This window comes from Chaetura pelagica, unplaced genomic scaffold, assembly GCF_000747805.2.
Source record: "Chaetura pelagica isolate M959 unplaced genomic scaffold, ChaPel_1.0 scaffold219, whole genome shotgun sequence".
Classification (NCBI taxonomy): Eukaryota; Metazoa; Chordata; class Aves; order Apodiformes; family Apodidae; genus Chaetura; species Chaetura pelagica.
In genome coordinates, this window is record NW_009954552.1 from 501,214 (window position 1) to 564,444 (window position 63,231).

At 38.8% G+C, this 63,231-nt stretch overlaps 2 protein-coding genes across 2 annotated transcripts; one reads left to right on the forward strand and one right to left on the reverse strand.

Moving 5' to 3' along the window:
• Position 1: 1 nt before the first annotated feature.
• Positions 2–385, forward strand: HES6 (hes family bHLH transcription factor 6; the record flags this gene model as incomplete). The annotated part of the gene is made up of 1 exon (XM_010005098.1): positions 2–385. A coding segment is annotated over one exon (384 nt), but the record flags the coding sequence as incomplete, so codon positions are not given.
• Positions 386–16,262: 15,877 nt separating this feature from the next.
• Positions 16,263–45,742, reverse strand: PER2 (period circadian clock 2). Its single transcript, XM_010005075.1, has 22 exons — positions 45,369–45,742; positions 44,769–44,837; positions 41,530–41,684; positions 40,854–40,975; positions 39,144–39,345; positions 37,639–37,690; positions 36,168–36,310; positions 35,755–35,833; positions 30,906–31,012; positions 30,187–30,340; positions 29,626–29,734; positions 29,110–29,241; positions 27,560–27,653; positions 26,674–26,824; positions 26,464–26,591; positions 23,814–23,987; positions 23,277–23,537; positions 21,373–22,220; positions 19,915–20,101; positions 19,207–19,399; positions 17,479–17,629; positions 16,263–16,412 (listed from the first exon to the last, which is right to left on the reverse strand). Exons 1-22 carry the CDS (start codon positions 45,740–45,742, stop codon positions 16,263–16,265), a joined length of 4,035 nt encoding a protein of 1,344 aa, XP_010003377.1.
• Positions 45,743–63,231: the final 17,489 nt, after the last annotated feature.

Genomic DNA, 63,231 nt, shown 5'->3' on the forward strand with positions numbered 1-63,231 from the left:
GTACATCCAGTGCATGCACGAGGTGCACACCTTCGTCTCCAGCTGCCCCGGCATCGATGCCGCCACGGCCGCGGAGCTGCTCAACCACCTGCTGGAGTCCATGCCCCTCAGCCAGGGCAGCTGCCCGGACTCGGTGACGGACGCTTTGGCAGATGCCGCCCTCGGGCCCTGGCCAGGCAGCGAGGCGGTGACCCCCGAAGCCTCCCTGGGGGCCCTGGCCCTCCCCGCCCTGGCAGCCTCGCCTGCTCCCAGCGAGGAAACCTGCTCCGACTCGGACGAGGCGGAGGCCGAGCCGGGCCAGACCTCCCCCGCTGGACTGGCCGCTGCCCCGGGGCACAGCCTGCCTTCCCCCGGCCTGCCCAAATCCATGTGGAGACCTTGGTAAGGGAGGAGCAGGAGGCAACACAGACCTACCTAGCCTATGGGGCTACCTACCTACCTGCGGGGCGGGCAGCGCGCGGGGCTGCAGCCAGGGCACTGACCCCTGTCACCGCCTGGCAGGCTAATAGCTCAACACCTTAACATTTCATCCGTGTGTGTGTGTGTGCGTGCGCGTGCGTGTGGGTGGCGTTTTGTAACCTGAGGGGTTGTTATGTGAGAGCTTGGGGAGGGGGTAGGGGGAGGAGGGAGGTGGTTGTTAGTAGTGAAGCGCTTTGGTCGATACACAGCCGTTACTTTATAACCCTGTCTCTTTCTCTCGGCCCTTGTAAGTGGCCCGAATATCACTACCTTTTTCTTTTAAGGAAAAGCCCTAGTGCATTTTAAAATCGTGATGGTTAAACTCCATGAGAAGCTCGAGCTGAGTCTGCATGCAGTTGTAAGTGTTCTAGTGATAGCAGAGATCTCTGAAAGGGGTTGGTGTGGTTAGAGTCTGTCCGCGTAGCAGCCCAAGGGTCTCACCTTCAGTGAAGGAAAACTAGAAACCTGGTTGAATCAGACAAACATTTAAAAGATACTGGTGGCAGGGTGCCTTTTAGAAATTAGTGTATTTTATGCACATTTTGCTTTTAGCACACTTAAGTTTATTGTGACTTTATGTATATTAGGGTGTCAAATGTTTTTTATTTTTAATCTTTAATAAAAAAAGATACTGAACTCACAACTGATGGCATGTATTGTGGAGTGTGATACACTTCTAACTGGTTTAAACAACAAAAAATACAGTTCCCTGTTGTTTACTATTAACAAAAGTATGTGTATATTGTGGAAACAATGCTGGTAATTAAGCACTTGATTCTTGTACTAAGCATTGTTAGCTCAAGTATTGGAATTCAAATGTTTCTTTTGTTTAGTGCTAGAAGATACTTAAGTTATTGCAGTGAGCAAGGTCATACTGGTGCAAGGTTGATCTTAGGCCACTGATTTCTGGGCTAGTTGATCTGGATGCCAGTCTCAAACCTCCTCTACTTGGATCTGCCATCTGACAGTGTTTCCCAGACAGCTACAGTCCTGACTTGAAAAGCACTAGGCAAAGCCTGTCCTGGGGCAGAACTTCACAGGGATTTTAGGTTTGGTGGGTTTTTTGTTTTGGTGGTTTGGAGTTGTTTTGGGGCTTTTTTTGTGGTTGGTCTTTTGGGGTGGTTTGTTTTGGTTTTTTTCCTCTTGAATGCAAAGCTGAATAGTGTGCAATGGATTTGGAAACTACGCTTTAAAATTAAAAAAAAAGTGTTTCTAGGGGACTGGGTGGGGGACCCTCAACATTTTTGTACATGAGGTTTGGCGCCTCCCCTGCTCCTACTTCTGGGAGATGCCAGGTTAGTTATGCTGTGATAAGATGCCTGTCTGAGAGCTGTCATTGTAAAGAGAAAAAGGATTGCAAAGTTGCTTAATACATGGAAGTTCCCAAACATTGAACAAGCAAGAAAGGAAGCAACCTAAGCACCAAGGGATTAGACATGTAACTTTCTTTTGTTAACAAGCCTATGGAATAATAAAAATGGAAACTAAGATACTGTTAAGACCTCTCCTTTGTAATTTTCTTTAAGTTATCTGAGGTGAGTGTTATTAATAAAGGATGGCCATCAGATTTGTTTGGTTCTTCTCATCCCCTTTTGTGCTAAATTCCCTTTGAACTGGGAGGAGAAGGGCAAAAACCAGCTCCGCAGAGGGAGGTGAGAGCTTTTGTAGTGACCTTTCTGCTTTAGGGAGCAGTTAGTGTTTTGAAGTGTAAATGAAGGAGCAGCCTGGGACACTTGCACTAAAAGTAACACCCAACACACAAGATGACCTCTCAGAGTGAGCCTGCACCTTTAATTCCTACACAGGGCCAGGTTTACTTCTAAAAAGTTAAGGTATCACAGTGTTTGATACTTCACTCTCCACTTCTGCTTAATTAGCCCAGGTAACAATACCCCTCCAAGGGAAATTTACACATTGCACAATGTTACCCTGCTACACAGCTCTGTGCTTTTAACATCTAGACAACACCCCTTGTGTAAGGCAGCTCAGGAGGGAGGTAAAGCCACTGCCTGTTTTAGTAACCCCACAGCAGCAGCCCCAGCCCCCAGCAGCTCTGGGCTGCAGACACTTACCTGAGCCAACTTTGTGTGGGACGTCCCGGGATGATCCTGGGCTCAACAACCACTCCGGCCCCTCAGCTGCTGCAAAGACAGGAGGTGCCTTGGCTTGGCTTCATTTCCATGAGATGAAAGACCCCCGGGTTAGGGCTCTTCTATAAGGCTCCTGTGAAAGCAAGTGCAAATCCTGACACTTTGGTGACAGAACCAGCCAAGAGTCAACACAAGAGTGCTGGCTTTGGGTCCGCAGTGGATGGGGGGCTGGCAGCAATGCCAGCTCTACTAAGCAGCACTGCAGCCCTAGTCCTTAACTTCAGAGCTGAAGCTGGCCTTAACCCTTTGCCAGCTCCCCTTTCCCACAGATAATGCTTCAGGTGCTGTTGTGCTCCCCATTCCTGGAGCAGCCCTCACAGGCTGGTGGGCCCACACGTCTCACTGCAGGCCTGGGCACAGCCCATCCCCACAGCTGTGGAAGGGAACAGGCAGAGTGGCTGCAACTTTGCTGGCTGTGGCCACCTAGCCAGCTGCTCTCCCAAGGCCAGGGTGTTAGGAAAAGCCAGAGCAGAGGAATAACGGCCCTCTCCCCTCTACACTTCGCAGTTCAGTATCAGCTGAAAAGAAAAAAACAGGTCAAAGCAGTCCTATTAGGACATTGTTTTTTTAAAAAGTGTCCAAAGCATTTTAGAAATGCATCAGCAATATGGCTTTTTTTTTTTTTTTTTTAAATCAACAAATTAGGTTCACAGAAAGTTTACATCCTCTGATTAGGTGTTGCTGGATTTCTCCATTTGCATTTCTGTACCTTACTGCAAAGGTGTCAGATCTGACACTTCCCTGACAAAGGCAGGAAGAGGTAAGCATTTCAGGGGTGGGACTGGGGAAGGGGAACTGGGGCAAAGGAAGGCTTCCAGCAGCTCTGATGAAAAACCAGTGAAGCCTTTTCAAGTTCTTCTGTATAGAAACTGCCTTCATTCTTTTCCATTCCAAAGTAATACAAACAGACTATCTGATCTGCCAGTGCACTGCCTTGTAAAAGGAGAGAGGAGCAGCCCACTAACAGAAGTGCACTCGTTTGATATGCAGGTGAAGAATAATAGAAAAAAGGGCTCATTTTCCCCTCTTTGCATGTCAGTCACTCACACCTGTTGCAGGGGAAACTGCTCCTTGTTAGACCAGGTCAGCTGGGAAAACTTATAGTCCAAACTTCCTCCTCACCCTTTGGCAACACATACCAGGTCTTTTGTCAGAGTCCTCTGGCCAGGAGGCAAGATGGAGCTTTCAGATTGTCCACACCAACTTTTGTCTTCAATTGTCTCCATGATGGAGGTATCACATAGCCCTCAGAGCTCTCCTCTGCAAATATCAGAATAATAAAAAAGGAGACCAGCCCTCAGGAGTAGGGTTAGGGGATGCATAAAGACATCATCAGGGGGATTTCTGCTAAGCAGACAGTTCATCCCTTTCTGTAACACAGAAAACTTGCATTTCTTACCATCCAAGATGCTGTCATTAGCAGAATGTTATTGAACAAGTCACAGAAAATGAGAAGAGTGCTGGGTTGAATGTTCGTTAATCCTGGCATCCAGAGCCTTGCCACGTTATGGTAACCTCCGTACAGTGATGACACCCCCAAGGGGCCATATAGGCCCTGACATCTCCAGTTGTTGTAGCCCAGTTTCAGGATTCTCCAATCTATGTGCCCATCTTCAAGCACAGCTACATGCACATACACACACAGAGGGCAGGTCCACAGCTCTAACTGCTGCTTCACCCTGCAGGGACATGGGTGCAGACACATGGGCTTTACAAGTCTGATGTTCAGCTTTTGAAACACACTGGGACTTCTGCCCAAGCAGCTCTTGCATTTTGTTTTCAACAAATGCAATTCATTGCACTGCATGTTAAGAAGGCGAAACAGATTAAAAAAAAAAAAATAAATCAAAGGTGCTGCAGAAACTTTAGAACATGAAAATACACCTTACAGCAAGATACTTTAAGCCTAATTTAGCTAAACAAGATGATGAAGACTTTTAATCCAATAAAGTAGAGCTGTAAATTCCAAGAAGAACATGTCAGTCCAAGCTGTTTGAAATGAGAAGGAAAAATACTGAAATTAGACACTGGGAGAAGCCATTAATTTCCTTTCTCTTAATGTCATCAGGTCAAATGAGAATCTTTCCAGAAGCAAATACAGTTGCTTTGGTTACAAACAAAAAATACTTAGTAAACCAGAAATAAACAAGCAATTATATTAGCTGATCCCTTCTGACTTTTGATTTGTTAAGTATAAAATTACCTTAATGTGTGGGTTTTTTAGTTTTTACATTGATCTCAGGCTAAAACATAGGTTGAAAGCATGCTGAGTAGTTTTTATTTGCATCTGGGAAAGTGCAGACCTAGAGCATCTTCAGACACACGTTTGCAGATAGCTTTAGGAATTGCCCAGATTCCCTCACCCTCAGCTGAACTCTGCAAAGCTCCTAGACCATTGAAGCACAAAGCAAAGCAGCATAACTTAAAATCAGCACCAAAGAGACACACTTTAAACTACCCTTGAAATGATGTGCCCACTGAAAGGGAAGGGAAATAGCTTGGCATCACCCAGAGCCTGCCCTTCCACTCAGATAAGCCCTTCAAAATGGGTTTCAGCTGCTACTGTCCCCCTGGGGAAGATCTGCTGTGTTTGGGTCTTGGACAGTCCATGTCAGAGGCACACTAGTAAAACTTCAGAATTTCATCCCCCCTACCCTGAGTTCAGCAGAACCTATCTGTGCCAAACAAAGCCACCATAAGACCCCTTCTACTGTCACCATGTAACAGCCTTTGCAATTGCTGCTCCACAGATTGAGAGGGGGGGGGAAGCCCAGAACAGACACATCAACTCCATTACCAGCCTTGTGTACATTCTTTCTGTCCTTCACAGGAGCAGATTAACTGGTCAGAAATCAAGTATCATTGAATCTCTTCATCCAGGCAGAGGGGAGTGGACAGCTTCTTCCCAAAAATCTAGGATTCTAGAGCAAATCTAGAGAGTAGCTGCTACTCTCACAGCAGCTGCAAGCTTCCCACTCACTAACCCTTCAATTCAACCAGCAGATGCTTAAAAAGCCACCACATGTTCTCAGCGAGTCCATGACAGCAACCTACAGGCAAGCAACCTCCTACCTCAGGAGCTTTGGGATGGCTGTACAGTGGCCCTGTTTCCTGGTGTTCCCAGAAAGCTTTATATGCAATGATGCATCATTTGTAAAGCTCTTGAAGGCACCCAAAGGGCACAATTACTCCCACCTCATACCTCACACATGGAGGCACAGAAGCAGCTGCCCAGAGTAGCATGGTCATGCAGCCAACAGGACAACCAAAGCAACCTCTCCTGCTGCAGGGAGCTACCAGCAGCACTTGCCCAGAGCACAGCCAGCCAGGAGGGTCAGTAGCAGCGGGACAGACTGAAGTTCCAGTTGCTGCAGGAAGCAGGAAAAATGATTCACATCCTTTAAGCCAATGCTGAAACCGAGCCTCCCAGGCTTGACAACTCCAGCAACAAAGAGGGTCTTCAAAATACAATAAGAAAACCCAAGATCCTGATGCTTGGTGCTAAGGAGTCTATTCCCACCCCTGTTCCTTCCCAGAAGCACTACTCCTCTGTGAAGGAGGTGGTTACTTCTTGAACTCCTTAAAAAAAAACCAACCCCATAATAAAAAAAACCCAACAAAAAAACACACAAATTCTTACCTCTCAGCTTTTTGCTACAAGGTGCGTTGGCTGCATTTCCAGGGAGGACAAGCAGTAATACCTGTCTGCTTGCTTTAACACCTTAGGATTTTTTTAAAGTTTAAAAGATGCAACAAAAATGCTCTTATGCTGATGTGCCAGTTCTTATAATGACAACAAACATTTAGATCTTGTATAGTTTTAGCAAGGCATCAAAAATAAGGGAGAAGTATCAAAGTTTTTTGAAGGGAGGGGAAAGAGGAGACAAAAAGAGAATTTTAGAATTTCACTACAACTTGCCAATTTACAGGTATTATAATCAATCATTTTATAGCACAGATACAAGGGGAGAAATGCTATGAAGGAGGTGATGAAAAAGCTGTGTTATTTGTCTGTTGAAAAATGTAAAGGGACCACAGTGAAGAACACTTAATTAAACTAAAAGGGAGAATAAATCTGTAAGGCCCAGAGCATCTCCTCATTTCTCAAACCAGTCAAGTCTTCCCTGATATCAAGGCTCTTGTTGCCAGGCACAGGAATGACAGCTGTTGAATTGAGCCAACAGTTTCTTGCACTTTAATTTCTATTATACCTGAAATTCTAGTAAGTACACTCAAAGCAAGCAAAAGCTTCTCTGTTTCCTAGGATGGAGTCTGTGGTCAAATACTCCTCTCTCCATTCTCTATTCATACGGTTTGGATTTAATTCCAGAATAACATGAACGAAGATCTGGCCACACATCTCTCAAGGTAGAGTTTTTATTGCATAACTGGCCAATTCAACTGAAAAAGCCCTCCTCTAAATTTATTTTCTGAACTCTCCTATGACTAAAATATTATGAGACTCAAGTATTGTGTGAAACACTAAGGTTTTGGATAAATAGTAATTGTTGATGTATCTAGGGTGAACAACAGATACATATGACCTAACTTCTTGCTTTATTTGGTCACCCAAACAGGTTCTGTAAGTCTCATCCAGACCTGAACACTTCAGAGACAAGCACTTCTTGGCCAGCTGAGCCAAGACCACTCTGACTCAGCCACAGACATGAATCATAGAATCACAGAATCACAGAATCATAGGGGTTGGAAGGGACCTCAAAGATCATCTAGTCCAACCCCCCTGCCAGAGCAGGATCACCCAGAGTACATCACAGAGGAACGCATCCAGGTGGGTTTTGAATGTCTCCAGTGAAGGAGACTCCACAACCTCCCTGGGCAGCCTGTTCCAGTGCTCTGTCACTCTCACAGTAAACATTTTTTTTTGGATATTCACCTTGAACCTCCTATGCTCCAATTTGCACCCATTACCCCTTGTCCTATCACTGGTCATCACTGAGAAAAGCCTAACTCCATCTCCCTGACACTCACCCCTTACATATTTGTAAACATTGATGAGGTCATCCCTCAGTCTCCTTTTCTCCAAGCTAAAGAGACCCAGCTCCCTCAGCCTTTCCTCATAAGGGAGATGTTCCACTCCCTTCATCATCTTCGTAGCTCTGCGCTGGACTCTTTCAAGCAGTTCCCTGTCCTTCCTGAACTGAAGGGCCCAGAACTGGACACAATACTCCAGATGTGGCCTCACCAATGCAGAATAGAGGGGGAGGAGAACCTCTCTTGACCGACTAACCACGCCCTTTCTAATGCACCCCAGGATGCCATTAGCCTTCTTGGACACAAGGGCACATTGCTGGCTCATGGTCATCCTCCTGTCTACCAGGACCCCCAGGTCTCTTTCACCTACACTACTCTCCAGCAGGTCAGCCCCCAACCTGTACTGGGACATGGTGTTGTTCTTCCCCAAATGCAAAACTCTACACTTGCCCTTGTTGAATGTCATCATGTTTCTCCCCGCCCAACTCTCCAGCCTGTCTAAGTCTCTCTGAATGGCAGCACAGCCTTCTGGTATGTCACATGCATGTAATAACATAGGTCAGATAGGAAACGAAGTATGCAAACAAACAGAATCAGTGTCATATAAAATAAGTACATCAGGAAAGAGGAGACTTGCATGCACTCAAGCATTGTTTGCTTGTGTGGTTTTTTTCTTCCCTTTTTGCTCCCAAATAGCATGTTTCCAAGAATACTGCCTGCCAGTTTTGGGAAAATGGGTACCTGTGGTACTAGCAGTGCCAAGGGAATTCTCAACTATTACCTTGAATACATTCAAAGTCACACCAAGTTCTTTTAAACCCTGTATAAGTAAAGAGGTGGACTCTTGAGCCTAGTGCTCCTCCTGCTAGTTACTTTTACAGCACAACACATACAGTTACTGCACGGTCACTCAACACATGGAGTCACCTGCAGCAAACAGGTCCCTGCCACAAGAAAAGAGCAGTGTTTGGCCAAACTACAAGCAAGAGATGTACCCGGGGATCCCAGTTCACATCACCACTTCTGGGAAAACTGATCAGTTTGAGGCGAGACTCCAGCTAAGAGTGTTGCCTTCATCATTTCTTCTTAGTGAGAAACCACAAAAAACCCCACTGCTCACAGTATATTCTCCTCAGAAACACAGCAAAAATCCACAAAGTAGTGGGGAGGATTCAGCTCTCTGATGCAAATTGCAAGATTCTGACATCTGGTCCTTTCCACTGCTGAAATCCATCAGCATCCAGCCTCACTCCTTTTCCTGTTAGAATCCCACCAGTGAGCAGAGAAATCAGGACTGCTGGAAAATAGCAGAGCAGCCTACCTGGTGCCACTGGTTTATTTTCTGTTGTGCTTGTAACCATGGCATCTGAGCAGCAAGAAATAAAACACACCTTTAAAAGTGGAAGGGCTTCCACTTCCCCCATCCTTCCCCTGAAACAAAATAACACAATTTTTTGCTTGTTTTGTACTTACTGGTTTTGTTTTTAGAGAGCATTTTATATTAAGAAACTGCCTTGACGAAGTTATTTTATACATTGCTCTGAATAAAAACATAGATGGATTAAAATGGCCCAACTACTTATTTGGGTTCTGGTTTTAAAATATACTAAAATCTGAACTACCTGGACACATAATTTGCATTTGACTGTGTTTCTAAACATAAACTGAGATTTTAGATCTGTACTGAGACTGACAATCTGGGAATGAAGCTTAGCAGAGCACCCAGGTGCACAGAGCCCTTTGTGACTGGATTCTGCAGCTGTACCTTCTTTTGCCAAAAGCTCTAAACACCAGTTTTTCCACCTAACTCTAATTTTTTTTCCTTTCTTTATGTCTAGACATGGGGCAATTCCAATCTTCCCTGTTTTGACAACTTTCTTATTTACTATGGTTGCAGCCCACAGAGGCACACAGATTTAACCCTGTGCTTCCTTTTTGTCTCTATCTTAACAGCTCCCTGTCTCCATTCAACTGAACTGTTCCTAAAGCTTCAAATATCCACATGACTCAAGAGACATTTATCTTCATCCCTTTCTCCAATTCTCTCCCTCACAAGGAACTGCTACATCTTGCCCAAAGAAAATTTGTTTTGTTGTTAATAAAACTGTTTTTAAACTGCAGTGTTAAGCCATTTCAAAGTGGAGGCAGTGCCCCTTGGAACTGTGTATTATCCTCTTCCTCCAAATCTTTCATGAAAGTCACAGACCAGAGTGCAACAAACCAAATGTTTCCAGAGCAGCAAGCTGTCACCTTCTATATATAGCCCAGGTGTCACAGTTCAACCCCAGTCTTATCTAGGAGGCTTAGAGTTATGGAACACACAATGCTTGGGAGGCTCTGGATACCTTTCATTACAGCATAGTAAGTTTCATTACACTCACAGTAAGTTTTGGCAATCAGCTTCAAGCCACCTTTCTGTGTGTTGATAAATCCTGCGAAGTTTGGGGCAGGCTGTTAGCATCCATGCACCTGGGAACACTCCTGCAGAACAAACAAGATTCTCTCTCCCACACCCTTCTCCTAATCGAAAAGCAAATTTTATATCTCAAAGTTTTAAAAGCCTTCTTTGGAAATGCTTAAACAAGCAAGTTAGACTTCCTGTGCCTAACTCACTGTTGGCTCATTTAGACACATGGAGGATTTACACTAGGGTGGCCAAGATATCCCGACCTGCCTCTGCATTACTTCAGTTTGCCCCCTCAGGAGGCACTATGGGCAACATCACTGCTCAACAGCTTCCTGAATGTTTGGACCCTTTGATCCTGGCAAACACATCGAAGAAGTCTCTACCTGTAAAGCCCCTGTTGTCAGCATAATGAGTAAAAGTTAACACCATAAACTTCACAGGCCTATGAACACTAAATTAGGTGACAAAGGCAGTCATATATCACTTCATCCAACTGTCAGTAAGTGAAATCTGTAAAACCATTTACAGCATGCAGTCTGGTTCAATTTGTATCGTTCTGCTGTGAAACGGATTCAAGATGATAAGGAGCTTACTCTGATTACAGACACCTTTATTTTGTTCATCTGTTAGCCAACAGACTAGCAGACAAATCTCTTTTTTTTTTTTCTTGAACAAAAACCAAACAGATTTTCATCAAAAATCCAAACCAGAAATCCCTGAAAATTCTATTATTTAACTGTAGGTTTGAGCATCACCTCAGAATGGCAGGATACACAGAAGGAAGAGATTTTAGGTGGACTGATAGGACTAATGATGTTGTAAACAATGTTGTACAAAAGTGCTTTCATAATCTAGTCTTCACAGTTGATCTCATTATATTCATTGCTCATACAACATAAGGTAATTATTATTAAAATAATATTAAATACACTGCCTGACTACATCCAGAGCTGTAGGAGCCTCCACTTGAGGTAGCTGGATAACGATCTTTCTGTGCACACATAGCTAAAGACAATAGAAGAATTTCCTGGTTCTTTACTTGGTGGGAATCCCTCCTTGTTGTCATGCAATTTCAACTGTTACAAATTTCAATATTTTATATATATACACACGATTCTAAAATACATCTATTTATATTTGGATTTGTGTCTGAAAGGAGGGGTGACAAAAGAGAACTTCAAGGCAACCAACAGTGAACAGAAGTCCTGCAGCCTTCAGCTGCTTGCAGGGAGGTGGAGTTTCAGAAGAGGTACCTGTCTTCCTAGAAACCAGATCTGAACAGATCTGCCCTCCTCTCCATTCTCCCCTTTCCCTCCTGACCCTGCACGGAGCAGCTGGGACAAAGTCTTCACTATGCACAAGCAGGCAGCAGCTCTCCAGAAAACAAAAAAGCTAGGGCTTGCAACAACAACTGTATGTAGACACTGGAAATAACTCCCCATCACCACATTTTCCATATTGTCACTTCCTTCTGTTTTGTGCCACATCATATGCTTTCTTAAAAGCACAAATTGCAATACTTAAGATGCTGCTTTTTGACCCAGGCTGGTAACGGAGGCTCTGTAGGAGCCTCTGAAGGCATCAGGTGGAGCTCTGTGTGAGGGCTGGGGCTGTTACTGAGCCTCCTACAGCACTCTGGAGATCAGAACGAAGCCAGCAGAGGTAAGCATAGGACACCCAAGCCACCTTCTGCTTCCTGCAGCTAAGAAAATTAAAGATTAAAGCCAACTGGAGAAATGCATTTGCTAAATGTATTCCCCACTCGTATGATTGGGTTCCTGGCTTCTCAGGTTTCCAGGTTTAGTTTCCTCTTTTTCCCTCTGTGCAAAAAGGCACAGGAAATTTCAAAGGGTGACAAGAGAAGGGAAAGCAAAAGACCTTACCTTAGACAAGCAATGGCCAAATACATTTAAAAACAGCCAATACTTTTCTGGACAAAAGAAGACACTGCAACAGAAACACAAGCAATCTTTCAGAGCATTATAACAATTTAAGAGCATAATAAATTCACTACATTTTGTCTTATTGTATTAACAGACAGTTTACAGAGAGAAACACCTTGACAAATGCTGAAATCAAGAAATTCTAATCCCTCCTCAGATTTGTCTTCTTTTGTCTAGTTACAACAAATTAGGTTTATCTTGTTCAATAGACTGAATATATTTCTCAAGCTAACCTAACCACTTGCAAAGTAAATCCTGGAATTTCCGGAAATCACACCTGCTAATGTTATTCTCCTTTAAGTCATCATTTGTCATTTTGTCAGAAGCATGTAACTTCGTATCACCATGTTCTTACAGTCAGAGGCTTATCAACTCATTAGGTTCTTTCCACCCTTGCTGGAGACAAAAAAACAAACAAGGATCTTAATTCTCAGGAAGGAGTCCGTTCTTTTCCCCTCTAAATTCAGGATAGCAGTTAGGTGGACTAAAATCTGCTGCTTTTCAGTAGTTTGTTTCCCTTTTCCAAGCAGAAAATTTGTATTTTTAGTCACTGTAACTGGGCCAACAGGCCTTCATTCAGTATTTTCTCATCATTTTATTTGAAGTTCAAGTCACAGATCTTTCCCTTTGCATTAAATGATATTTAAGTTATAGCAAACTCAATAGCCCCAAAATACAAGCTGAACCGAGGGAAAACAGGAGTGGCAAAGCTGCCAAATGTAATTACAAGGACACCAGTGACGCCTAGGGGCTATGGAGGTGGGAGGAACTCTGACAGACTGTTCCCAGCAGTTCTGCAGTATGAAGCAAGCCATTATCTCCAGTGCTGACATAAGGCACATCACCAAGGAGGAGCACGTGAACACTTGACTTCACATTTACCTTGTACTTTTACTATATTTGCCAAAAATAACCAGAAGCAAAACTAACTGTGTAGTGTTACTCGGTAGTTTATTGCATCAACTTCATTTATAAAAAAAATTAATCCAAATGCTAGTATAGTACCTGATCTACTGAGCTGCACAAGACATCCTGTACATGTGCATGACACTTGGATCTGTAGTTCTGTAAACTGCTTCATCAATAGATCTCTCCTCTGCATGTTTAACTAAGGAAGGAACCAAGGTGCTATTAGGACAAAAGTGTTTCAGACATCACATACACTGCTCATGTATTTAGGCTCAATTCAGAAGACTTCAAAGGAACCTGGATACTGCCTTGAACAAGCATCCTTTAAAACGCATGTGTCAGCAACAAAATGCAGAGCACTACAATTCTACTCTTGCTGGGAAAGCAATTCACCTGCACGGTGAACTGTCTTGTGGTACAGGAACATCTTGATTTTGCAGCACGCAGATGTATCTGGGTCGCTCATGACCAAACCAGGGTTTGCACCAGCTTGTTGTTTCAAAAAAACACAAACCTCTCAAAGTCGTGGAAAAAAAAGAGACCTGATGAGGGTCTCATAACCAGAGTACCTCCTAAATGTGAGGGCAGTCCAAAGTAGCATCACACATCCATTAAGCTACATCACTGTAAAACAGACATCTTTCAGCCTCCCCATTTCCTTTACTCAAGAGTATAAAAACAAGAGCACTCACAGGGAAGTATGCTAGCTTGACAAGTTTCAGCAACCTTCAGAACACTTGACACCTCACACCACAACAGCAGACTCATCACCATTTGTACAGTGCAAATTCAATAGGTATAACCAGAATTCTCCACCTGTAAGCTGCCACATAAAACCACAGAAAGCTGCAGGAGAAAAGGTTCCACAGCTGACCACCTTCTGGTGGTTCTGAACAACAAACACAGAGAACTCAGCTGTGTTCTTCCATGTATTAAATTTGTAAATATTTTCAGAGCCACTAGTCCATATGAAGATTCAACCTTCCATTTGACCACTAGCCTTACAGGTCAGACAAGCTGGCAACAATTTTATATCAGCACAGTAAGACACCACTAACAATATCTTCCGAGTTCTTCACTTTGAAATAGCAGGTCACATATTACCAGGAATCCATGCATTTTTGCTTCTTACATGGAGTAGAAGGCTCAAGAAACAAAAAGGCAACTAAAAATATATCTGTTTTATTTACCAGTTTTCTAAAAAGCAAAGTCATAAAAATTAGTCACAAGTGGCAAAACCAAAATATATTGCACAGTGTACAGAAAACGTTGACATGTTGACAAATTGTCATCACAAATAAGTCATCTTACAACAGTTTGGAAAAATTACAGCTTCAGAATCTTATCTATAAATGGAGGCATGTAAATTTGAAGTTACAGGAAAATATTTTAATACCACCCTGTAAATGCAAACACTTTAAGGATGCAAGATTAAGTCCATAATTAAGCACATCCACAAAATGCTCTAAATATACTTCTCTCTTCCTTTCACTAAGTTATGGTTACAAGATGGTAATGAAAAAAAAAGAGAAAAAAATGAGAACAAATAAAAAATAAACCAGAAAAAAAATGTGTGCTAAAGCAAAGAAGTTCAAAGTGGTTGAGAAGTCCCTGAAAATAATTTGTGTAATTGTGATTGATGCACTCCTTTACATAAAGCTTTTTTTCCCAAACCCTGGTCCAATTAAAACTGTGTTTACAAGTAAAAATGGAATATATGTACTATGTTGGTATAGCTGCACTGCTCCATTTATGATGAAAACATTTAGTAATACCAGACCTGAACACCAACATTTTAAAATTTCTCATTTTGTTTATATTTACATATATTTAAGTTTGATCTTGCTAAACTAGTAAAGTTAGGAACCAGCTGTTGCAGAGTAGTGCTTTGCACTACATTTTAGTGACTAATTTTTCAAACTGTGATTCTACTTGTTTCACAAGTTCACACACTCTGATATCTGCAGATTCTGTCTCTCAATCAGATCTCCTCCTGACACTGTCAATGAATAAGTTATTTTACACAAGTTATCTTCCACTAAGTACCAGTCACTTTGGCATTTTTGGTGATGTCAGATATAACTTTGCATCCTCTTCGTATGCAAAGAGAAATATTTTTATAGAATGAAAATAACCTTGAATTTCAGCGAATAGAAAAGATATCCTAATAAAAAAGGAAATGCTTCCCATGAAAAGTATTTTAAGACAAAGTTAATTGCATTTCTCCATGTGTTTCACCCCAAGACTTAGAGCTGACATCTAGCAATACTGCAAATGTCTTTTAACTAACCAAGATATAAAAGTTACTCCTTTGTGTTCTCTTCCCACATCCAACATGTATAAACAGCACAAGAACATAAAGTACATATATTCAAGTCAATAGTATCTCAGAGGCATTGAAATTGAATCATTGACAGCAAAGACTCCAGCCACACAAGGTTTTAGGCTATGCAATTCAAACAGAGCGAAACTCAGCACTATTCTCAAAATCACTTCTTTTTTAGAAAAACTACCTTCAAATGCCAAGAGATGTCCAATTCTCTCTTGCCACATACAAGTTTGATATTTCTTTAGCCACACAGGAAAAACTGACAGCCAACCTCCAGACAGAATATATTGGAAATAAAGCTTGAAGTTATACCAAACTTGGTCTAACAGTCACTGGAGCATACACAGTCATCCTCTGTGGTCTTAGATTTAAAAATGATGCTTCAAGGTAACAGTTCATAGTATTTAGCATCCATTTAAATAAAAGGCTACAAAGTTGTTAGCACTTGTCTATACTTTCTTACACATTCATGTAAGTATTTTAACCCAGGACCATCTTACAAAACTGGTTCAACATTTCTCAAGAGACAAAAATGGCTCCAACATTCAAAACTATAGAAAACAAAGAGGATGGAATCAACTGGTACATGAGAAGGGCAAGTGTGAAATTAATTGCCTGAAGGTTATTTCTTCTACTGGTGGACCACTTCAAATATTAAGAACAATGCTGAAAAGCCACTAAGCAAAATTGCCAGAAGAATTTATAATGCTGAATCATTACCAAAAGATTTGAAGAACCGTATGTATGTAAAGGGATTTTCAGTACTCATTAACCTACTCTACAAAAAACAGTAGGCATCAATGAGAGTGTCTTCAGTTCATAAAGAAATATTTGAGGCATATAAGTGCAAAATATGAGTCTCTTTTTCAAGGAAAAGCTATACCATCTTCAACAATGTCCTTACTGGGAAGAGTGCCACCATTTAAAAAGAGATTCATTCACAAATGACTCCCCTAGAGCAAGAAAAACACATTTGTTTTTATGAACCAGATTAATCTTGCTGGATACAAGATTAAAAACTTTATGGATCATCACTAGTTTTGAAGCAGCTTTGAAAACACGAGGCTTAAAGGCTATGTTTGTTCTTCACTGACTTGACTCAGGGAAACCAAGTTGTTTTCCCCACTGTCTTCAATCATTTCATTAAGGTCCATTTCATGGATTTCTTCATCATACGATGTATAAAAATTGCTCTGTATATTGTCTTCACAAAAAATACATTCCTAAAAAGAAAATTATAGAAACACTGATAAGTCAAAGAAAAAAACCACAACCCACAGCCTTTTCCAAACAACAGTCTATTTGCATGTGATCCTTGATTCCAAGGGAACCATTACATCTGTGCTGCAACTACCAGAGATACTCCACTCTCCAACTTCTGTCCACTCATCTTTTTATAATGTGGAGTAAAATCAATGCACGTACTTGAGAACCCTAGTGGAAGGAGTTAAGTAATAGATCATTTATAATAGTGACATTTTACATGCTCTTCCAGTCACCTTTTCCTCCATTTCATTGCTAACCCTGCAGGAATACGTTGGTGTCAGCTGCTGTGCTTCACAGGCTGAAGCAACTGCACATTTACACAAGTGGGATGCTGTAGTATCAATGTTGCAGTAGCATTAGCATCAGGATTAGGATTCCACTGCAATTATCTTGCTTTTTAAATACTCTGTGCAAAAAGAGCCTCTACATTTGGTAACTTCTGTGCAAAAATGCTGCAAATGATAGAAAGCTTAGGGAAAAGACAACATAATCAGGTATTTGTGTGTAAGTGAAATACACAGACAACAAATACAACTACAAGGAATCTTTGTTCAGTTTTCTTTTTTGCTTTCCAAGCCATTAATCCACTTCTAGAATCAAGGCAAGAGAGAATCCTACATGAGGAGTCTGACAGAAATAAGGAACAGTGTACTCCCATTAAGTTTGTACTTTACAGAAATCAACATGCATGAATTTCTGCACACAAAATAGAGATTTTTATGTAGTGATATTTCTGGCTGTGTTACTAGATGATTTTAAACAGATACACTGAAATGTAGAAAGAGGAAAGGAATTTCTTATCTTCTATTCACCACTAATTTGACATTGCCATTAGAAAAACAACCTATGGCAAATTAAATCAGGCCAGAAGCTACTGCATTAAAGTTTTAATTAATTATTTTTTTTTTGTTCTGCATACTTCACCAAGCTTTAATAGCAATGGGAATGGAAACGTTTAACACAGGCAGATAATCATCTAAGTACTGTTATACACGGAAAAGTAACAAGCTAATTTAAACTTACTGAAGTAGCAACAGTTTTTGGCAGTCCACCTTGCTGGATCCATGGATGAACTTCAATAAGCTCTCTCTTTTGTTCTTCTGTAAATTTTGGCTGTAGTTTCTGCATTTGCTTTAATTTCTGCTTATCTTCTTTTAAAACTGTTTCCAAATCACTAAAATAAAATATATTTAGAAATTGAGACTCAACAGTTTCTGGACTTCATGCCTATATAAGGTTACACAGTCAAATATTAATGTTTCTAAACACTGTTTTTGTTATGGAATGTTAAGCTTACAACTCTTATACTAGAAGACAATTATGTGTGGTTATTTCAGCAGCTCTCTGCATTTGCAGACAACTTTAATGCTTCTCTATGGGCTCATAGTCTTTCCAAATCCCATCAATGAAAATAGGTTTCTTAAAGCCATTCAGGCAGCACCACCGATGAAACCACTGAGAGCTCTAGTTTCCCTCTGCTGCTGCTGCAATGAGTTCCAATTTCCCCTTCACTAGAAGGACAACCCAAAACAAACACTAGATGCACATGAGAAGATGACACATATGTTTAAGGTCATCATAAATGGGTTAAACTTCAGGACTGAGGAAGAGATTCTAGTACCCACTTTGATTCAGAAACTTAAAAACACCTGCACCATGCCAAACATTTACAAGCTGTATACCTCTATAAAAGATGACAATAGAAAGCAAGTTCCAAGAACCTCAGTGCTATTTCTGTTCCTTAAAGCATACCTAAGAATAGGCTGGCTTTACCCATCTCAGGTATCGCCCTCTGTCAGTGAGTTTAACTCTCTTTATCACAACATCCTGTTTTGTACTAATATTTTCTCTTTGGCAGGCTTTGCTATTTTTACAGTCTACTGGAATTCCCACCTACAGCTGTTACCCCTTCAGGCTACAAAAACTGAGAAATGCCAAGGTATTTCTAAAGCTAGGGAAAAATTCTGAAGTCATTAGTGTGTGTTTTTTATTTTTTCCCATCATCCCTGCACTTCTGAAAGCTTACTTTCCTTCCCCTTCAAAGACTTGTCTTTACTGAAACTGCCTTTTTCTCTCCAAGTATCATCCACTGCTACAAAAAACAAACAAGAAGATTAAAAAACCTGCAAAAAATCTCACAAGTCTCTCTCCCAACATCTGCTCTTTGCTATAGAAGCAGAGAATTTTTTAAAAAAATTATTTTAATCAAGTTTTTTTCTAATAAAAAACATGCAATTTTTACCTATTTGAATGAGAATTTACAGAGAAGAATGAACAGGTAGAAGTTAACAACCCAAGGGAAAAACCCACATGCAGAGAAAGCAGTATGCCACTGAATATGCCATCTAAAGGACAACAACCAGGGAGTGCAGATTTTCTGTTTACTGACCATCATCAGATCTAAGCACACTCGCTAAGACCTATTACTCAGACTACAAGTATTTCTACGCAAGTAGTTACAAAATCACTAAGTACAAAATAGCTTCCAAAAATATGCACAGTTAATTTAGACTGAGATAATCTACCTGAAACACAGGTAAGCCTAATCAAATATTTTTTAGTTTTTGGGAACTTCTTGTGTAGTATGCAAAAGATACAAAAAGCAGCAAGAATTCTTGTCACAGATTAACACTGAAATCAATTTACATTTATTGAGACAGAGGTTCATATATATTTATATATATTTCCTTCTTTGCACCCTGTCCCCCCCCAACATATACAGTTCATGAAGGACTACAACTGTGGAATTACCGTGAAGGTATCTGGTAAGTCATCATAACAGTGTCATCTGTGTTTGCCATCAAAAGCCATATAGGATCCTGAAGGACATATTTAATGAAGTGCTCACTTTCTTCCATTTCTGCCTTCATTTTAGTTTTATGATGATTTTCTGAGGAATCAATACTTCCAAAGTATTTGCTGGTATGACTAGTTTCACTACTACCTGTAAAAAGAAATGTCAGACTTCATTCTATATTGTTCAATACATAAATTATCTGACTGCTTTCAAAAACAGAGAAGATTAAAGAGACCTGAAACTATAAATACAACCACTATTTAATTTTTTAAGCAGAGGGAACTTGCCCTACAGAACAGTATTTTTAAAACTCAAATTCTGAAGCTAAGTCTCCATTAAATTTCAACAGAATAATTAGCTTACTTAAATGAAACACTCTGAAATGAACCAAGGACTATGCTATTTTCTCTTCAGTATTCTATCATACCTGAGTAATATCTTAATGGCTATTTATATATACATAAGGTTCTATACTGTAAATCATGCACAACAGAAAAACTTTCATGTTATGTCATTAAAAAAGAAATCAAGAATAAACTATGCAGTGAGGATTCAAGAGAAGAAAGATTTTTACATAAAGCACTTGATGTTCAAGTGGTGCTGGCAATACCCCATGCTCCAACTCTTCTGAAATACTGAGAGAGGACTCCCTGCAGTGTTACCTGTTCTGCTCCCTGACATGCCACAGCCATTGGATCCCGAGCCCAGGGACTCGGCGGCAGCGGACACACCGCTCCCAGAGGAGGCTGAGCCTGTGCCCGAACACGCGTCTTCTTGAAGTAAAATGTCCAGCAGGACACTAGACATGGAGAGAGCGTCGCTGTTCTGAGCGTCCATTGGAGATTCAGCCTAGTGATAAGAAGGGGAGGACAAATACTAAAAAGCAAACCCAAACCCCAAGGCTATTTCATCACTCATCATTTACGTTCACTATTGATCAATTTCATTTTTGTATGTTCGTATGTTCACACAGTTATTCAGACAACCACCAATAACGTATGCCAACAGCAAGTGAAGAATCATGAAGGGGACTGATAGGCAGACAAGTGCCTATCAGGTAAGTCCTTTAGTAAGATTGAGATCTCAATTCAGCTTTTCTTTAAAAATATATACATAGTTTAGTGAGGAAGCAAGGAGGCCAACTGCTCTTCAGTTTTGACCAGCTCTACTGTCTGACCACTGAACTAGTCAGAATTTACCCAAGTTACCTAAGGCATAATAGCAGCTGCTCCTACTATAATCCAAAAAGATTTGCATCAACAGTCCCTCACTGTCACTACTCTCCACACATGATGAGAAAAAGGAAGGTATTGCCAGATGCTAACTTCCTGGGCAAGATCTGTACATTTTTGAGGGAAAGAGCACTAATTACAGTGACTTCTAACATAAGCAAAACCTCACTGTGAGTCAGTTTGAAGATTGAGGCTGACAGAACTAAGCAAAATACATAATAATGGGAAGAACTAGCTTTATCCTTAACACATTCCTGAATAAATGGCACATTGTTCTCATTTTCCAGTACATGATGAGGAAGTGACAGAATTTTGCATTTTACATGTTTCTAAAGAACAGAAACTGATAGTTCCTATTCAGTTCAAGGAAACACAAAAGAATTTTCCAGCAAAATTGTTACTCTTAAGTTTTGTTATCAAGCTCCTTTTAATCCAGCAGGGGTGGGATTTGCCCAGTGAGTATGATAATTTTTTTTTACTGTAAACCAAATACATTTTTTCTCAAGATCATGAGATAACAAGCATGTAATAACAGAAAGTGACAAGTTTTGGCATCGCATCAATCAAGCTTGGAAGTTTCTCTCTGGGCTTATCCATTTTCATATTTTTTACAAAAAGTGGAAAAAACTGATTTCGGATGTATTTCCAAGCTTCCTAGTGTAACTAGAAGAACAAAAACAAAGTCCTGGCATTATACTGATTACTGTCCATCATTAAAAAACTGGTCCCACAGTGAAAGGATGGAAAACTACATAGCAGGGACAGGAAAACAGGGAGAAGGGGGGAAAAAATCCCATCTGTTTTAGACATCTCTACATATTAACAATTTCAGTCATGTTCAAGAATGTGAAGACTTGAAAAAAACCCAGAACCCATCAGCATACTTACTGGTAAGGATCCCTTTCCAGTACAGTTACCAGTTGTCATGATTTTGCCTATGGCTCCTTCCTCACTTAAAGCTCCATGTACAGCCGCAGGAGCTCCACTCTCAGCGGTTTTTGTTGTTTCTTCTAACTGCAGAAGATTCAGAGGAGAACTGCACCTCGACTGGAACAGAGGTGGTGAAGCCTGGTCTCGAGGACCCACTGACTGAGGACTGCAGGAACGGGACGGCTCATTTCGTGGCTCTGTGACAGGAATCTTTTCACTCTCTGCTGGTGGATTATAATGGAATGGCTGTGTCGGAAAAAACGCCTGTTGTGGGAAAGGGCTGGGGGTAGCAAAGGGGGGCTGTGTTGGAAATATTGTCTGTGAAGGGAAAGTAGAATGGGCCGGGAAGTTGGGTTGGCTGTGGTAAAGCGTTTGAGGTAAGTTACTGTTCATCTCTGGGTAGACAAAGTTGGGGAGCACAAGAGCTACGACAGGTGTCATGAGGGGTGCAGGGAACTGGGATGGTTGCACAGGGCAAGTATTTCCAGAGTCTGGCAACTGATTAAAACCAGAGAGTGAAGTCTCAGGAGCTGGTGGCACAGTCCCCGCTTCTGGAAAAACAGGAAGTGGATATGCAGGCATAACAGTGGGAAAAGACACGGCTGAATAACTCGCTTGTGAAGTCTCCGAGGGTGACCAAGCAGTAGTGTTTAAACCTTGAAGGGGGACCCGGTGAGGGAATTTAGCTCCAGAAGTTGTACTGTCTGAAGACTCCTGTGGTTTAATGCGCTTTGACTTCCTGTTCTTTCCACTTTTCTTCCAAGGCTGATCCACTCCAGAAGTGCCATTTCTTTGTCCACGACCACCTGAAAAAAAAAATAAAAAAAATCAGGAAGAATCCTCCTTGCGAGCTGATGGATCACTTTCACCTTCTCACCTTTACAAGTTGCTCAGAACAGCAGCTCTGGACCTAGCCTACCCAAAAGGAAGCATTTGGGAAGTTGTGCAGCTCACTTTTACCTCTAGCACAAAAACTGAGCTAACTGGGCAATAATAACCATGCTGACACATCATGGAAGGAAAGAGAGCAACAGATTCAGGATCAAATGTGTGTCACCCAAAAGCACAAAGCTGCAGAACAGTGGCTCCTAGAGGGGCAAACTTCTAATTACTCCAACAATTACAATGAAAACAGTATAGGACATGACTGAAAACATTTCTAGAGAGTTCAAGTCATGCAGGTTTGTAAAGGTGAAGAAAAAAATTTCTGAGAGGAAAAAAGCACACTACCTTTACAAGCTCATTTTAGAAGTATGCACCAAGCAACTATTCTCTAGGCAAAGGATGTCAGTTTGTCTGATTACAAACATAACGAAATTCTTAAAATATCTTCTGGCACTAAAAGCTGCTCAAACTTTTAGTTTGCCTAAAACTTACTTAGATAGGCTGATATTTTGTCACATTATTAGCTTAAAGGCAACCAAACAATGATCAGATTATTTCAACAATTACACAACAGTGGAATAGGAGACTCTGGATAAGAAGAGAGGGGCTGAAAACAAAACAAAGCCACACACGTGGAAAAAGGCAGATGGAAAGACAGAAGGAAAAGAAAAGCAAGGGAATACAAGCATAGATACACTAAAGCATGATTCTGTCCCTTGAAAGTAGATGCATGACAGTATAATGAACAGATAAAAACTGAAACATCACTTATTAAAAATGTCAGTTATATTAAAAGCTATATTCCAATCTCCATCTATAAGCAAGACTTAGAAGAATTTTTTGGTTGTCTTTAAAAATAGCATCTAACTGTCCGTATTGACAGTGGCCCCACAGTAGAGCTAAAGAGGGAAAAGACTTCCCAGCAGGATTTACTTTCTACCAAAATACAAGTTTTAGTGTGAAAACTATTGCCATACCACGTTCACCAGGCCGTCCTTTTGGTTTATCTTGTAAGTAGTAATTGCAGTGAGACTGAAAAATATTAAATCTCTTGATTTCTTTAAACTTATTCAAAAAGCTCTGCTCCTCTTTTTGTGTATGCACTGCAAGGACTTCCTTTGTAAGTCCCAGTTTTTTAAATGGCTCCTTTTCTTGATTTACATGTGAAGAGCTGGATGGAGGGGTGAGAATTTGGCCATCTAAGAGTTCTGCTCCACTTGGACCATCTTCTATCATTTCTACAGAAATTAAGAGCAAAAAATAAATCAAGATTAACTAAATGCATTTTTAAGCTATTACAATTATTTAATAATTTTTCTTTAAGTCTCAGATACAAACTCTGTTACTATTTATTTTATTCCCGTAGGACCTGTTTATTCTATTTAAATAGGACCTGTTTATTCTATTTAAATAGGACCTGTTTATTCTATTTCAATATGACCAGTTTATCTGTAAGAAAACTGAAGTCACAAGCAATTGCCCTTTTTGAGAAAATTCATTCCCCAAAACCATACCTAGTTCAGGTTGTGTTTTTTTGTCTCCAACATGAACAATGGTGCTACTGTAGCTGCACTGACTCGTGAGAGAAACAACACTTTCAGGCTTGCCAGGTAGAGCCAAAGATGTTAAGTGGGCACCAACCACTGGAGGACCATTTGGTTTACCAGATGCCTTCAACACAGCAGTATCTATTAAAAGAAATAAAGTTATAGTTTATCCTCAGTAAGTTTTCTGACAATACCAAGCTGTGTGGAGTAGTTGATACCCTAGAGGGAAGGGATGCCATCAAGAGGGGCCTTGACAACCTCAAAAGGTGCACCAATGCCAGCCTCATGAAGGTTCAACAAGAACAAGTGTAAGGTCCTGCACCTGGCTTGGTGCAATCCCAGGCACAAATAGAGGCTGGGGGAGAGAAAAAAATTGAGAGCAGTCCTGAGGAGAAGGACCTGGGGGTGGTAGTAGATGCATGAGCTACCAGTGTGTGCTCATAGCCCAGAAAGCCAATTGTGTTCTGGGCTGCATCAAAAGAGACAGCAGGTCAAGAGGTGATTCTTCCCCTCTACTCTGCTCTGGTGAGACCCCACCTGGAATATTGTGTACAGCTCTGAAGCCCCCAGCACAGGAAAGACATGGAGATGTTGGAAAGGGTCCAGAGGAGGCCACAAAGGTGACCAAAGGGCTGGAGCAGCTGTGCTATGAAGACAGGCTGAGAGAGTTTGGGTTGTTCAGCGTGGACAAAAGAAGGTTCCAGAGAGACCTTAGAGCACCTTCCAATACCTAAAGGGAGCCTACATGAAAGATGTGGAGAAACTTTTCACTAGAGAGAGTAGTGGTAGGACAAAGGGTAACGGTTTTAAGATGAAACAGGGTACATTTAGATTAGACATCAGGAAGAAATTCTTCACCATAAAAATAGTAAGACACTGGAACAGGTTGCATAAGGAGGTTGTGGATGCCCCGTCTCTGGAGGTGTTCAAGATCAGGTTGCATGAGGCTTTGTGCAACCTGGTCCAGTGGGAGGTGTCCCTGCTCATATCAGGGAGGTTGGAACCTGATGATCTCAAGGACCCTTCCAACCTTAACCATTCTATGATTCTATGAATCACAGAATATGATTCATCATGATGAATCATAGCAAATGCAAGTTTTATGTTGCTAGGGTTGCAAAGCCCTATAGGAGGCTAAACTGTGCTTGACAAGACAGAAAATGAACATTTTACTTTATGCATTCCACCAAGCATGTTTTAGGAACAGAGTAACATCTGAGCAACTACATCTAATCCTTTACTTTCACATACAGGCAAACCAAATGTGTCCAATAAAGGACTTTTTGCTCTTCACTGGTCTTAATTCTTCTTTCACAGCACAATTTTGCAAGAAAGTTTCTAGCCTCTTCCAGCCTAAGATTAAGCCCTGCCCAGCTCACATACTGTACATTAATCTTTGTCATTAGCTGGTTATCCGGCTGTTCTCTGAGCATCTTTAAGTTCTCTCACCTGAAAGCTATACACAATAATCCAGCAGAGGTCATACCAGTGCTTCAGAAAACAGCATTGGGGCTCTCCTCCTCCAGTAGGAATACTTAGCATAACACATTTAAGACCTAAGGTTTGCCTTTTCCCTGACTAGAGCATGCTGGTGGCTTCATCCTTCTGTCACCAGTGCACCAAAGTGCTAGTGAACCCATGTCTTCCCTTGTCAACTCGAACTGCACAGACTGCAAAGGACAGCAGAAACTGTGTTTCTAACTGCATGATACTAATCTCACCATTTCTTCCACTCTAGTTCTCAAGACATTCCCACTCTTCTACAGGACACTGTGTTCCTGTGGATACAGATACCTTCCACCTTGATTCTAAAAGCTGCATTAGAACTTGTTTTTGACATTCATCAAAAGGAAATACAGGCAAGATCACTCCCAAGACCACCTTCTGAGAAACTTTACTAGACCCTTTCACTTTACAACAGCAAGGCCAAATCAGCAATATCTCATTTACATATAGTTCTTTACCAGTCTCACAATTCCTGTACCAGCCAGTTAGGTTCTTCACTTTAGCTGCCTGTCCAGACAGGGACCATATCAGACTCTATACCTAAGTATTAACAAACTAAGTTTGTGAGTTTTGCCTACAGCAGACTTTTTAGGTAACTGTCAGTAATCTTCATCTCTTATTTTCATGGCTGGACATTCCTTTCAGTTGGGTTCCTGTGCCTCACGCAACACTGGGAGCAGTCTGCTGCATTTTACCTTCTTGTTCCCTTTTTAATTTTATGTCCACAAAGAAGAAACAGAAGTGTAATAGGCATATATTTTTTTTGCAATTAATTAACTGACCAGTTCTTCAGCTGGTTGTTGCTACAAGTTTCAACTGTGAAACAAACTGTTTATATTTTACAATGATTCAAGTCCTAAAACTCAAAATCTGGTGTATTGGATACAATATAAATAAGTTTACTACACCTACAACCCAGGTATTCAACCAACTACTCAGTATTTTGATTGTAAGGAATATTTTAGTGATAAAAGCTGGATCACCAAGTATCTAACACTGGAGAAAAAATGATGAGGTCATGCCTAAGCTACACTCATCATTGTACACAGTAGTAACATGTAACTAGCTGCTAGTAAAAACCAATCAAGAAAAAGCTGTGATGTAGATATACCTCCCAAGGGCTGTATAGCATTATCAGCTGTTTTTTGTTCATGAACTCCAGAAGTCAGTGATGCAACACTTGATGAATGTTCACACTTCCTTTTTGCTGTACCAGGCACATTACAACTCTCCAAGTACCTAAAATACAATGATTTAACAATATGAGATAGGCAAGTCTAAAGTCTAGAGGTAAAGAGTAATTTACATAGTGTTTGCTTACCTGATGACACTGTCCAAACAGCTAATCTGTTGATATGAATATACAGTTTGTTCTTTCCAAGCTAACTCTTCTGTAGTCACATTTTTAGGAGCAGCTGTTAGTGCAGTATCCTTTCCAACTGCATCTTTCACCTGACCACCATTTTGTTTTCCTATGAAAAGGAGATAATGCTGTTATGTAATTATGGCCTTAAATCCCCACAAATTCCCCTAAAAGCAAAGGTTTTCATTCATGCACGTCACAAATGAACCACTGTAAAGCAAGTAAGAGGTTTGCACACTAACAGATGAACATTTTGTAAATATTTTCCTGTCCTTATGGATTCTTGGAGGTGTGAAGTTTAGGTACATTGATGCATATGAATCCAAAGGTAACAGATACTATTCCTGCATGAAAATACGTATTATTAGACGTGAACACACTCAGTATGAGGACAACTCTCACGCTCATAAGTTACAGCAAATTATTAGAAGAATAACCTATTAATATATGCAGAAATGTAAACTCATCCACAAGATTTTAATTTATCAAATTAAAAATTCCTGAGGTTACAACACAAACAGGAAAGACAACATCCATAACATTTTCCTCCACCTAACAGAAAACGAGATGTTGGACTTGCATGAACACACGAGCTACAGTTCAGGTACTTCAAAACAACATCTTTATGGCATGCCTTGTCTGTGTGTTACACCATCATAAATTCAGACAAAACTGAACACAACATTTTCCTGAACTCAGTGAAGAGACACTGGGCAATATAATTTTAATTGATAAAAATGCTGTCTTTACATGTTGATTAGAACTCAACTAGAAAACAAATCCTACCGTCATTATTATACATGGCAGACACAATAGACTAGTACTTAACTTGCAAATGTCTTACCTGCAAAAGACTCTCTCTTACATTCCAGTTTTGCTTTATTGTCAGTGAAAATACGCTGTCCTTTATTTTTGACCTTACGGGCATCTTGTCTAACCTCCTGAAAGCAGGTCATTAAAAAGAGTTACTACAAAATTCTGACACAAAGCATCATGCATAGTGATTCCTCGGTAAACTACATCTAACCTTAGTTAATCTCTGTCTTACAATTAGTGTGATCATGGGAGAAATCCTGATGTACGGAATTTTATTGTTCAGCAGAATTTTGCAAATTAGAACGGAGAAACTTGAAGTGTGTTTTTTGTACACAATTACTGTATTTTGTTTTATATAGCTGAATGACTTGTATAGGAATATATAATGATGCGTTACAAAGAAAACTTCAGGGGTATAAACAGTATCACTCGGGAAACAAAATACTGATGCTAAGACTGAGCACTTTGTGCCAGCAGCTTAACTGACAGGGTACTATAGAAATATACTATAACAGTCTGCATCATCTGTGGAAATAGTGATGGAAAGACAGGTATCCATTTACCTCACAAACAAGATCCACTTAAACAGTACTCTTTTGTATAGCTCTGAAGTGTATCAAGTTATCTGTTAAACATAAGAACCCAGAGACTTCATCTGCTTATGTCAGTAGTTTAAGGACTGAAGGCCAGGAAAGTGACCACCTTGGCAAGAGCAGCAGCCTGCCATGCCTCATCCCAGAAACAGAAATCAGATTTGGGAGCAATGTAACTAAAGAAAGGAATACTTTGGCTTTCAGATTTAAACACAAATCAGTGAGCTAAACAAATTTGGTAAGAACAGGAGGACATCCAAAATTACTAGAGCTGTTAAAAGGTGCAGTTCTTTAACTGCATCTACATGCAGTACATTGCTGTCTGTCTGATCTACTTTACCTATGGAATAGTCGTCTTAAACACAGGCACAAATTTGACACCTGTTTTGTTCAGACTGATGAAACTTCAAAAGTTCCACCTCCCTATCCACTGGATACAACAATGGCCCAACCTACAGTACAGTTACATCTTAAGCTAAAAAAAAGTGTATTTTATTCCATTCCATTGGTTTCATTCAATATTATATATTTTGCAACATAAAAATTGATCAAGGTCAAGCTATCACTCAGTTATGCAGGTATTACTGCATTTTTCGTTTCTTAGTTTCATTTGGGAAAACAAGGATTACAGACTTTCCCCTCCCAAAAGAAACAGCTTTTAAGCACTCAGTTGCTTTTCCCAGAAACATAGCATATAATATATAACAGATATTAGATTAACACACTGTGCAAGTTTAAATTATTTATACCCATTGACTTTAAGAGCTATAGCTGTTCTTCAGTACTCTGAGACCTGATCTACACCAGAATTGTTTATTCCCCTTAGACAGAAAGGTTTTTTCCATGTTAAACGAAGATACTACTTTTTTCCTTAATACTTTCTTCCACCTGTAATCTGAAAGAGTTAAATTACAAGTAAAAAAACCAACCCATTTTTACTAGTTTGTTTTGTGCCCCATCCTTGAGTATGAAAACCCAAACCTACTGGTTTATCCTTATGAGTATCTTCATTATTATTTCCTGTGCTGTCACTGGAAGATGCCACGCTCATTAAGTGCTCATGGGAACCATTGCTACCAAGACTTCCATAGCCACTGGATCCACTGTTGTGTACAGGCTGTTAATAACAAAATATAAATATACACACACATTTCTCAGCACAGCAGCTTTAAACAAAACTGAAATTATTACCAGTAATACCATGTAAGGAAAAAAGGATTTATTTTAGGTTTGGGGTTGTGTTTTGTTTTGCTGGTTTTTTGTTTGTTTGGTTTTGTTTTTTCTTGAGGACTCCATAGCTGCCTGAAGTCCTTAAAATATCAACTGGAGCTTTAACATAATTTAATACATCTTGTCTGGTAATTATCAGTGTAAATAATTTCCAGGATTGTAGCCAGAAATTTCAGTACACTAGTAGACAGCTAAACAAAACATCACAAAAAGATAAATGCCCTTTTGTCAGTGGGAAATGAAACAGGTAACATGGAAGCACATGCTGTACCTGCAATAATAGCCGGTATATTTGCTCAGTGATTTCCTGAACGCTGGGATGAAGGATTCTATCCTCTGTATAGTTGGGAGCAGCAAAGACATCTTCATTTAAGGGACCCCTGCATAAACAAAACATATCCCAGCTCATCACAAATGCAAGTTTTTCAATTAAAGAGACCATAACTTCAATTTACCATCTATAGGTAGTAAACAGAATCTGATGCTTATTCTCTTACATCTACAACCTCTGAATCTGATGAAACACATTCCCTTACTCACTTTGTGCATGACTTCCCTCTTCTGAAACAAGTACTGGCAGAATTTAAAAGACTTCAAATTTATTTTTATTTTTATTAATTTATTACATCACAAAATCTAAATTTAAAAAGGAGCAGTTATTACATCACAAAATCTAAATTTAAAAAGGAAGCAATTTGTATGTGTGATTTTTTCGCCCCCATCCTGAAAATCCCTTATATCTTTCTTAAGGATCACTGTGTAAACACCATGGGAGGGGAAGAAAAAAACCAAACAACTATATATATTTTAAAGCTACAACAGTTTGACTTACGTCCTAACTTTGTGTCGTCCAATAATAAATGAAACTTTCCGACTCCAAGGGTTGATGAAACTGGACCAGCTCGTGTCCATGGTGATATAATCTCCATTCCTAGTGCAAAACCTGATTGGTGAATAGTCAAAAGGCTGCCCTCCGTACTGGAGTACTGTAATGAGTGATTCAGAAAGAAATTTCAGATTAATATTGGCACAATTTTGCTTAATGATTCAGGATTTTACAATGAATTGCAAAAGAGGGAGATGATATTTGAAGGAAAAAATACCAGACATGTCTGTATATTTAGAAATGCTGGGCTGCCAGAAGAAGCAGACATTCATAATTTACTGGACCATGTCAATAACTTTTAAAAATAAGCTAACTATGATATCAGCTTTATGCTTTGCAATTTTAACAAATTAATTACTCTAATTTTCTTCTTTATTAAATAAGACAGACTTCAATTTAAAGTATGACTTAAAAAATTGCATTATCACACACATTTTCTCTATGTATGAAATACTAATTTACAGTTGGTTTACAGCAGACATGTGCTTCATATAAAACTTGACATTGTATTCTAAATTTTATCTATTTGCATTAAGAATCAAGTTGTAAAGGATCCAGTACTTACCTGCAGAAAAATTTACTACTTTGAGCTCTTTGTAGTCATCATTAATCAATTTTAGAAAAAAAAAACACAACAACTTCTGCCACAGTGAGAGATTACATACTTTTTTTGTGAATTGCTAGCATTAAGGGTCTGTCACTTGGGTGAAGATGCACCAAGACTGGTGTTCCTATTAAGTCTTGAGGTAGGTATCCCAACAGAGGTACTGCTCTGGGAAAAGAAAAACAAAGGAAAAAAAAGTTAAATAAATTTATATTTTATCTTTAAAATGCTTCTATTTTAAGTTTCATTTTTTCTTTTTCACATAAAGAAAACAAATTATTTTAAGTTTAAACTTGTGGAACTAGCAGTGCAAACTTAAAAGGTGTAATAGTCTTTGAACATGGGGGTTTTGTTTGTGGGGTACTTTGGTAACTAAGTAAAACAACCTGATCAGACCAAACTGAGAAGTCTGCTGCAGCAGTTCTGTCTTTTCTATGCTGCCTTGCTCTAGAGGATAAATACTTACCCTAATTTTAAAAGAGTATTAATAAAGTTTAATCTTGTAAAACTCTCATGAAGGTAAATAGTACCTAAATCTGTGGGCTGCAAGCCAAGGCTAAGAATCACAGGATTACTACAGCTAAACTAGCAACAGGGTAGTTGACTAGGACTCAAGGAAACTTTCTCCCAGGCAGGTCAAGAGTTCAACTCATACAGGAGCTGCAAGGGAGCAAGCAAGTTTATTGATTTGAAGAGAAAAGTAAAAGTAAAGTTACCAAATTCCTGCACATTACCAATGAGCACTCCTGACAATGTCACTCACTCATTTATTGAGGAAATAATTTTTACTGATCACTAAAGACATTACTATTAAGGAGACAGAGTGAGAGTTCACTAATGTCAGCTTGTACCTTACCCTGAAAACTAACTGCCAAAAGTATGGTTTGGAAAAAAAAAAAAAAAAAAAAAAAAAGCAAGCATTAAGTCAATACTACTTAGAAGTTACCAGATGCCAACAAGTCATCTTACAAACCCAGCCCCACTCACTGACAAAGGCTCAGGAGTAGAAAGATAATCAGGTATCTGAGAAGCTTTAATGAAGAACCTGGCTGTAACATGCCAAAGACAGAGGATTTGTGATGCCCTGGAATTGAAATGTATTATGGGACAAATGCCTTCAAGACTGCACCTTCAATAACCCACTGAAATTAGACCAGTTCCCCAAACATCAAATATACCCTCCTGGCAAAGAGGCTGAGACATTCAGGAGAAATGAGGATAGCAACTAATGCTTTATTGTTGAAAAAGTTAGTTAAATAATATGTTTTATAAGCTTTTGAATTACGTAAGCATCAACTTCACAAAGCTGAAACTGGCATGAAACTCATACCAAATCATTTTGACACACTGACATTTAAAAACGTTGTTGAGTTCAAAGAACATAAAAGTTACATTATTAGAGGAATTTAAAATACCAACCAATTCTGAATTACTTCAGCTAGGACTTCATCAAATAACATTGTAAAAAGTAGAAGAAAACAAGTTTTTGTTTGCACTGTTTCTATTCTTTGCCTCATTTATAAAAGCCTGGCAAACCCTACATTTGTGCTGTGACACAACATCTACTCTAAAAGGGATCAAATTTTAAACTTTTAAACTTTATTAATAAATTTTAAAGTTTATTAGGCTAGTTATAAAGAAAGATGTAAATCCATTCACTTTTCTGCATGAAAAAAAATCCCCAGCACATTTTTATTCTTCTACAAAGATCGCTGGAAGAGGCAAGGATACATTCTAATCTAAGACTGATAAGTAGAGATTGAGTTGGGCTCGCCTGTTCCAATGAAGAGGCTAGAGACAATCCAGGAGCTTCCTACAACTACTGGAAAGAGGAGTTACAAAGACTTAAATTTTCTTGGTTGTGTCAGACAATAAAACTATGGACAATGACCCAGACTGCAGTCTGGAAAGCTTATGCTGGATGTTAGGGAAAGTTTTTTAACAAAGTCAGTAGAACAAAACAGGAAGAGTTTTGCATTGGCATTGTGAAATTTCTGTCTCGGGAGTTTTTCAGGCATTACTGAGACAAGATCACAGCTGACCTGACCTAGAAGAACTGGGCAACAGCTTCATTTCAAGCAAAAGGATGGAACAGAGACCTCCAGCAGGCCCTCCCAGTCAGCACTTCTGTAATCACACAGTGCTGTATCTGAGGCAGTCCCTCAGCAACACTATGCTTCCTCATAATAGCTCAAAATAACTCAGAGTTTAAGTTAATAAACTCATTTTATGAATCCAAATGCATATATGGCATAAGAATGGCTCTTGAGGAGTCAGCAAACTTAGTTTGTATTTTATAAAATGACATTTGAAGTGTCAAAACAACATGAATAAGAAGTCTCTTTATATTCTTATTGTGAGTTAAATAGGAAATTGCTTCAGATTAATTTACTAAGATCACTCCATAGCCAGCTATTTCGAACTCCTTACACTTATCACACGTATCAAGTGCATGGCTTGGAGCACGTGTGGGAATGAGGGAGAAAAATCCATGAAGAGGACAGAGCTCTACCGGAGTACACAGTTCTATTGACAAGTTACACTTTTTAGAGAGACTGTAAAAATCGTAACAAGGCAAAACAGTTTGTCAGCATTACATCTTCTACCTCACAGGAATTCTCACAACAAGCCACAGTGTCTGCACAAGGTAGCCAAAAATAGCTCTGCCTTAAGAGTCCAAACTTAGCCTTGCTGATTAGCCACAGTCATCTTCTACCGTAATCTCCAATAGCCACCTCTGGCAATTCTTGTTGAATGAAACTCATGCACACTGCAGTGATACTGACGGACCTGACCTCTCTGCAGATGAATTGTCTCAAAAGTCAAACAGTAATTTTTTTTTCCCCTTAACAGCTCCAGGTTGGGAAATCTCCAGGTAACCTCCTTTTCCCCCCAATCCCTCTTTATTTTGCTGCAGTTAAAGATTTTGCCAAGAACAGGGAATTTCTTCAGAAACCCAAAATATACCTCAGATAATCCTAAGCTATCCATTATACTGCTACTCTGTCTGCAGACATCCTCCTCATTCAGACCTACAAAGAAAGTTTCAGCATTCTTAAAATGCTTAAAAATGAAAGGAAGGGAGAATTTCACAAGTCAGATGCTACTATTGCAACCAACTTAACTTTCACTAAGGAGAGAAAAAGAACAAAAAATTCCACAAAACAGCAGCATGAAGAAAATACCAAATTCAACAAGGAAAGAGGGAGAGATAGAAAGGGAATAGGTAGCCTGTGTTTTCAATTCAGACACAAGTGAATACACTTGTCAAGTCTTGAAAACACTCTAACATTCTGTAGTGCATCTGTGCCCTTAAAGCTTGTTGAGATTATCATCTCTTCCTCAACCATGTACACTTCTAACTTTGAAGAAGTTCTTCTCATAGATGTCACATTTCCATCACATAAACATCCTCTGAAAGACCCCAGGCAAAAGCAAGCCAGAAGACTAAAGGGAAGCCTGGTTTACACCTTAGTTTCTGAGCCTCTGCATGCCTTAAGATCACAGGCAGCATATTGGGTTCTACTCTGACATGTGAATACTTATTTTAATTGGCTTCCATGATTGTCAAAGCAATGTGAAGTCTTCAGCCAGTAGACTTTGAGTAGTTTTTGTATAAAGACAATAACACCATGAACTATGAAGAGTGCAGTTTGAACAAAGAATACAGATTGGGTATTTTTGTTTGTTGTTTTGTTTGTTTGTTTGTTTTCTTTAAAGAACTAGTGTTGCATTTAAAAGATACCTCTAGTTGCATCTGGACCAGCAGAAAGTGACAGCAGCATATTGCTTGTTATTAATACGATCAAACTAAAAGAAAACAAACCTAAACCCACACTGAAGATTTGTGCTGGTGTTCAGCAAGACTGGGACAGGCTGGAATGCTGGGCAAAGAACAACCTCATGAAGTTCCAAGGCAGGTGTAGGGTCCTGCACCTTGGTAGGAATAACCCCATGCACGAGTACAGGTTAGGGGTTGACCTGCTGAAAAGCAGCTCTGGGCAGAAGGACCTTCAAGTTCTAGTGGACAAATTAACCTTGAGCCAGCAATCTGCCCTTGGTGGCCAAGAAGGCCAATGGCACCTGGAGTGCATTAAGAGTATGCCCAGCAGGTCAAGGTTATTCTTTCCCTCTACTCTGCCCTGGTAAGGTTACATCTGGAGTGCTGTGTGCAGTTCTGGGCTCCCCAGTACAATGAAAAACCTACTGCAGATAGTCCAGTGGAGGGCTACTAAGATGACTGGGGGACTGGAACACCTCTTTTATGAGGAAAGGCTAAGACATCTGGGTCTGTTTAGCCTGGAGAAAAGAAGACTGAGGGGGAATTTTATTAATGCTTATAATAATCTGCAGGGTGGGTGACAGGAGGATGGAGCCAAATAAGAGGTTCCACTTAAATGTGAGGAAAATCATCTTGACCTTGAGCATTACAGAGCACTGGAACAAGCTGTCCAGAGGTTGTGGACTTTCCTTCTCTGGAGGCATTCAAAACCCACCAGTGCCATCTCCTCTATGTGAACCTGCTTTAGGGCAGGAGCACCAGACTAGATGATCTCCAGAGGTCCCTTCCAATCTCTACCATTCCATGATTTTGTAAAAGTTTCACACAGGTAATGACTGTTAGCACAGGAATTTTCCTGAGTATTGCTTTCTTCCATGGAATTTTTGTCCAGATTTGCCCCAGACAGAAGGAAATTGAAAGAACAAGTTGCTAGCACATTTAAATACCACAGTGTAATGTGTCTTCATGCTTAACAAAAATTGAGAAATGTACTTTTCTTTAGCTAAAACACTCTTCAGTAGTCACATGATTTTTTAACTCCAGAGACAATTAAATCCTAAACACACCTGTAAAAATACTGGATAACATTCTTATCAGTACATTGAAAAACATAATTTTTTAAATGTACCTTTCATCTACATCCTGAAACAAACAGGTTGGTGTGTGAGTAGTTGTAAAAATTCTTTTGTCAGGAGGAATTCTGGGTGCTGAGAGGAAAAATAAGAACAGATTAACACATGGGTTTTTTGCATACATAAAATACTTCAAGATACACATTTCTATTAAATACTGAGTAAAATCCAGAGGTCTAAGAGGATGTAGGAAGGCAGCTTGCTAGGGCAGCCATTCAGCAAGGGCAGAGAACAGAAGCAATTATCTTTAACTTTGACCAAGCCCAAGATAACGACAGTAACTCATACAACGGATTTTCTTTAGCTAAAGTTCAGTTGGGCTACACTGTACGGAAATTTCTGTAGCAGAACATAGAGCAGTTCATATTTTGGGGAAACCAAACTAGACTTCGTGCATTCAAAGAATTACCTTCATAACCAGAATGTACTTTTTCTGCGAGCAACACACAGCACAGCTGGTCCTCTGCTATTTCTGGGTCTTGCACTTTGATCAGGTAAGGAGTCATCCGAAATGGGAGATAGCAAATCTCATTTTCACGCTCCTTCCCTGCACTAAAAATGAAGCAGAGTAAATTATTTCAACAGATTCACCTTATGCTAAACAACATTCTAATTTCTCTATTGCCATTTTCTCATGATGCAAGGACTGCATAATAGCTCCTAAAATTGCACCCAAGAATTTAACTTTCTGAATTCTTCTCTTTGGTAGAAGAGAACCTAATTCTGATGGCATCCTTTGCCTACCACCTGAAATAAAGAAGGCATGGTTCTCTCTACTGCCTGAAAAAATTGCTTTAAATGGAAATTTGATCAAAAAAGAAAGACCCACCTCTTGTGATAAAGTTATTGTATTGATCCAATATTAATCTGTGACATTATACCTTTCAAAGGAATTCATAGTTGTATTTTATTTAGATTGCTATATACCCTCAGTTAAGATAAAGACCTTCTTTTACTTAGTGTTTATCCAGATTTTAAAAGAATGAAGACTCAGTTCTTACCTATAACAGGTGTTTACTTAAAACAATTCAATGCATAGTAATGAAAATAACCATTTACACAGTGCCCAAAAAATATCCAGCTGTAATAAGTTTACAATGGCATAGCTTTATAAAACTGTAACTTCTGCAACCAATGTTATTCAGACAAAAAAGTCTACAATAACATCAGCAGTACCTTTACAGTACATCCACTCTGACACTCTAGAGCAGTGCATTGTCTCTTAACTTTGTAAAGTTTACTTAAGGACAAATATTTATTTACTCCAGAAGTAACTAAGTAATAGGAACAGTCATTGTTTTCCGAAATACTCCCAGAGAGGCAACCAGCAGCAAGAAATCAAAATACACAAGAAAGAACATGGAGTAATTTGTCAGCATTTCATAAATAAAAGCAACTAAAGGGAGTGGGGGCAAGAGAAGAAGACAGAAAAGCAAAATCAAAGGAACTGTCATCTAGTAACCGCAAAACAAACAAGTTACTCTCACGTATCTTACTCTACAGGACATCTGAGCTAAATTTAAGATTAATCTTCTAGAATGACAAAGACTCTGTAGCAGGTGCTGAATAGAACAACGCAATTTTCCTGAACTGAAGACTTGCCATAGTAGTAGGAGGTACCAGATTAGCTTCTCTTAGGGTGCAAAGGTCAATAGTCACACTGATTAACTTGTAAGATGCAGGTTCCTGAACTCACTTTGCAGTTTTCTCTGTAGTTTCTACAAGTTAATCAACCAGAGAACTTGCGTATGTTTTGCCTTATATTCACAGCATGGAAAAGCAAGAAACTTACATACCATATGATTCACATAAAAGTCAAATACTTTTCCAACACATGGTTTCATAATACTACACTGAGCTTTGTAGTATTGTTGTCTTACCTGATGCGACAAAAAAAAGATTTCTCTTCCATGCAGTCCTGGGTGGAAGACTCTAGAAATGTTAAACATATTTCATACCAAGTTAAAAATTACTACAAGATTATGATATTTAAAACAAGACTTTTTCCTTACATGATAAAAGTTGAATTACTTTAAAAGTTGATGTTCCTTGAAGTATGTATTTGCTAAACAATGTACTTCATAAGCAACTAAATATGAATACCATTCAGCTGTGAATCACAGCTGTTTGCTTATGTTTTATTATCTGGGACCCTAAAATTGGACCTTTTTCTTAGAAAGGCACTAGGATGGCTAGAGCATCTAATCTATTTACCAACTGCCCTCAACTCCTCCTCCCTCCCAAAAAGAAGTTATTTTTCATTAAGGTTTCCTCTTACCTTTTAAGTCTACTTCCCTCCTTTTATAAAGCAGCCCCAAAGTGATTTTCAAGGCAAGATCTGGTCTTTAAAAGGCCCCAGTGTGTGATAGTTTTGGATATTCTATTCTATGGCAGCTGATACATGGGCTAGTGTACCTAGTTCCACTTACTCTATTTTTCTAATTTGAAGGCATACACAAGCATAAAATAAACTATAGAAAATGCTACAGGAAAAATATGTATATCTGAGTAATACCGGTAATTAGGATCACATGATCAGAATTCACTAGTGATCCTGTTTTGAGCCAAAGGTTGGCCTAGAGATCTCACAAGGTCCCTTCTGACCTGCTTTATGTATGTATTACTTAGTACATATTTATTATTGCTTTTTAGATGGAATATGATTCACAATCTGACTTTACTTATTAGACATAACATACAAATGAATTGGAATTTCAAATACTTAGAGCAGACCTTGAATTTCAACTGTTTGGTTAAAATATTTGGCAGCGATTTCTCAGTTCCTAACAGCTGTAGCTACACTAGTAAAACAATCCACCCACAAGCAAATATCAAATGCTACAAGACATCTAATTGTTCACCTAACACCATTAGCATGCCTAACAACATTTTTCTAAGGCTAAAAGAACAGAGATATGATTAACCTTGGCAAATGCACAGTGATGGTAGCTGAAATACACCTTTCTACACTGTAATCAAGGTGTTCAGTATTCAAATCATAACTACTTTAAAAGGAAGGAGACAGAATATTCCCCCCCTTGTATCTGAATAAAAGATTAAAGAAAATATGTGGTCATTTGATTGCTAGTGAAAGTGGAAGGCAAACCTGCTACTCAGCATTAACACCTACTTTGCTTTCATTCATCATGTGGATGAAAGGGGCCAATAAACAATGACATTTACAAGACTTTGAGCCCACGGACAAGCCTTGCTGATTTATACAAGTGCGTTATACATCTAGTATTATCCAGAGATGTTCCAATAATACATCTGTGTTATAACCTCAAAAAGTGGTGGAGAAGGATAAAAAGACATTAAAAATCAGTTTAAGTATTTACATCACTGCAAGAGGGTCAGAGAACTATTTGCTCTTGAGACCACTCACCAGCTCTGTTGCAAATATTCCACGAGGGTAATCTGTATGGGGTAGTAGAAGTATAGAACACACTGACATCCTGAGGTGCCAAGAATTCCACAAATTTGGCATTTTTAAAACAACCCCTCTTACAGCGGAGAATAGAAGCAGCTTGATCAGAGATGTACAAAATTTTCCCAGTAATCAAGGAAACAGCAACAGCAAACATATCCTAAAAACAAAAATTTCAAGTTATTTAGACAGTTTAAAACATTCTTCAATCTAGTATGTATTTCTTGGAAAAACACTTCAGATATAAAAAGCACTGATAAATTAAAAATAAAAATTAAGGAAATAGCTTTAAACCACTTCTGTTTAGGAAGCAATAAAATTCATGAAGTAGACACAGCCAGTACACTTTTTGAATGATGCAATCAGCTACAAGCCCTAAATATAATTGCCTAAAATTTTACGATGCAGAATGAATTTACAAATTAAGAATTAAAGAGATTCCAGCTATAAAGCTTCACATTTTCCTCATGCTTTTTACAGGCATATTTTACATTTATGAAATTCAACTGTTTTGCAAAAGGCTGCTTATGTTATCTTGTCCGCTCACTGCAAAATGAAAAAAAGTGCTCTAAACCACTTGTTAAAATAATGAGTTGATAGATGGAAAAAAAGAAAAAGTCCACCACAACCATACATGCACTTCATTTGTATCATTTTCTGTTTGTTTTCTTCTTAGCACAGAAAAGCTTCCTGCGTCACAGCCAGTGCTGATCTATCCACTAAAACTACACACAAACTTAAGAGCTGTTGTCAGAACTCAAGCTCAGGAGCTTCAGTTCAACTGAACAATGTTTATGATATCTGGCTCTAGTTCTCTGTTGTATTTATATTCCTATTTATTTACCTTGTGGACAACCCTTTCACAGGTACAACAAAACCCACCTACTTCAAGCTAGGGAACATCCCCCATCATGGCATTATTTTATTGATTTCAGAACACCATATATTAAAGCAGTGGCTTCAGGAAAAAAATAGTGGAAGGCAGTCTAGTAAGTTTAGATGCAATTCTTTTTTTGAAGATTCCATAACATACCCATAAAACACTGGAAACGTGGAAAATAATTAGAAAAAACAATACTGACAAAAATTTTCCTGCTAAAAGCTACATTGTTGGTCATAACTCTTCTTATCTAGGTGAGAACACACAGTATCGCTGGATCACATACTAAGTCTGTACCAACTGCAAGGACTAGAGAAATGCCACCGAACAGGACACAACACACAGTGATTCTAACACTTCTATCACTTTTCAAGTCACACTAAGACAAAGAACTTGACTAAATTTCGGAACGAGTTACTCTCCAACTTTAGCTGGTGTCCTAAAATGGAAACTAATTATGTCTCAGTGCATTATATCACAGAGAGGCTGATTTATGTTACACAATCATCTCTAAGTATGAGGTACAATTCAGAGGACCACGAGTCTAGACTACTTATTTCTCTCCTAACTGACAGAAAACAAAAACAACTTAGATCAAGGTGCTATTGGCAAAGTCTGTAAAGGCTCAGAGTTTCTACTCAACATCCCTTGGAAAGGAAAAGCCAGCTTCTTTCAGTGGATTGGCCTAGCTACCAACTCCTAATTTATAAAAAAGGGAGACATGCCTGAAGATTCCAGTCTTGGACACACTGTCCAATACACACTGTAGACTTGGTCACCATACTCACTGCATTTTTCATGATGTGTTCTGAGGTTATAGTTTCAACTTCTTCCACCGTGTAAGATGACACATTGAGTCCAGCAGGCTGGGATTCATTAATCATCAACAATTGGTAATACTCTTCATTAGCTACATGGGAACATGAAACAATTTATATTCAGAATTTAAAACCTCATTAATGAGCATCCAGCCTAGAAGCAGTGGACAAAATCTTTCTTGGCATAAGCACAGGATGGACAGTTGGGAACTCTAGGTACTACTCCAAATTAGTTTTTCCTCAGTAGTGCTTCCTCATCAGTAACTCAATATAACCCTAACAAATTTACCCAATTAATAAAGCCATATGCAAATGATCATACCTTTTGGTCTGCTTGACAGTTCAAATAATATGAAATTTTAAGTTATTTTCAAATTAATTTTCTAACTAAAAAAAAACACAAACAAAACTGTAAAATATCAAGCATCTAGGGAGCTGCTTTAGCTTCCAAAGGAACACAAGTTAGCACAGCCAATAAATGGGAACACCATGAAAATGTCTGTTTAGAGAGATTTTCAAACATAGTAATAATAACATAATAAACATAATAACAATAAAAAAAACAGACAACCACATTTACATTTCTATTTTAAATGTTTAATTTTAGCCAGGTCGGCATTACCTAGGCAGTATCATACTTAATTACCTTTAACTTGCTTAATGCTTTTCAGGGCATATTTCAACGTTGTTAGGACACTAGATTTGCCTTTAATTCTCTTTTCAGAAGGAAGGTGAGCTTTCAGCTCTTGTAATGTTTTCAGCAATTCCTTTTGTGTTTTGGCTTTAGTGGACTGTTCACTACTGTAAGATTAAAGACAAAAAATAAAATGTCACTTGAATACTTGAAGTGACACAGCATCCTCATAGAAGCCCAACTATAACTCTTCCAAGTACTTAGTATCAACATCGAGAACTTAAAACAATTCTTAAATTAGCTAGAATCCTTCAAAATGAATAATCTACCACCAGCTGAAGTCTTATTATAAAATGTACTTTCTATGTGCAACAGTACATATACCCAAGCACCAGATAATGTTTTAAATTTTTTGCCAGTTTCCCTTCTCCCTTTTTAGTGGTATTTTCCTTAGTTCCTTTCATATTCAAACTCCTAGAAATGTTCATGGACTTCAAAGGAGAGAAGCAGGAGGTCCATTCAGCTCTTCACCTCCTGTTCGACCAGGTTCTCATAAGAAAGGTCCCTGAAAAGGGAATGGCAGTAGGAGAGCATCAAGTTAACAAAACAAATTAAGAAATCCTTGGAACAACATATCCCTGTTAAACATGGCAATACATAAGATAAGAAGACTTGACTAAATGTGTAAAGAATCAGAGGAGGCTGGAGAAAGAAGCTGCATTCACACTTCTAAGGCGCATGTTCAGAAGTGCTGTTTCAGTGTAAAAGTTCAAACTGCAGACATTATTAGTGCCAACATCAAAATTATCACTTTCCTTTGCAGTCCCTAATGTCTCTTCCCACTATTAAAAGGTGCTGACAAAATCAAAAAGGAAGAGAAACAGAGGGAAGGGAAGGGAGGGGGAGGATGACAAAGATGGGTGGCAGGTGGGTAGGAAATGGTTAAAATCAAATCATAGAATCATAGAACTATTCAGGTTGGAAAAGACCCTTGGGATCACTGAGGCCAATCATCATCCCTTCTCTACATATTTCTCCCCTAAACCATATCCACCAACACCACATCCAGTATCACCTTGTCTCTCTCATTTGAGTAGATTTTGAAAGCTAATCACTCACAACAATCAAGAAGATTCTAGAGCTTTTCTTAAACCTTCCTGAAAATAAACTCTTTCCTATCAAAAGGAAAGTCTTCTCTTACAACCTAATTGTCATGGCTGGTAGTTTCTAAGAAGTTATCCTAAGAACCACTGTAGAAACAATGGCCTTGGCAATGGCACTGCCGTGCCTGAAGTGTTCAGTGAAGTGGCTTCAGCTTTCAGGTAATTTTCAAGATGATTTTTCTGGGAAGTCTGAAAAGTTCATCAAGTAGAGCAGTCATCTGACAGGTGTTGAATGTATTTCATAAAAAATGTCTGAGAAGTGACAAAGCAGGCTTGTACTGGAGAATACACATTGTTCTTGCTTACAGCACAACGTACTATGAAAAACACAGCATTCACTTAATCAGTGGTCATTTTGTGCTGAGAAATAATAGCAAGGGATAAAACAAAAGCATACAGTACTCCCTTAGGAAACATTATGTTTGTGCTGTTTATTAAAATCACATCTACAACATGACTTGACAGTTTGGACTGATGTAATCAAACAGGACCTTGTTAATAGAACTCTACACCAGCAAAAGAGAAGAAGGGGATAAGATTATGAAATAACTGAGCATACTGCTGGTTTTGTACTCTCGAGTATGCTTCATGAGAGTGCCCAGACTCTTGCAAGACAATTAACGTTTCCAAATTAGCCTAAAGCAACAGCAAATACAGAAGACAGGACTCCACAAAAAGTAAGTTATACAACTTGAAAACGTTCTTCCAAAGATCAGTGCCATCCGGCACATTAGCCAGCCACAGGGAAGGCTTGGCCTTCAGAGGACAAAACAAGCAACTTCTATAAAGACAGGAACTTTCAATTGTGCTTTATGTGGACAGTGCTGGAAATGTACATACAGATACTACATTAACTATTTGGTTAGTGCCAACACTGAATCCAAAGCTCTGTAATCTTTGACTAGAATATAAAATGTACAGTTTATCAGCCTATTTTACCCTTCTCTTTAATAATCATCCTCTAGATATCTTCAGTCTCCCATTCCCAGAAATCAGATTCTGATCTTGAACCTTCTAGCACTGTGCCTGACAGCTGGGGAAATAATTGTCCCATTGCATTCCTATTTACTTCTCAGCAGAGAGTTATTAATGAAATTTAAAATCAAGTGTTACCAGAAAAAGTACAGCAAGTAACCCCTGCAAATCTTGCAATGAAGAAAATAGAATCAATGGGAAAGGAAGATTAAGAAATGTCTTTGGTTTACTCTGTCTTTGATACCAAGCAACATGAACTACACAAACACTATTTTCACTTGAAAATACAGCATGGATCAAGATCTCCAGGTGCCTGTAAGACAGACACAGACAGTAACACCATCAAGCACCAAATGGTGCAAAGGAGTAACTTTATTTTACCACTTCTTTAGTAACTGCATCAGGTGGAAACAATTTCAGGTAGGTATTTACAGATGGGGTCTAAACACCAGTATGCTGTAGCTAGATATCCTTGGTCTGCTCAGGATCAGGTTTTGGTCTCCTGATCAGAAGCTGACATAAAAAAGCCTAACAAGTACACTAGAGCACTCTGAAGTGTCCAGATTTAAGCCCTCAATGCTACCAGGTTTCTCAAGACTATCAAGAGTCAGATGCAGAGTTCATACAGAAGAATTCCTGCAGCTGATGTTGGAGGCTTCAATCCTGGTGAATGGAACACAGGAGAGGCAGATGGACATCAGAACACACCGAACTCAATGGGTGAATTCTGATGTTAAAATACTACTGGGTTGTCCCCAGGCAAGGGCTACAGACTAAATTCTAAAGAGCAGGAAATTTGAAGGAAAGCTGCAAAAAGCCCACTAGAGCTGAGCCACAAAAATGACAGAGTTAAGCTACCAAATCAAAACAAAGTAAGATTGCAGGTTATGGCACAACTTGCATGAAACAGCAGCAAAAAGCTCTAATTTAGGCAAGCAGTTAATAGTACATGCTGCTGATTATGGACAGGGAGAAAATCAATGATAGGATTTCTTGTATACTCCTCCAGGTTAAGACGAAACAAAACAAAAACCAGAACACAACACTATTTAGTTTTCAGCACTTAGCATCACATACATGCAAATAACTCAAGATATATGTACATTAATTTACCTGCATCCACTGCTAGATTGATTATGTTCAGAGTTTGCAATTATCAGACTAAATGCATTTGAGCTTGAGCTAGAAGAAGGAAAGATAAAAAGAGGTTAGTATTAGAAACTTAACTTCTAGTTCATTCTAGCTCTGTATTTTCTTATTAATGTCTGGATCTCTAGGAAAGAGAGCTGTAAAAGCTCTACCTTGTATATAGCTGTTACACATTTGTCTAAGAAGGTTATTCTTACTGTACCTTTGCTCTGTACACAGAGCTATTATTTATAAGATTAAAATAGCACAGTTGCATAAAAACACTGATCCTTTTTGATGTACAATTACAGAAGTGGGTTTACAAGAAAATACTTAAGCAAATTAAACACGCAATGATGAGAAGAAACAGTCAAATTAAGATGGTGCCATGAAACACAAGAAACATCTTCATGAATTATAATACATTACACAATTTATATTATAATTTAACTAGTGGACAAAAACACTCAGCTTCACTCTGAAGTGACACTTTATACCGTAGTTATTATTCAGAAATTTTAGTCAGATGGAAAGAGCCTTTAGTGGCAAAAAAATAAATGAAATTTATTTAATATTTACTACTACCTTTTCTGACAGTCTGAAGATTCCATGAGCATTGCTGAATCTTTGCCATTTTCATCAGATTCATGGCCATGAGAATCCTGCCCACTTGAGTAGTTTTCATTTGTGTCATTTCCACTGAAGTCATTTCCACTGGATCCACTGCTCATTTCAATGTCTTCCTGAAGAACTTCATGAGAGTGTTCAGGCTTTGTCTGAATTTCTGAATCTTCAGCAATCATCTGGCTATGGTTATTTGCAAGTCCTGAATAATCACTCATTTTCTGTTCCTCTTTTGAACAGAACGATGAAGAAATGTTTTCACAGGTACTAGGCTGCTGCTCAGGGTTCTGCTTCTCAGTGCTAGAGTAGAACCCTCCGAACTTGATAGAGTCCATGGGACAGTCATTAGAAACACTGCCAAGATCAAGAGCAAATCAAGCCATATTCAGAATTTTCTCTCTGTACAAATTCTGTTTGAAAGTACACACCCACAAATCTGAGGAGGAAGGGAAGGAAGAAAAATACTGTTTTCTTGTTTGTTTTTGCTGAAAATCTGGAATTCTCACAGATTAAAATAAAAGTGATATTCAGGGTTAATAAACTCAGCATTTGAACAGTGAAAAGTTTATGTTAAATATAATTGCAAACACAATGTTTTAGTGTGGAAAAACGTATTTTTTTAGTAAATACCCACACCAAAAAGAAGTGGAAAAAACATTAAAAACTCCTAAAATTTTTAAATATGCACTTATTTTCTACTCTCCTACTTAATACTTGACAATTTTTACTGCCTAGATTGGGCAATAGTTGTTACTATTTTCAGTGAAACCATTCCCTGGCTTCCAGTTTCCCTTGACAAAAAAAAATACCACATTCAGACATCAGAAGATTCCTTACTTGGTTTGGAGGTTGATTATGGGTGCATTTTTTTTTATATACATAGTCTTTTTTTTTCCTTTTAACATTAGTTCTGCCATTTTGACCAATTTTTTTACTTTTTTTTTTAATATAAAAGCAACAGAGATAGGTAGAACAAACATATAGTAGGAACTGGGAAACTAAGTACATAAACTCACTTATTTATCAACAACAAAAATTCTAAGACACAAATAAGCCTGAGGATAATTTTATCTACTGATTACCACTAATTCAGGAGGGGGGAAATCTGCATTGTTTAGAGCAGCAAGCCTAAAACAAAACAAACCCCTGCTTCTAATGTACCAGCCTCAAAATCAGAGTGCATGCAGAAATGAATTAAGAACATACTATTGCTGAAAAGCCATCACAGGAGAAGTACTAGAGAGCAGTTCAATCAAATAATGCAAGACACTTAATCTGACTCATTTCCTTGTCTATTTCAGCAACCCACAGAGGCAACAATACTGCAAAACCATGAACTAAAATTCTCTGAACAATGTAATTCATCACCAGGGGGAAAAAAAGTTATTTTCAAAACAACAGAACTGTTTGTTCCTCCTTTTTTGTTCCTTTAATATATTCAATATTACAATTATTGACTAATAAACCTCTGACTGGAGTAACAAAGCCAGTGAAAAATATCAGCAACTCAGTTTTGCTATTATTAACAGCAGCAGCTTCCTTTTACACACAAATATATATATATATTTAGAAAGCCTGCAACAGAAAACATGAACTTAATTTAAAACACACTATGATTTAACTCCCTTCTCCCCCCAGAAAACATTGAAACTGTTTTCTTACCCACCTAATTGCTGTTTTTCCAGACATTTTACATTTACTTTGAGTTTTTCAGAAGAAAATACTACTTGTCTCCTTGATTGACCAAAGTAATATGCAAGATATCTGTTTTCATTTGAAAGAAGAAGTGTAGTTTAAGGACATTCATTTAAGCTATCAGCAATGGTATACAAGCATAAATTAAATTTTTTTTTTGCTTTACAAGATTATTCACTAGTACTTTGCTATAAGCAATGACATAAAAACCTCTGGGTAGAGTAAAAGAGACTGACATTTCACTTCTGCAGGTATTTACTTCAGGTATTCTAGACTAAACAGAGAACCTGTTATGCCACTGTATCGAACAGTAGCATACAGGCAGGAAATTACACTTTAGTAGCTCTGTCTTCTGGGCTAGGTAAGCCACTTCTGTCTTTTAAAACTACATAACAAACATGCAATAAAAGGCTATTTACTCTTAGATGAAACTCTATTATTATTTCACACTGACACATACTCTGGTGGCCAATGATTAGCTAGATCATACCGTTTTTCTCTGATTTAATCTCTCTGGTAGACAGAGCTCACACTTGCACTTGCCTCTCTTAGATAGACATTTAAATGAAGTTATGTTCCTGAATATAGCCCACTCTCGCTACACATGCTCCTAATGAGTGCTTAGTGGTACCCATGCCACTACCTGAACTATCATGGCCAGGGCTTAACAAAGCAGGGCTGGCCACAACTCATTTTGGCTGAGTGAGTGAAAACATCAAAGGGCTCAAGAGAGTGAATATAGAAGGTGGCACTGAAAATACTGATTTGGACAGCTCACAAGACAAACTGTTATGGTAAAGCTGAGCATCATTTTATACATGTTAATCCGTTATCACCCAGGAAATGTTCTTACCACTATTTCAAGTATTGCACAAGTAAGAGCATCTGTCTGGCTTAGTGAACACAGTCTCAAGCCAGTTCTCTTGTGTCATCTGTGCTATTGTTTCTCAGAGGGCACGGAGGCTGTGAAGTTCCACAGAGGTTTCAGTGAATAAAGGTACTCCAGCAAACTACTCAGTGGGAGATCTGACATGTAGGAATTTAAGGCAAGACTGAGCACTATTAATACTATATTCTGTGCCCAAGGTAGGGTTTTCCTTCTATTTTTCTGCTCAAATGGTATGTAGAAAAAGCTTCAGATACAAGATATAAATGTACTGCTGTAATCAAAACAACACTATCTGCCAGCAAACTATGTTACATGATTTCTTTAGAGATAGAGGGAAAAACCTCTGAGAAAAGAAAAGCAGCTGTGGGCTGCCAAACTTAAATCCCTTTAGAAAAACGATGAAAATCACTAGTGATAGGTTTGTAAACATTAACCATCAGAAGAATCTTAACACAGCCCTACATTGACTAAACATCATTAGTCCAATGTTACAAGAAACACATATCAGGAAAATTGTAGTTTTTATGGGAAGGGCGATTGTACCACACCCTTCCTACCCTGAATGCAAATATTTTGTATTTCAGTCTGTAAGCCTGAGAAACCTCTTCTCCTGAATTCTGAAGCCAAAGACTATTACATACATCCCAGGATTTTCAGCCCTAAGAAATGTCCACAAGTATTTTTTTGGAAAAACCTTTCCTTGGAAAATTATTTCCCCAAAGCTTTTTCTAAAATCTCTGGAAGTTTTAAGAGTCAATTAAATTATGTCACAGCTAGCAGGTAGAGTCTTACAGTTGGAAATTATGAGCTGTTAAACCACTAATGAGTAATTTTTCCCACCTCTAAATATCACCTATTTTTCATCTCCTCTCCTATTTCCCTGACACCTAGGCTAGCTTCTGCCAGGTATCGGTAGGAAACAACAGTGCTTCCTTAGGTGGCAGAGAATCACTCCAAAAATACACATATAGGCTGTACAGTAAGTTTTGAGGAATTTCCTATGCCTCCTTGAACAACAGTTGACTAATACAATGACAAGTAAGACTTCATGGATTTTTAAATTATTTTTAAGCTATGAGTTCAAATTAAGAAAGTCATCAACAGAAAAAAAAAAACAGCACACAGATTTTCTCCCTCTTGATACCTGGCAGCAACTTATGTCAGGAAAATCTTTAAGTTGTGTTACTTCTACCTCTAACTAGCAAAATGCCAGAGCTTCTGCAGCTTGGTCCACAGTAAGTACCTACACAGTTCCTCCATGACAGTGGATACAGTTTGGAATCCCAAGACAGTGGTGCCAGAAACAAAAATCATTGTCCCAATAATGGAGAAGATACCAGTTTGACCTTTTTAAAGAGATCGTTTGAGAACTGGCTCAAGTCCTTGAGGTAGAACAGTATTTTTAGGCAGGACTGGAATATTTATGTCACTGAAAGTCAGTCTTACACAAAATTTATTTTGTTCAAAATCTCAAAAGCCAAAGGCACATACCAGAGTAAGGAATACAGGAAGAATAAATAGGAAGGAACAAGAAAAAAATCATTGTAGAGTTCCAAGAGCCTCTGGGCATAGATGGAAGAGGAGTGTTTCTGTAACAAGAGTTTGTGTAACAAACAATAAAGACAAGATACCTCAAGGTGGCAATGTTAATCTGTGCCGCAAGTTTGGATAGATTTTCTACAAAGAGATTGGAATAATTGGGGGGGAAGGCAGTCTGGAAATCACCCTACACCATTCTCTGTGCCTATAATTTTAGATAAGAACTAATGCATTGAGTTAGACTTTACTCTCAAACAGAGGAAGACCTTAAGTGGAACATCTGTATGCATGTGCAAGCACCGTGCAAACGCTTCAGGAGCACAGAGGGTCAGTCATCCCAGAGAGATAATTAACATTGAAACTTATCTCAGTCAAAATGCCGTAATAAATTGCACATCCTCATCCCACTTAAATGCTTGAATAAATTTCCAATCAATAACTAAATAAGAACAAAAAGGTAAAAGCTAACATGCTTTGCCAGCCTCCTGCTACCACAGTTTCAGGAAGGTAACTTCATCTCATACCAAATTAATTAAGCAAGTGCAGACAGTTATGTGGGAACAGAGTAAGATCTCTTTAGAGTGAGAGACGTATATTAAGCCAGTTTGTTCTTTATTTTCTGCAATGTCTTTCTGAACTTTTAAGGGAGGTTGTCTGTTTTGATTCTGTAAATGAAACTTTTTAGTCTTAAGTTGGCACCAGTTAAGCTTGATTTTGAGACAACTGCCTCACAAGAACGTTCTACTCTTCTAGGCAGAGCAAAACTCCCAAAGGCACTCTGGCAAAAATTAGAACTCTTTAAAGTCTTAATGCTGTCTATGAAATAGGCGAAAGACTTCCACCAAACACTAAGGACAAATGTAGGCATTAATACACCAGGTTAGATGTGCAGAATATGTCTTCTGGTTATTCATTAGTTGCAGAAGCTCCTTTATCCTGCAGTAAGACAATGGAATAAGCCTGAACTTTGATAGTGTCCCAGGAAAACATCAAAATATGTATGGATAAATACTTGAAGAATAATGACAGAATCATTTTGGTTGGAAAAGACTGGCAAAATCATCAAGTCCAACCATTAATCCAGCATTACCAGGTCCACCACTAAAGCATATCCCTAAGCATCACATCTACATCTTTCTCAAATACTTCAAGGGATGGCAACTCCCCCACTTCTCTGGGCAGCCTGTTCTAGTGCCTGACAACCTATGCAGTGAAGAAATTTTCCCCAATATCTGTTTTTTAAGGCCAGGTTGGACAAGGTTCTGTGCAACCTGACCTAGTGGTGGGGTTCCCTGCTCATGGCAGGGGTGTTGGAACTTGATGATCTTTAAGGTCCCTTCCAATCTTAATGATTCTATGATAAAATTATCTAACTTGAGAGCTGAGTAAGACAAGAATATCTGAAGACCTGAGTCTACATTTGCAGCTAATATGAACTTAACAATGAACAAATGAAGCAAGAGACACCACAACTTATGACTATACTTTACACGTGAATAACTGGGGACTCATGTACTAGCACCAATAGGAGACATTCCTAATGCTCAGGATTCAGTTTTACTGAAGATGTTATCAACAAGAAGAGTTTCCAATTGTCTTCTGGATGATTGTTGTGCAAAATGGTAAAATTTCTCATTTGTAAAACAAATAACTAGTAGGGGTTTAATTGTATCAGGCAATTTTAGAGAAAACTGAAAATTAACATCTACAATGATGTGCCATCTCTCTGTGCAATTAAACAATAATTAAATGCTTAGCAGTAGCAAAATGTTAAGAAAAGAACGGTGAAAAACAAACAATCCAAGAAGTGACTTGTCTAACTGCAGAACTCCACCAGCAATAATACTGAGAGCTTCCTTTTTTTGTAACAAGTGAGAGAACAAATAGTATCTTCATTAGGACTCTTTCTAGGAAGGGGGGGGGGAAAATCAAACCAACATGGCAGTATCCTTGGACTTCATTGTAAGAAAAAGTAACAAAAGATGCTTAAGAATTTCCTGCAAGACTTCCTTAATAAACAAATTCAACTTTCATTTAATTGATTCCTCATCTCACTGCAAGCCAACACAAACACGTTTTGCTCCTTTTCTTGAGGAATGAGGTGCAAGTCAGAAATTTCTATTTATGGCAATAAAATTATCAACAATATCTAGAATCAGGTTGTTCCATAACAATCTGAATTGCACAGCGTTACTTCCACAATTAGTTGGTAACGATTCACCTTTCAGCTCATGAAAATCCTGAACACAGACAGATATTTAAATAAAGGTTAGTAATATCTTTATACAGGTGATATTAATTAACCATTGCTTACAGCTGCCACTTTACAACAGAGGAACTGATCAAGACATAGGACTGGCACAGGGCAATCCAAGTGCCACCCTGAATTTATGGCAGCACCTACAAAGGAAGAAGTCAGCAAAAGGACCAGGTCAGGGCCCTTGCATCCACAGAAAGAATGCTTCCAACCACCCTGTTTCCTCAGTGAACAAACTCAAACCTGAATTTAAGAATAAGTATGGTTTTAGGGTAAAAAGTCCTGGCTTCAAATAAGGTAGCTCCCAATACATATCCAAAAAATATTTCTGAATGAGTTATGTATGTGTGTGTGTATATATATATATATATGACTGAAATCACAGTTCTTAGATAAAACAAACAGAACAACATATTCTCTGCATTATCTCTAGGGGGGCAGGAGGAAAGCATCTCTCTACTAACATGAATTATAACAATTATGCATGTTTCTTACCTGTTTTTTCTATGACAAGTTGGTAAAAGTGTTTATCAAGCTCCCTTCCAGCTAGGATCAAAAGCATGAAGTGCCTAGGTCCGGAGTCTGCCACATGCATTTAATTCTTGTTTCATCCTCTTCTACTGGAAATCTTTGACCATTACAGAGTCCGGACACCTCTACAACTATAAAATATAAAAGAAATACCTGGGCCCCCCAACAGTGTCCTCTTCAAACAGATACCAGAGAGATGCTCACAGCTATGCCATGCCTATGCAGATAAATGTTGGTTAAACATGAAACTCATCCAGCAGAGGAATCAGACACAGATTTGCATTTTAAACACTTCTGGTCTAACATAAGGTCTTAGAGAGCTTTAAAGTAACAAACTCTTCTATACTAGATAAAATAATCCTTCCCATTAGCATGGAACCATACCATGTACATGCATAGAATGTACACAGAGCATAGGCTGACATGGCCACTAAGAAGAGCCAACCTCTCCAATAGATAACAGAGTAAAATGCCTGATATAGTCAACAGGAGCTCCAAGAGCTTAAGAAATCGGGCTAGAATACCATTCTAACACCTTATCTAAACTCACATCATTGTTGGCTTGGTATGAGCTTTAAAGAGTTTACTAGGCAGTTATAAAATTGCAATTCACAAAATGACAGATTGGCTGAAGTCAAAAGGGACCTCTGGAGGTCATCTTGTCCAACTCCCTGTTCAGGCATAGTCACCTACAGCAGGCTGCCCACGCCCACCTCCAGATTGCACCTGAGTATCTCCAAGGATGGAGATTACACAGCCTCTCTGGAAAACCTATACCAGTACTAACTCAACTCACCCTCACAAGAAAAAAAAGAAGTGTTTCCTTACGTTCAGAAGTCTGTACTAACAGAGTCCATCCATGCTATTATTCTTCCTAAGAAAAACACTGGGAATTTTAACAGGAAAAAGAAAATCTGAAAACTCTTCTATTAAAGCTAGGAAACTAAGTCTCGTGGTACACGCCGCTACCATGTAACACAAAGAAATACTAGAATAAAAATCAGAATTTCAGAAGATTAACATTTGTGTGGCAAACCATTACATCACTTCAAGTATTTCATTTGAATATGCAGAAGGAATGTTTGGAACAAAAATTTGGAACAGTGCTCAGATCCCACAATAACCATTTTGGAAAACAGCCCATGTTAACATGCCTTAATTTAAAATGCTGCATGTCTACCAACTGTTAAAAGTACATTTGTGTTGGCCAGACTTAAGGAAGAATTTATTCACAACATTCCATTCTGCAAAATGTTACAAGGCCAATACATGTTCTACAAGTCTTGGTTTATGATACAGAACTGTGTACACTGTTTCTTTAAATGCATTGCTTCTGTCTTTATCATAAATTGATAAAACAGGATTTAAATTATAAACTCTATCTCTGCCCATGAGAAGTGTTAGGTATTACCTTATCTGGAGCTACTTGCAGATTTTGCAATTTTTGTCTTGGCCACTGAAAACGTGGAATGTCCTTCAGCACTAGTTAAATCCTGGTTTAAAAAAACATTAACTCATCTCCCTGGAATCTGTATTTCCTTAACAGAATTAATTTCTACCTTCACTAATCAAGAAATTAGCCACAAGATCTTTCCTGTCTATTTATGAAGTGACAAGTACTTTGCTAGTTCAATGACCTCCATCATGACATTTTCATCAATAAAAAAAAATAAAAGGTGTTTTAACAAAGTCTAGGTTTGAAGACAATATTCGCAGTTGCAGCATGTACCATTTTAATGGGGTATAATACTGGCTTCATCTACTTAATGAATTTAGGAAGGCATTTAAAAACAAACAGTCCTTGTAAACTACTTCAAATTCTCATTATAAGCCTTTCTACAATTTAACTGAAAGGTAAGACAGATTTAAGCCAAAAGGATTTTTAGGTGAAACTAAATACAAGTCATCCAAACCAGGCATTTTATCAGTTTCAGCAGAATTAGAGGCTGTCAGATCTAATCTAGTCTTCTTTTATCACAGGAATGCTGAGTAGGCCAAAATCCCAAAGAACTAAAACAGTTCATCCATGTTTGGCATCTCAAGAAGGTCTTTTCCACAGAAGGAAATCAGATTAGCAAAGAAAGAACACAGAACTCATGACAACATTTCCTTCAATATTGAGATATACCTATTCTAAGCATAGAAAACTTCAAAAATTAGAAAGGAATGAACAACCTGCTTTAAGGAACACACCTGTATTATAGCATCTCAACCAAGTACACTTTCTGTAGAGAAGTGAAGTCACACCTGCAACATTGAAAAGAGAACATTGTCAGCTTTAAAAACCCATTCAGGTAACATTTTGTAGCCATATAAAACAATTGATTTTTTTTTCCAAATAATTTAGACTAATTAGACACTATAGTATTAACCCTTAAAATCTCAGTTACAATTTCAACTGTATTGGAATATTACAGTATTATCTAGAACTGCTATTCTTCCCTTCCCTGTCTTGAGCCAACATTGTCCCATCATCAGATTACATATAACAAAACCCTTTGGATAATTTTTTTTTTGCATCACAGATGACATGCCTCCACTACTCTCCTTTAAACTCTCAGCTGTTTTCCTTTTTTTCCTCCAATAGGCATCAACTTTTCTTTACTTTCAAAACATTTCCATAATTCTGACCATCTATTCTACTTGCTTAATCCATCACACATCCCACCTGAGTTGTAATAAGCTACTTTTGTCATCAGCTTCTCACATATCAAACATAAAGATGTCTAAGTCTTATCTCTGATGCCATGTGTTCAACTTTTCAGACAGAGATTAGAATAGGATCAGCCTCTTAAAAAGTAGAGCACAACTCAAAAAAAAAGACTGTTGGAAGCTATGGCCTGCTTTCTAAAATCAAAGCTTAAAAGTGTAACGTTTTCCCTTCTCCTCTGATAATCATCTGATTATCTGAGTAACACTAACTACTTTATTTTTTGGACCCCTGAATTTTCCTCATCATTAACATTTCTTAAAACACCTGCAAGAGCACTAAAAAACTGGACATCATTAATAAACTTCTGCACTATAAACAATGCAGCTGTAGCACTTGATACTGGACTCTACACTAAATTTCAGCTTCCTTAAGACTTAGAGAAGCCACACCATTTCTACGTGCTTCGTACAACAGGTCTTGAAATACTTCATGCCCTGCATATCTTTTACTTTTCAGTATTCTAACATTACAACTCAAACAAAGCATTCAAAGCAGCAACAACGAGTTCAGACTCGCTGAGAAAATAACTGATGTTATAAATTACTTTCTTGGGGACAGCATAATACACTCACCTTAATGACTGTAGTAATCTTGATCTTTCAAAGTCTGAACATGTCATCAATATATTCCTATTAAAAAAAATAATTCTAAGATTAAAAATTATTTATGAAACAAATGAAATACATTTAATAATGCAATACAAATCTAGCCATGTAAAATACATACTTCACAGATGACTAACAGCTATGCAGACTACAAATACAAAATGAGGAAATGTAAGAAATTTTACTGATATTCACTACTTCTGTAACCTAACTTCTAAAATAGTTGAGCAATGCACAGAATAGATATTTACTGAATTCCGTTCCCTTTATGAACACATTAAACCCCTCAGAATTCCATCTCTATGATCTACATTTATTGTCAGAACATTGTTCAGGCAATACAGATACCAACACAGTGTATTTCATAATCAATCATTCACTCATGGGTGAGCATCCAAACTAAAGAAAGACTTTAAAGTTTGGGATCACATATTTGAATTCCAGTTATGTTTTTTCTTCCACAGATTACAATCTTAAAACATTTTGCTACAGAAATACAAAATCCAAATTACCTTTAGCAGATGAAAAACTCTTAAGAGAGAAAATTCAACTCAACAAAAGGATTGACCTTATGACCAAGACTAGTTTAATATTCCAAAATACAAGTACGAATTCTTAAAGCAAAAGCTGTTCCAGCCTACTAAAACCTACAGTTCTTTCACTCTTATCTGTTAAAAAGAAAGAACAAAATAATCCAAAACAAAACAACAACAAAATAAACAAAACCCCCAAAAAACCCCAAGCTAACAACACAAGAAGCAGCTTTCTTAGCTAGTTCCCAGAAAGCCAAATAGGAAAAATCCCTTAAGTGAGGGTTCCTAAATGGGTTTAACTTATGTCATCAGTCACTTATATTCCTGAAGCCCTCAGGGAACCACTATTATTTAATTTCCTTCCAGTTTCAGATTGGTTTGGGTTTTTTTTAAAGCCGCTTATTCTCCCTGCAGAGTAAGTAATAGAAAAAAATCAGCCTGAGGTAGCAGGACAAAGTCAATCCACTTTTACTGTGAATTGCATTGTACCAACACTTGGTTGAACTTAGCAAGTTCATCTCATGGAGAGTCCATCTCACCTGCAATGTGCTGATCAACCTAGGCCAGTTCATGATTGATCATTTACTTTCCTTTAACTGTAAGTAGCCAAGTACCACAGTAACCTCTCCTTCTCCTCACCCCCTCAAAAGCAGGCAGACCCACTCCACCATCTATCAGGAATTGTTCTCTTTTCTGCCTGACCAGAAGCAAAGCTCATTTTACCCTCTGAAGCCTTGCCACCTGTGCTCAAGTCTCCCAACAGTGGATCTGGACTGATGATCCCAAAAAGCCAACAGGAACTGTCTTTCTCAAGTTTATTCCTTCACCTTGAATAATAAGTCATAGCCCATAGCTAAGTTTAATTGTCAATAGGTTGGGTATTTGCCACAAAGAAAAAAAAACCAAAACAAAGCAACAAAGTATGCACAGACATACATCCGTGAGAGACAAGACTACTGCAGCCTGTGACAAGACATCTTGTGAAGAAATTAAACAGTCTCCTTTACCTGCCCCACGCTAATTTCTAGACAACCTTCCTTCTAGTCTTACAACAGGTACCTTCTTAAAGGCCAACCAAAATTCTCTGCATTAAGTATGAATCTTAAAAGACACTTAATTTTCTTTGTAAACAGAAAACACTTTTCTCTTTCTGAGTGGAACCACAGAAATTACTGAGGAAAGTATCAGTAGACAGAACTCTAACATTTGCACATGTCATCTCTTGACATATGCATGAATGAAATAAAACAGATACATTTGAGTTAGCGTTGTCACAGCAGGGAAAAACTACCAGGCCCCAACATGCAGTCATGTATTTCACCTTTATTACAGGTGAAACTACATCTAAAGTATCTACACCACCATATTTCAGCTTCAACATCTGTTGACATCTCCACTGAGCAGTGTATTTGCATGCCTACTGCTCCCCTTCCTTAAAAAAGGGGCAGAAATTCACCATGGGGTGTTACAACCATAGAAGTTCCAGTGCTGCTCTGTGGACATTGCTGCAGTTCATTCCCAGTTAAAGATTTCAGTGAGACTTGAAGTAACATTCTGGAAGACTATGCTAAATAAATTCTCTGACTATTACTAATACAGCCCCCACTGCAGCAGAAATACACTTCACAAAGCATGGCAACCTAACATACACAATGTACTTGTCCTATGAATTGGTTCTATGAGGACCAAGAAATTAGAGGTCGAGTCACAGAGGAACCCATGGTAGAGATGTAACTGAATAAAATAGGTCCTTTATATACTGAAGATCTTTGTACAATTAAAGAAACTAAGTGGCAGAAATATAAAAGTACATGTAATAAGGTCAAACACGAAACCCATACTAAGATACAAAAGCTGCAACTAATAAGGAGGATAGGAAGCACAACCAACAAAAAAAGAGAAGTACTGAACATAGTCACCATTTCATCTTGTCTCCCTAAGCTTCAAATACAAAACATCACAGGTGTTACTTAAAAGTGCCCCTGTTTTAGGACAGGATGTTTGAAAACCAACATAGTTTTGGTTCTACTTTTAAATGCCAATTCTACTTTTGAAAACCATCTATTCAAGAAAATCTCTAACTGGTTTATCTGTAAGAAAAAACAATCATTAAGAATTACCACAGTACAGTTTAAAAAAAAAAACCCAAAGTCCTTCCCAGACATTTTGACATACAATGAGCTTTATTTCCACTATCACATCTTTTCAGGATGAACATCAGTACTGTTTGTACTGAACTTCGGCAGCCTACTCACAGAACCTGCAGAACAACCTCATACTCTTGCCCAAGATACATGCTCTGAGTATTCAGTTCACTTGTCATTTAAGCAGCATGTTGCATCTCTACCCTGTTAGCACCTCCAATCACGTTTGGCTTTCTTATGGGGGAAAATGAAGGAAAAAGTAAATTCATACTCCATTATTACATACCTCAAGGAAGGTAAACTTAGTCTTACTTCTTACTGTGTCCTATAAAGCTGTCTAAATTAGACTACCAAAAAAAGTCTGAAAAAAAAAAATAATCAGAAACCTCCTCTAGGACTACCACATGCTACTTCAGCAGTAGGTCAGAAGCAGCTGAAAACATCTGTATAAAAACTTCTCTTGACTTAACAATAGTTTTCACACACACAAAATTCTTATAACCTCACTTGCATATGTGGATACACAGAAAACATGCTCATCAGAACCACTTGCATGAAACTTAGTATAACACTGCTGTCCATCAAGAACTCAAGAGGGAGAGGGGACCAAAAAGGGGAATCTACTGGATCGGTGTGAGTCCAGTGCAGGCATTCAGACTTGAAAGACACTATCTACACTTAACGGATAACCTCAGAAATTCAAAACAGAAGCCTGACCTGCTGTGCTGGTTTTGGCTGAGCTAGAACTAACGTTTTCCATTGTAGCTGGTAAGGGCTGTTTTGGATTTGTGCTGGATACAGAGTTGGTAACACAGAGATGTTTTAGCTACTGCAGAGCAGGGCTGACACCCAGCCAAGGCCCTTTCTGCTTGTAACCTACTCCACCGGCAAGTAGGCTGAGAGTGCACAAGAAGCTGGGAGAGGACACAGCTGGGACAACTACCCAAAGGGATTTTCCAAACCATACGACATCATGCTTAGCTTGTAAAGCAGGCAGAAGACAGCAGGGGGGATGTTTGGGGTGATGCCTTTTGTCTCTCCAAGTAACCATTACACATGATGGAGCCCTGCTGTCCTGGGGATGGCTGGACACTTGCCTGCTGATGGGGAGCAGTGAATGAATTCCTCATTTTTGCTCTGCTTGGGCAGCTTTTGCCTTACTTATTAAACTGTCTGTACCTCAATCCACAAGTTTTCTTACTTTTATTCTGCTGGTTCTCTCCCCCTCCCCAGAAGGAAGGGGTGAGCAAGTAGCTGTGAGGTTTAGTTGCTGGCTGGAGTTAAACCATGACATCTGCACATGTTCCAGCACTGCTGGCAGGCAGAGTACAAGCAGGCTGCACGAGCATGCCTGGTGAGCTACTAATCCACTTACTGGAGTACCAAATCACTGCGTATGCTCAGACATGTGGATTTCCATGTGTTCGAGTGCCCTCCTACGACATGTGGTTGCTGGCTCACTGTCAGCCTGAACAGAACGTGCTCTGAAGAGTAGCTTCAGAGCTTTCCCGCAGCCTCTATAGACATATTCAGGCCTGACCTCTCCTCGTTTTGGTCTTCTCTGCCATACTGTATTTCACAAAAGTGGCCCGGGGCCACAAGAAATTGCAGGGACAGATCACAAAACCATAGGCCCATGAAGTGCTTTTGACTGCTGTCTTCTCTTTTCCCATGTCCTTTTATACTTCACAGAAGGAAGTCTCTCACCTGCAGCTAAAAAGAAACAACTCCCAAACAAACCCTCTATATGTCAGCAGGTGGAGTAATTCTTTACTAATCATCAACTAGCAAGGAAAGTTTGCCTTACTACCAACAGTACATGCAACACTACCAGCCTGCCCCCAGCAACAGCAGTGGTTAAGGCAGCAGCTAAAGCAGGAGAGGGACAGACATCTTTTACACAGTAAAAAAAAAAATAATTAAAAAATCAGTGGCATTACTTTCAAGACCGCAATTTTCTGCAACCAATCTCATCCCTACCCAAAAAAGTGCAAGTTAAAGCCCTTCAGAGTAATAAAACTTCATCACAAATAATAATACAGATATTAATTTACCCATCTGTTGTTCAGTGCTTGATAACCTAGGTTAACTTAAGTATTCAAGCAATTTAAAATTTGTACAGTAGGGATGTAACTGAATGTGGAAAGTATGAATGCAGCAGAAGCCAGTTAAAAATCTCTGTAATCTACCATACTCATAGAGGAATTCTAGGCCATGCAACCAACCAAAACTGGACACAAAAATTCCTTTTCAGAAACACCTGATTATCTAGTAATTATGATGTGGTAATGTTATGAGTATATACATTGTCTACAGCATGCTCATGCCAAGCATTACACAACATCTTGGTAAGAACATGATGTTCCCTTTTAACATAAGCCAGCCATAGCAACTCTATATAAAACACTACAGTTGATCTAGACTAGTGATAATTTACTTGTTCTACTGGTTAGTGGTCATCAACTTGCTCTTAAACCACACCAAATATACCCTATCCCACAGTAACTTGCTCATGTGCTTGCACTTTCAAGGGTTAAATAAAGCTTTTCTGCAGTAAAGCATTTTTTATTGTTTATTGTTATATTGTAAGGATGTCAGAGAAATAAGGGTGTGTGTGGCAAGAACCCAGGAAGAAGAAAAATGGTTTATCAGTCTCAGTGTAACCAAACACTTCCTGGTCATAATAAAGCGTGAGGTAGAAAAGAAACCCTGAACTTTACTTCCAACAAACTTCCCCATTCTCCATTCTTATACTATGGCTAAACTCCATAAAAATCTCAGATGATTTTAAAAAGCCAATTCTTCACAAGGGAAATTTATTACTATAAAAATGTATTGTCCAGAGACAGGCCTAAGTACATTTTTTTTTTCATAAACTGTCAGTATATATTTTAATTTTATGACAGAGGTGAAAAAAAATGGAAAAGTAAGGTATTACACCAAGAGCTGCCACAATGCACTGACTCTTTAATGCCTGTGGAAATCCAAAAAGAATTAGAGTAAACTACAAAAATAAAATTACTTAGACTTTCATAAATAGTATTCATGTCTTAAACATAGGAAGCCTACAACAAGTCCTACCAACAGACAAACAAACAAAAAGTCCAGCAAAACTATGCAATCATTGATTCATAAATGAAACCAGAAATATCGCCGAATCCAAAGAAAGCAGTAAAATAAAAAAATTCTGCTTTCTGTGCCTTCACCTGCTGGCCTAGGTGAAGCCAAACTGCTTCTTCACAGCACAGGACAGGCCTTGCTCTTTCACTGTGCAGTGTTGGACACTGATGCCAACTACAGCATTCTGAATTCTACCTTGAAATAAACATCTGAAGTGTCCAAAAATTTAGGAAAACCAGAAGATATTACTTTTTTCTTCTATTCTAGGCCAAAGGCCCTCTCTTTTCCATTATGTTTTACCAGTGAGGTAAGCAACCTCCAGAACAAGTATTCCACACCTCCGAACAGAAGGTCACAAAGATCACAAAGCTAATAGCAAGCCTTGGATGAAGCAAGGACATGGTCCAGTTCCCCAGTGAAACTTTCTCACTTTGCATAAACAATGCAAGTTTAGTAAGAAAGGGCAAAAAGAAATATCACAAGAGAATACAAATATACGTAAGTATAAGTAAGAAGGAACCTGCTTTTACAGCACAATGCAGACACTCTCCCCAAAGTGAATCAAATTCTAGGCCCTGCTCCCATATTTTGTATTCAAGAGCCACTGTGTAAAGTGCATGAACAGCAATATGCCCAAAGCTGAGAAAATCAAGGACACAAAGAGACACTGAGACACCCTAGAAGGTATGAAAAGTTGAGTTTCATCAAGTATAATGCCATAAAACCATCTAATATACAATAGGGTCTGTTTATGGAATGGGGCCACACCATCAAGGCCTTAGCTGTCAGCTTGACATCCTTAAGTTTTATCAACAATCCTACATTATCAAAACTAGCCATTTGCATTCACATAGATATTTCTCACTGCCATCATGACGACTAATTCAGATTGTACCTTGACAATAAGCATAAGACAGCTGCAGTTTTGACAAGTGCTAACTAACACTAATAGCCATCTACAAATAAACTCTGTGGTTAAAGCAATATTGGCAACTTGAAACAGTTTCTCAATATACATCAGGTTTTGACTCTACTTTTGACTTCATCAGACAATCCTACCATTATAATTATTACATTAATTTCCACTTTTTCCCCTTTACCACATCAAATGGTAGCTAATCTATCTCAGATATACAAGACCGTGAACATCAGAGTCTTACAGCTGGAAAACTAAAGACTTCTCATAGCCTAAAAACATAAAATAACATAGTTCTTCAAAATCTTCATAATCACTGTCTCTGTTTCACTGGAATACAATTTCAAAGTGCCTCAGTGTCCAGGTACCAGAGACTTCACGATCTCTGTGAGTTTTTAACCTCCTGTAGCAGACAAAGCAACACCGTACCCTATCCAAGCCTATCACAAAGAGCCAGTTCTTAAGTGTCAGCTTGACTGTTACCATACTTATTTGCATGAAACTGTACTTACATAAATTGTTTTGTAATCACGCAGGTAATAGCATGCAACTCCTGTCAACAGCAGCACAGCCTCACAGCCTCAAGAAACAAAGTGTCCTGCCAACTGCAGACAACACAAAAAGGAAATCCATGGCACCTGTTGCCTCCTCTACCTGTAGCTCCCGCACCTCAGCAGCTCCTTACTGCCACACAACGCCGCACGTGAAAAAAGCCACCCGGCCGGCGGCGTGCAGCATCGTCCCGCCACCGGGGGGGCAGCGGGGTACCGGGCCGCGGTCCACGCTCACCGCACCGGGACGCGTGTGTTCCCCAAAGGTGCTACCCCCCGGCTACTTTAGGTCCCCCCAACCCCCTGACCTTTCGCACAGAGGCGGCCGCGG

What these genes read in the sequence shown, in the direction of transcription:
- PER2 (XM_010005075.1), bottom strand. Translation starts at nt 45,742, where the DNA reads ATGGACTCTATCAAGTTCGGAGGGTTCTACTCTAGCACTGAGAAGCAG. An exon ending in AACACATCATGAAAAATGCA is followed by an intron (nt 39,346 to 40,853) that starts GTGAGTATGGTG and finishes TTTTGTTTTTAG; the next exon opens with GATATGTTTGCTGTTGCTGT. An exon ending in GGACGACACAAAGTTAGGAC is followed by an intron (nt 29,735 to 30,186) that starts GTAAGTCAAACT and finishes TTGTTTATGCAG; the next exon opens with GGGTCCCTTAAATGAAGATG.